This window comes from Gastrolobium bilobum, unplaced genomic scaffold (genome assembly GCF_033153095.1).
Source record: "Gastrolobium bilobum isolate Gb01-03AN ecotype WA unplaced genomic scaffold, APGP_CSIRO_Gbil_v1 utg34786, whole genome shotgun sequence".
In the NCBI taxonomy this organism is placed as follows: domain Eukaryota; kingdom Viridiplantae; phylum Streptophyta; class Magnoliopsida; order Fabales; family Fabaceae; genus Gastrolobium; species Gastrolobium bilobum.
In genome coordinates, this window is record NW_026897306.1 from 240657 (window position 1) to 308375 (window position 67719).

A 67719-nucleotide genomic window follows, 5' to 3' on the forward strand; every position below is an offset into this window, starting at 1 on the left:
CATCCGCTGAAAATAGAATTTTGATTCCAACTTTACACATGCTCAATTAAGTAATACAACACTATTATTGTTGTTCAAGGATTATATAAAGTCAGTCCGGAACCAATTTTACTAGTTAGAACCAAATTAATCAGAGTTATCCGAACTTCTTATTAATAGGTGTCTGCGTAACTCAATTGACATGGCATAACAATTAAAATTTCAAGCAAAGAATCGTTGACGAGTTAAGAGGTCAGGTACAGGAAATGCTTGAAGCATGAATCTCAAGATAGAAAATGGAAATAAACACTTATTTGCTCAAACTTAATACTAAAATTAAATAGGAATATAACGAACTTTAAGCCCACTGCAAGGACTCCTGGAAGTGTAGCAGCTCGTGTGCACCTGGTTATTTACCTTTATATTACCAGGGTCAGCGCAAATACCAGGTACAACTAATATTGCCAGATTCTCCAGTCATATAAACACAGCACAAAAAGTACCTAAGCTTTTATAAAGCTGATGCTATTTAGAAGATTTTCAACCTCTCTTACTCCGTCTATTTAGAGTCATCTTCCCCACTAGAAATTATGCACCGTGGACAACCAATTTATTTTAACAACTTATGGGTAGTGGATTTTGACCCAAGGATTCTCCAAAATTCTTGGAATTTCATTTTGGTTCTTCTTTTAACATCAACAGGGAATTATCCAGATACGGAGGGGTTAGTATCCGGATATTGGAGTGCAGGTATCCAGATACTTCAATGCGGATCAGTTTTCTTGAAAGGCAGGTTCCATTTTTCAAACTAACTTACAATTCAAATATATATATATATATATATATATATATATATATATATATATATACATACATACATACATACATACATACATATATATGGCAGCAATTCCCCAAACATATTCAGAAGTGAAAATTTAAACTCTGTTGTTGATGCAGTTTCATAGCTTCTAAGTGAGAGAGATACGGTTTTAAATGATCTCCAACAGCACCTTTTGCAAACCTAGAATCGCATGAAAGTACAGACCCCAACCAGCATAGGAGGGATGTGCAATTCAGTGTGGGGGATTTGGTGTATTTGAAGTTGCAGCCTTATAGGCTCAAGACTATAGCTAGGAGGATCCATGAAAAATTAAGCCCTATGTATTATGGTCCCTAGAAAAATCTGGAGAGTATTTGAGAATCTACCCATAAAATTCAGCTACCAGATGATTGCAAAGTTCAACCCATATTGCATGCGTCACTCCTCGGGGGAGCAATCACACCCCAGCATAACTCACAGCCCCTGACTTCCACTTTGACGGAAGAATGGGGAATTAAAGGTGGAACCTGAAGCTTTGGTGCAGTGGAGGCATTCCAGTAAGGGGAGATTAGAGGTTCTCATAAAGTGGTACCATCTTCCAGATTTTGAAAACACATGAGAAGATTATGCAGTTATTAATTGTTAGTTCCAATTTCCACCTTGAGGACAAGGAGCTTAATTTTCAGCAAATATTTCCCAAAATGACCCCCAATAGAATGAGAATGGGGGAGGTAGTTAGTTAAGAAAGGGGGTTGGAGGACCTGGAAGGCTTTTGAAAACCATATTATGGACTGGACTCTTGGGAGAGATGGAGCCTCTCCAAATTGCTCTACACTATCCTTTTATTTCTTCTTGTTATTTCCTCCTTCTGTTACTGTTTACAATTCCCTGTAATTCTCCTACATTGTGTGTAGGCTATGGAACTGGTTACTTATCTTGTAATTTTCCATTTCATCAATACAAGATATCTGGTTTCTCTCCCTAAATTCCCTGTGTTAGTTTGATTTATCTGTAATCTGAGTTACAAGGTTGTATTCACATACATAAAGGGACATGGCAATCAGATAACACATACCAAAATCAAAAGACGCAACTAAAGGAAATTAATGGAGTTAAAATTGACTGTACCATGAGTATGAACTATGCATATAATTACTAACAAGAGAAGGTAAGAGTCTATAAGGATAAACATACTTGCTATAATCTCATCTGTATAATCTGTCTCAATCTTCCCATGAGCCATTGCTCCTACCTGAAATTAGATTATATCAAAAGTTAAACATCTACTCAGATAATAGAAATTGAAATTAAAAGTTGAACTTTGAGAGTACCACAAAGACAAAGTCCATATTTCTGGGAACAGTTGATACGTAGTCATTGATGTTTACGAGCTTCTCAGAACTATACGAGAGACCTAACATTCAAAGGAAGCAATTATTTCCCTTTTTTTGGATATTTTGATAAAAGAATTTATTAAAAGAAAAAAATCCAGAAGTTGACATCAGGATTCAGGAATCCTTCCAGCAGTACAAAAAGAAGGAAACAATTGAAATACACATCAGCTCCATTTGCTCAGACAAACAAACATTCCCCTTTAAAAGGATTAAGTAACCATGAAATCATTTTCCCAAAAAATAAAAAAGACAACTCACCTATTTTTTGTGAGTTGACAGGTAAATACTGTGTTACAGGGTTCTTGACCGCGCGGAGAAGTTTTTCACGCTTGCCAGCAGCAGATATGCTCAATTTTTGAAGCAGTTCCACTGCGAGGTAGTAGAGAGTTTAGGAGCAACAAATATTAATAGCATTGCTTACAGCTAAGGGAAACAAATAGCTAAAACTTACGCATGATGCCAGAGAACCGTCTAAATGTTCTGGGAATTCGAACATAGGGCTTAACCTCTAAAAGAACACCTTTTTCAGTCTTTATATATACTGCTCGCAACCTCCCAGCTTTATTTAGTGGGCTATCTAAAATAGATAGAAGGGCCTGAAAACACCATTTGACATATAATGACATTTCAAATTTATTGGGGAAAAAAAGAGGCACTCCAATCAGGCCATGGTTGGTTGTGGAACATAACATTGTAATTGAATTTAGGAGACAAAAAAGTTCAAGTACATCATCGTTCTGTGCTCACACATTTTTACTCCAACCAACCAGCATAACCTCAAACTCAGTAATAGAAAGAAGTGGGAATCCCTTTGATGAAAACAAGCTTTTTAGAAGAAATTTAAGATTTAAGTGAGTGATAATATAAACAAGAAGAAGAACCAAAACATGGCCGTTACAGTATTTTGGACACCAACCTGATGAGTAATGTCAGGCCTGTAATCACCAGGATTCTTGTTATTTTTGCGTAGGAAATTGGCATGGTCATCCGAGTTCAACAGCTGATAAGTCTGCAGACAAAACAAACAGATACAGAAAGTTGGTACTTGACACAGGAGTGTTGTTTGAATTAAATAAAAAAGAAAGCCATAAGCCCACAACACCAAAGTACCACACTTTTTGAGTAATTAAAAAAAAATTAGCAACCACTATAGCCAAGTAATCCAAAGTCATAACAACAGTCTAAAACCTTAGAGTGCTCTAGTATTTTCCTTAATATTCAGGAAGTTTTATTTTGTAATTTCTGTTAGCACAAACTTGATACTTAAGGGAGTAGTAGTAATGAAAATGGTCAAAGAAAATTATCCAACTCTCTCTCTCTCTCTAATTTCTCTCTCCCTACATCTCTGCATCCTCCCCCTCTTTTTTTACATATTACCACTACATAAAAGCACAAACAACAATAAAAAGGGTTCCAAATTGAAGAGTAGAAAGTACCTTGCCAACTTTGCCAACTTCCAAAGAAGCCCTTTCGAGAATGAATATAACGTTTGGGTTATCACTCTTTTGGTCACTCGGCGCAATTGGGATACCCACAAGTTCGTTATCCTCAGATGTTGGTGTTGGTGTTGGTTCTTCGTTCTGAACTATGGGTCTGGTTGGTTGCACTTGTTGTTCTTCATTTTCATCTTCGCGATCGTAGTTGGGTTCCACGTGCTTTCGCTTCTGCCCCTTCACACGGTAATTTCGCGTCATTCCCACCGTACCCAAATCAAAAATCTGAAAATAAAAAAGAAAAAAACAAAAGCAAAATCTATTAACATGCGCACAGAAGCAAAATCCAAAAACAAAATCTAAAATATACTAGATGCATTATAAAACATAGTAACACAAATACATATACACACTCCACCACTGACATCCACCCATATATACATCCTACATTCGTCGGACAAGAGCAAAGAGGTTGGCAAAAGAGTAAAAAGTTCATTAAACATACACCGTGAAAATATCCAACGAAAGGGTCCACAAAAGCATAACATTATTACATTTCCTTTTCAGCATCTCTTCTTTCTCTTTTGAGAGGGAGGTTCAGCACATGTCACCTTCATGACAAATGTAATAATTTAATTTTAAACCATTCAAAATTATTTTTTTTCTTCAAAGTTAAAATAAGAAAAAAAAAGTACCCACTGCATAAATAACACACATATCGATCAATTAAATGTTAGAAATTTTATTTATATGTGGGCAATATTAATTAATTAGTTTTGTATTTTAAAATTAATCGGGTTAATGGATATTCCAATATTATTATTGTAACTAGTCCACTGTGATCACATTGAATTGGGCTTATTGAATTAGGCTTCTGGCATATGTTGTTATTGGGCCTAGTTGAGCAGCAGCAATGTAAGCTTTAGTGTGACCCTGGTTTTCCATGATGGGTGGACCAATTGGACAGAGACTAGACTCTTTTATGGGTTATTGGCGAGGTCGTCTCTCTCGCCTATTTATATTGGAGTTAAACTCCATGAGCCATCATGCTCCCATCGCGAAGGGAGCCAATTTCTGAATAGGCGATAGAGAGGAAGACTCTAGCATCTTGTCATGCTCCCATCGCGAAGGCTGCCAATCTCTGAATACGCGATAGAGAGGAGGACTCTAGCATCCTGTTCCATTATTTTCAGCTGTTCTTCTCCGAATTTGTGATGGCCCAACACATAATTATAACTCTGATTTATTGCTATTTGTTATTTTATAATCATGTGCATGATTTATAATTTTAGTTTTAACATTAAAAACTACACAGATTATAAAAAATGAATGATTCATAAAACAAACCAAAAATCTAACAAGAATCCAACCCTCCTAACAACTAATTTCCTTTCTTATTTAAAAAAATCAAAATCCAAGGATGACCCATTTGAAATCCAACTACCCAGCAACCAATAAAACCAAAAGAAGAATTATACATGCGGATTGATAAATAACTCAAAATTAAAAGCTGCAAATTCAAAAGGGAACAGATCCAAGCGAAACCGAAACAGGATCGAGGAATAGAAACGGACCTTGGAAAGGGAAATGCCAAAAGTGATGGAAGGCAAAGAGCTTAAGAGAATGCACAGATGAAGGTGTGAGGAGAAACGCAACTGAACGGCTGTAACTGGTGAGGGTTCGACTTGCTCGTTAGGCTCGACAGAAAATGGGTACGAAGAAATTAGGGTGAGAGTGAGACACTACAGTGAGAAGCATATGGTTATTGGTTAGTATTTAGTAACTTAGAATAAATAAATAATATATGGGTTGATTTAATCTGCATAAGAAAATATATCTTATATTTAAAAAAAAATGTCACCGTTTTTTATAGATTTATTAGAGATAAAATTACTCTTATATTATATACGAATAATTTTTTCCATAATAAATATTTTAATTTATTTTTAAAAATAAAATGCGGTCGTACGGGTATTCAAGCCAGATTTTTTCATAGTTGGCCTATTTATTAAATAAGTTTTTCCACAAGCCTTAAACTGTTCTAATATCCTAATAGGTTAGATAGACCGGCTAGTCCCATTTATACTCATAATCCCAAGTATCTGAATCTTTCCATGGCTTTGGAATAATATAAAGGATTCGTTTTTTCTTAGTTATTGTAGATAAGTTATCTGTAATAAATCAAATACGATATTATTTTGGGCAGAAAATATGGTATTTTTGTAATTTTAATTTATTTCAGGATTATTATAATTTTTATAATTATAATTATTTAATTTTTCAATTCAAAACGACGTTATTTTAGAAGTAAATGCAGATAACTTATCTGCATTAACTGCAGAAATATTATTCTGTAATATAAAAGCTTAAAAAAATCTTTCTTTTTTGTTTTGGAATAATGTAAAAGCTTAAAAAAACCAGGGCACATCACAGAAATACTATACTAGTTATTAATAGTTATTAATGAAGAATGAACCCCACAAATCAAAACATGTATAGGAATTTAAAAAGATGTTCATCTTCTAGTTATATCACATCAACTAGATAAACATTACATGAATGAGCATTGTGAAGCAACACATAATCAGCATAATAAGAAGGAAATTTTCTTAATTACTTGAACCTTGGGAGAAAACTGATAATGTTGGGTGGGTAGAATTTCAGAGGTGTGATTGAGATTTCAAATTAAACATAATTCCTAAACCAAATATCCAAACAAAGCTTTCTAAACAAATTACAAAGAATACAAGTAAACATCACACTGAGGAAGATGGCCAATATGGAATAAGCCTATCTTGGTCTAATGACGGGAACCAAGAAGAAGTTGGGGAATCAAGGTTTAAAGAGACCACCAGAAGATGCTCAGTAATAGGAACATTATAAAACCTGAAATAGCGTTCAACAGCAAAGAGTCAATCAATAGGGTCTCTCGATGCAAATCTCAGGAAATCCACCTTTATCAGGAGTTGACGATAGGTCTCAGGTGGAGCGTTGTTGTGCAAACGTGATGGAAGATATAAAGAACACTGGGATACACCACTCTAAAAGCTAGCTCTAAAGATGAGAGTCTCAGAGGTCTTATAAACTCCATATTAGTTGCTCATACAATTAATGTGGGATTATATATCTCAACACGCCTCCTCACACAAGAGCTCATTGGGCTTGAAGAGTGGACAATGCACAGGCCTACCTACCTGTGCGAACAAGGTAGGCTGAGCCTGTTGCATCATCCACTCTTCAAGCCCAATGGGCTCTTGTGTGAGGGAGCGTGTTGAGATATATAGTCCCACATTGGTTGTATGTGCAACTAATGTGGAGTTTATAAGGCCTTGGACACTCTCACCCTTTGAACTAGCTTTTGAGTGGTGTATCCCAAGGTTCTTTACACACCAAAACCCAGAACACTAGCGTTGGGACATTGACCATACTGCCCCTTTTTTAAAAAAAAAATTCCAAACTGTCACGTCACCATAGTCGCTGAGGTAGTCAGCTACTGTGGACAGGACATGGACAGGACACGTGTCACTTTCTTAGCGGCTGGAAATCAAAGTAGCTGACTACCTCAACTACTTTGGGTTGCATGTCCAGCCACTAAGAAAGTGACACGTGTTTCGTCCGTAGTAGTTAACTACCTCAGCGACTATGGTGTCGTGGTAGTTTGGAAAATTATATTATATGAAAAAAGGGGACAGTATGGTCAATGTCCCCACTAGCGTTGGGGTCCAGAGATGATTGGGTGGAGTGCAGGATATGGAGAACCTTCTGCAGTTGCAGCTGTAAGGTATCCATCTTCTGGTTATGAGTGTCCATCCGTTGGTTATGGGAAAGCTCCATAGTAGTGAATCGACAATCTTGAGCAAGCTCCAAAGTATAGAGCTGCTCCTGGACTGCTTGGTGAGCAAGTTGCAGCTCATGAACCTGTTGGATAAGGTCACAAAGGCGAGTATTATCGACCATTTGAAGCTTAACGAAAGCACCAATGTAACCAAAGAGAAAAGAGAGGGTTTAGGGAAGGAGAAAAGGAGAGAAAAGAATATTCATATCTAGCATGTTGTTCTCATTCATTTCATTATCTATATAACAACCTATTCTGTTACATCCGTCGGGCATTTTCCAAATAAAGCAAGGTTAACTACTAGTTAATGGGCTGAATAGGATAGACCTAATTAATCCGACAAGTAATCTGAGAGGTACTTGGGCGGTTGAATCAAACTTTTGTCTCTTAGTCTGGCAATATGTGCTAGGTATTGGACACTTAGGCTTGCATTATCGGAGGCTTGCATTATCGGTTGGACCGGTTACAGAATAAGAAAAAGAAAACAAGTGTTGCCAGCAAAAATTGCAAATGAATAGTTGATACCACAAGTTGTTCAATGGGAAGCTCCAAAATTTATCTCTTCAAACAAAGAGAGAAAGTGAGTGTTGAGAATAAGAACCAAACACATAGCATTAATTCATCGATCAAACTTTGTTCAAATATTTTAGTGAAGTGTTATCATAATATACCTTAAAGAATTGAATCAAAAAATAAAAAAGACACAGAAAATTTTAAATTTTAAATTAAGATATGTTGGTGTTTGTGTGTCTTGCTCTGTCTCTCTATTAATAATCAAAAGAATGCGGACATATTGACTTGTGACTTGTGAGTTAAAGCCATAAAGGAAACTTAATTAATTTAGAACATGGAAGGAAAACGCGCAAAAGGTTAAGAATCAACAAAAACTTAAAAAATAAAACAAAAAATACACAAACATGATGACATAGAAGGTATGGGAAATATTATATTTACTAATTATAATTTTAACCTTTAATTTTCGTCAATCTAATAATTATAAATTTTCGAGTCACACTTACTAATTAATTATTAATTTTCAATAATAATTAATTCAAGTGCAGCCGTTCAGCAGCAACTGGATCGAACAAACTGCATCAACTTTAAAGGTTTTGGATTCGATTTCTATTGGTTATCCTTCATTTGTAGGTCATGTATAAGCATTAGTCTCTCAACACATCAGAAAAAGTAATCCCTCAAAAATAACTATTTGGATTTTTCAAATATTATGAATTTAATAGATGCATCTACAAAATGGTCACATATATGTCTACTATCAACTTACGTATTGACATTTGTGATATTGTTTGCTCAAATAATAATATTAAAAGCACAATTCCCAGATTATATAATAAAGACAAATCATCTTGATAATGCTGGTGAATTTACATAACAGGCTTTTAATAATTATTATATGTCAACTAGAGTCACAGTTGAACAACCTCTTGCTTATGAGTATACCTGAAGTGGTTTAGCATAAATATTTATTATATGTCTCCAATTAATAGCTAGATCATTATATTTGAGAAAAAAGTTTCCATTTCAGCGGGGGGATATGCTATTCTACATACAACATTACTTGTATGCATCATGCCAATAGTTTATCATAAATTCTCTCTATCACAATTGGCTTATGATCAGGAGCCAAATATTTATAATTTTTGAATGTGCGATTTATGTTCTAATTACTCCACCACAACGCACAAAGATGAATTCTAAAATATAGTTGGAAATATATTTTGGGTAAGAATCTCCTTATATAATTAATGGAGATTTGGTTAAATCAATATTTTCCAATTGTTTATTCTCTATTTGATTATTGTTATCAGTCTTTCCAACACGAGGGAGAGAGGATAAACAATTGGAAAATAGAGAATGCATTATCATTATCTCATATAGATCATCGCACAAAGCAAATATGAAAAAAAATATTATACATCGACTGCCAGATGATTTCACTGACCAATAAATCTAATATTTCAACTGTAAATGCTCTAAGAAAACATGGAAAAATGATTGGTTCCAAAGATAAAAATCCTCAAAAGGAGGAAATGAGCACATGATCAAGATGCTCATAATATGAAGACAATTGTTAATCACGAAGACACGACTTTCTCTAAACCTCGAGGGAGGTTCAGGTACCTGAAAATAAAATAAAAAAAGAAGAGATCTCTATTAGTTATGTCATTATAGGAAAAAGTTGAAGCCGTAAAGGTATAGTTGTTGACAATATTTTCTTTTGCATAAAATGAAACGATGAAACAAGGCGAGGATCTTGAAGCTAAATCTGTTTAAGAAATGTTAACAGAGAAATGATTGGCCAAAATATAAAGACGCAACTCAAGCACAATTGAATCTAATTTAAAGTTTTTGGACCTATAGTCCAAACACATGAATGTGTAATACCAGTGGATACAAATGTATAATGAGAAAAATGAAGTTGTTGTAGCACAAGAATTTTGCAAAAGTCTGACATTCATTATATGAAAATATATTCTCTTGTAGTGGATGAAATCACCTTCAGATATCTTATTAGTCTGGCAATTCATTAAAGGTTGACATTCGTCTAATAGATGTTATTATAGCCTAATTATATGGCTTATTCGATCGATAATGAAATTTATATCCTAGAAGGATCCAAAATGCTTGAAGCATATAAAAATTCTCAAAAAAAATGTTGAATAAAGCTTCAGATATCATTAAATGGATTAAAGAAATAAAGACATAAGTGATATAATCGCCTTGATAAAATATCTATATATCAGTTGACTTATAATTTAAAGAGGTTGTACATGGATAAAGAAAATCCATTGAATACCCCAATAGTTATGAGATCGCTTGAGATAAATAGAATATCCATTTCAATCCCATGAAAAACAATTTCCTAGTCTTCAAATGCCATATATCAATTCAATCATGGCATATTATATAGTGTGATAAAGGAGATTAATTATATGACTCAGTTAAGCGGGAGATATTATGATGATATGTACTTATATAATAACTATAATAAGTATTCAGATGGAGAGTTATCAGAATTGCATTCTTTTTCCCTTCTCCAAGGTTTTATCCCACTGAATTTTTCTTAGGAAGGTTTTTAATGAGGCAATTTTATTAGCTAAAATAAAGGGTGAACATCCAAGGAGAGTTATGAAAATATTAATAAAATTGATGTTTAACTTTCTAACCCCACATCTTCTCTCCTTTTACCCTTATATCAGTGTTATTAAACCCGACACGGGCATCGACCCGGTCGGAGTACTGGGTCACTGGGTTACTGGTCGGACCAGTGGATCACTGGTCGGACCGGTTGACCCAGATATATATAGATATATAAAAATATATATAAATATGAATATATAAATTCAATTATATTCTCCATATCTAAAATGAATTAAACAAGGTTAACTAAATAAGCTCAAAAACATGAAGCATAAATAAATAAAAATGCACGCTATTACTATGTCAATTTAAATTGCAACTCAGAATCCCCATAAACATACCTCTCAATGATATTGAACTTATTTTTTTCAAATTCAACTACATTAAAATGATATATGTTACATTCTCTTAATTTATTATTCCGCAAATTGTTTCAGTATTGGAAACTGAAATTTGAGGTTATTGTAGAAGAGTATACTAGCAAATAAAATTACAAAAAGTTTTTAAAATGAGTTGTACATTTTTCTGACAAGATGAAACAATTTTAGTTTTTTAGTTTTTTTTTTTTGAGTAAATACCTTTTTCAGTCCTTAGCAAATTTTACAATACCCGCTTTAGTCCCTAGCAAATAAAAAGGCTATTCGTGGTTCCTAAGAAATTCAAAGTGGATCCATTTTAGTCCTTTTGAGGGACTAATATGGATCTTTTTTGAATTTGTGAGGGACCACAATTTCAACTAAATGGGTCCATTTTGAATTTCTTAGGGACCACGAATAGCCTTTTTATTTGCTAGGGACTAAAGCGGGCATCATGAAATTTGCTGAGGACCAAAAAGGGTATTTACTCTCTTTTTTTAAATGCATGACCCGACCGGGTCAAAGGATCATCGATTTTGATCGAGTTTGGCCGGTTTTGATCGGGTCAATATATGACCAATCCAATGCTTGACCTGAACCAGTCTAATGATCGATTCGCCCGGTTCTGGGTCTACCCGACCGGGTCGGGCCGAGTTTTACAATAGTGCCTCATATTTTCCTTCTTATTTGTAAGTCTATTAGCAGAATCATGCTCTTCCCCAACACTATATTAATAATAAGGCAAGTTATTTACTTGAACAACACAAAAGTAGATCCCAAACAAATTTTTGATCACAAGTGGAAGCACAACAAGCTGAGATATAAGATTGAGATTCGTAGATTTAGAGACATTATATGATGTTATCATCAGAGGAAGTAAAATATGTGCTGCATTTTTTTTTCCTTCACCAAAGGTTTGTCCCATTGGGTTTTCCCGATAAAGTTTTTAATGAGGCAACTTGCTATACATATTATTAAAAAATATATACTATTTTTCCTTCACTAAGATTTTTTCCCATAGGGTTTTCTTTCTAGTAAGATTTTAATTAGGCACGTTATCTTAATGGACATCCAATAAGGAGTGTTATAAATAATATTGTGGATGTTCATAACTCCCAAAGAAACAATGTGTATTCTTTGTAACTTCTAATATGTAATTAGGAGGATTCAATGTTATCATTTATTTTATTGTAGCTCATTATAGTAGAGGGCCTATAATAGAGACCATATACAAATCTTGTAGATTGACAATCAGAATATAATATATGGGAAAAATTTCTCTACTCTTTTCTCTTACTTGTTTATAGTTTTTATCTCTATTGTTCTTTTAATTACATATTATTTAATAACAATTATGAGATAATTAGTACATTTTAAATTTAAAGATTAATAACTTGAAAGATTTATGGCTTTAATGTGTCTACAGTGAAATGTAGATAAGTTATCTACATTCACTCCTAAAATATTTTGGATTAAAAAATTATAATAAAAAAGACTATTATAATTTTGAAATAAATTATAATTACAAAAATACTTTAATTTCTGCATAAAAACAACATTATTTTAGTTTCAATATAAATAAATTATCTATATTGACGGTAGAAAAAACGAATAGAAAAAACGAACTCAAGATTTATATACGTAACAAAATAATATGATATCTTTAACGTGTGTTATATATTTTACACAGAGTACGAGTATATAACAAGTTGTCGAGATGGTAATTTTTTTAACAAATGTGTGTTTTAACTTTTCTGAACAAAGTAGCATTAAAAAAGCCAAAAAAATGGAAACTTCAATGAAGAAAGTATGAATGGCCATGCGTGACGTGTAGTTAGGTAGAGAGGCTAAGGCTTGGTTTTGTGTTGACCCACTCGCATTTGGCACAGCCCCTGATTTTTCTAAAGTATACCCAATCACACATCTCTTTCTTTATTATTTTTTCATAAAATAAAAGTTTAGATTAGGGTTCTCCATTAAATTGCATTGCACCTTAATCACTCATTCAAACTTCACACTGCGCTTGAAATTGAAAGTAGAGAGATACAAGTTTTTGGAACGTTCTCCTTTCATTGTGATTGGTAATTATATATAAACTTGTAGAATGATAAGAAGAGAGTGGAGAATATTTCTATGTGCATATACGTATATATGGCAACGACCCCTTTGATTCACGCTCGCTGTGGTTACTTGCCCCGAATTGCTAATCGCTCTTCTTCTTATGCTTCATTCTCCTCTTTCTCATGTTGTTCTTCATCATTCACCTCTAACTGGAGTTTGAGTTCTTCTTCTGGTAATTTTTTTAAAAATAAAATAAAAATAAAATTGGGTTACCCCTTTGTTCTAAAGTCTCAAGCTTTGATTGTTGTTTAACGTATTTCGTAATTGGGTTGGGAGGCTATTGAAATACCAAAATCTCTCTTTTGAATTTCACTTATAGTTTTATCAATTTTAAGTGTGTTGGGTTATGGGCCAATAGTATATCATCTGGACTGGTCTGAATTCGTCAATTTTAGGTTTCAGAAACTCATAATCGGCAAAGTTTTCTTAGGCTGTTATTTTGTGGATTCTTTTGAATATGAGGAGCTTGGCTTGTCCCATTAGCCGGTTTTTAATGGCAATTTCGAAGAGTGACTTGAAGATCAAATGATGTACTCTTTTCATAGCATTGGTTAGTACTTGGTAGCCCAATAAGCAGTTTACTGTATTTGCTGTTACTGCCCATTACTGCCATAGTTGTTAAATACTTTAAATAGTAATTTTTTATCTTATATTTACTTTCATGAACAAAAATGTGATGGCAAATTGTCTCCTTCTTCTCTTTATTAATATTAGAATACATGTCCTCCTTGGCTTGCATTCTCCACCCTCGTTTTGTCATTTTTTTTTTTTCAGGTAAAAAACCATATTAATATTTACATACGATTTTAATTTCTAAAATTTTATTGTAATTTTCATTAATTCTGACAGATGAATTCATGCAGGTGAAAACAGAGGACAAAGACACCAGAACCTTAGAGCTCAAGCTATGAGTGCTACCGCTCAGGGAAAGTCTATTGTTAGAAGCACTGGGAAACTGAATAATGATCCTGATCATCTCCTTGTTCTTGTCCATGGTATCTCGGCTAGGTATAGTTGTTTAGATTATTATATTTGTGTGTTCATATTTGAGTGAAAAGTTACTACGAGCTGAAGGTGGAAATAAAAGTAAAGGTGCTTAATACTTTTATGAAAAAGCTGATCTAATAATAAATTATGGCTTTTATTTTCCAGTAACTCATTTCGTTGCCCCATATTTTATATTGTAAATCTCACTATCAGGTGTTGTTTTTTAGGGCTCTGAAAATTTTTCTTTCCACTAACTATGCAGCATTTGTTTAATTATCTAGAAAAATGAGTTCTTCTGTGGTTATCCCATGTGGCTTGAGGTAAGGGTTTGAAGAGGGTACATAGATTTTCCTAGGCTAGTACTTGGTATGAACGGGAAGATGGCTATAGAAAGAAATCTTAACACAGGCATAAGAGTATTTCCGCAGTATTTAGTGGCTTCACCGACCTTCGGACCCTTGCAAAGCAAGTCCATAACACAAACAATTTTTTGGCTTCAAAGTTTGCCATTGTGAAATTTTCTCTCTTTCTTTTTGGTAAAAACTACTTGTTACTTTTTAGTAGTGCCGAAAAGGATTTATGATGGATAGCTTGATGGATTTTCTTTCCTCTTTGGTAGTATGTAAAAACATGAATGAATTTGTTCCATCTTTAAATCTTTCAGAAGTCTATTTGAAATGGAAATTTAATCATTTGAGGGTCTGCATGTCTAGCTCTAAATTCTGGAAGAATTTCCTCTGTCAGAACTCAGAAGCAATACATAATCACTCTAGCAAATGGATGCTGGAAAAATTCTTTAGTCATTCATGTACTGCTTTATCTTTTGCTTTTAATACAAAATATAGAGCAAGGGGTGTCTACCATATGTTCACTTCCTTCTGCTAGTTTGTTCTCTCTAATATAGCCTCATACAAATTTGACCGATGTTTTAACTGACACAGCCCAAGTGACTGGACTTATGCAGAGGCAGAGTTAAAAAGGCACCTTGGAAAAAACTTTTTAATTTATGGTAACTATGTCTTCTATACTTATGGTTTCATACCATATATTTTGTCTGAAGTCTGAACCACATTTTTCTTAATTTCTTTAGATGAAATTGTTGTTTTTGAACTGTGCTTAATTGGGAAAAGGATTGTATTGCACAAATGTCTAAAACTCATAGTTGACGGTGATGGAAAAGTATGTGTGTGTGTGTGTGTGTATTATGCACAAAAACATTCAAACACTAACAAGAGAGCATTTTATAGAATCTTGGAATGATTGCTTGATTTATTGGGATAAACTGACTAAGATACCTTAGCCAACTCAAAGTTGATCTACTTTGATGTAGCTGGACACTGCTAGGCTTGATGGGGCTTGCCAAAATTATACTAACTCTCTGGTGCTAATCCCTGTTTGTTTTTTGGGAAATGCATGAGAAAGGCTATTTCTATCAGTTGCACATGAGAATGGATCCTCTCATGTGTTATTTAATATTACCGTGTCATGTGAGAGGATTCTATTCATTCATGGACAAATCAATGGTGATGAGAGATGTGAGAGAAAAAAATATTGGGATACGGAGTGACAAAATCATCACCATAATTTTTTCATGAATGGTTAGTATCCTCTCACATGATATGGTCATGTTAAATAACATATGAGAGGATCCACTCCTGTTGCACACAACTTAGTTCAAGCAGTAGATGATGACAATACTTGTCTTGAATGGTGTGAAAAATTCTTTTGAATCGCTTGTGTGCCTTAGTGTGAAATTAATGGTTAAGCAGAAGTCCTTAAAAGTTAATTTGATGTCTGCAGCAAGTTCATCAAATACTTACGGTAAAACATATACTGGGATTGACGAAGCTGGAAAGCGATTAGCTGATGAAGTGAGTCTTGAAATATATTCAAATTTATGTATCTAAAGTTTGGACCTCCAAAGTCGGTTTTGATAGCTTGGAGTTTGTCTTGAATTATTTCAAGTCTAATATTATGTCCTTTTATCACAACAGGTTATGCAAGTTGTAAAAAAGACAAGGAGCCTGAAAAGAATATCCTTTCTGGCCCATTCTCTAGGAGGCCTCTTTGCTAGATATGCAATTGCTGCCCTTTATACACCTAATTCCTATAATAGTGGCCAACCTGGTGATCCAGCGAATTGCATGATGGAAAATTCACAAAGAACAGACTTTTCAAGAGGGATGATTGCTGGGTTGGAGCCAATGAATTTTGTTACTTTAGCAACTCCACATCTTGGTGTAAGGGGAAAAAAGCAGGTATGTTCAGAACAATTAAATTATGGAGCTATCCGCTATGTTTTTTGATACATCTGAACTTATATCTGAAAATAGAAAGCACTGTTGTTTTTTTCCCTTAGGTAATGTTAATTCAAAGCTTTAAAATGTTCAATGATTATAACTTTAGCTTACTCAGGTTTTGTGCTATCTGTTGATTTTCAACTTATAGAAGCCCTAAGATTTTTTTCATTAATGAAATGAGCATGTTGTAAATATTTCTCTAATACTTGTTTGCAAGTCTCTGTACTTCTTTCTCTTATTATGTTCTTATTTATTCTTCATTCAAGTTAAATCAAATCCAATCATTTATTTCATGATTGCAGCCACAATCTCCATGGTTATATGTGTTGTGAAATCGGCAAGTATACCATTCGTTTCAAGTAATAAAATGATAAGTAAAGATCGTTCTCACTAGGATTAATGCACCAAGTATTAATTTAACTATTCCCCTTAATTTGGAAAATAAAATTTGTTTGATTTGTGAAAGTGATTGATTGTTGGAATTTTAAAAACAGAATTTTTAAAAACAATAATATTAAAATGCATGCAAGAAAATCAAGAATGTCAAGAAAATGTGAGATTGATGAAAAATTGTAAAAAGACTGTAGCCAGGATGCACTTCACCTCTGATCCTCTCTTATATTCCTATATTGTATTTTATAATTAATTAATTCGTTTGCTCAGACAATTCATTATTTCCCTATAAAATAGTTGAACTCTAATGTCTTAGTGATTCCAACCCTTTAACCCAATTAGAATCTTAGTGTCCTAGTAATCCCCCTTGAATTAAGCATTAAGCAAATGAATTAAAAGTCTGCAATCTATGTAAGCCTATGTCTAGGTCATGCACAAATTGTTATTCTACCCTTGTCCAGATTAAAACTCCAATATGTCTATTGTGAGCCCTAACCCTCAAAGCCCTATAATTTAGAGTGATCAGTTCTAAACAGGATATGGAAAAATTAACACAGGCAGAATAAAATAAACAAACTAATTAACTTATAAAAACAGTATAGGAAATATAAAGGATTCACATTGGGTCCGTGATCCCAACTACAAAAAGAAAACTAGCCAGACATAACTGACTCTAACAACTTAAAGAAATAAAAAGTATTCATGAAAACAATAAAGAAAAAGAAAAAGAAGAAGATGAAGGATCAATGTTCTTCGTTCTTCAACTCCGTTGGAATCCTGATCTCCAGCGTGAGCCTCCAAAAATTCTCTCCAGCCAAAGATTGTTTGCCTCTAGGGTCTGAGTCTCTATTTATAGAGTTTGTGCCTTGCTTAGAAATCTTGATCAAATCTTCATTGTATATCTTGGGTCCAATCTTTCCTGATATAGTCTGATTCAAATCTTGATCATATTTCTTGATTTCAATCTCCTCTGATTCAAATATTATCCTTTTCTCTGCTGCTCAATTGGGCCCCTTTCTTGTACTTTTTCCTACAAAAATATAAGAAAATCAGTCAAAAGATATCTTATTGAGATTTATCAATTTAATAAAAATTCTAGCCCTTTTTATCCAAGATTTATCAAGATTCTTTCTCTTTTTGGCTTAAAATCATATATATGCTGGAGGCATATCAATCTGCATTGCCTGACTGTTGAGATATATAATCCCACATTGGTTGAAGAGCAACTAATGTGGAGTTTATAAAGTCTTGGGCACTCCCACCGTGTTGTAAATATTAGGTCTTTTATTATTGTTACTATTTGTTGTATTGGGCCAAGCCCATTAGGTCAAGAATTAGGTTTTTTAGTCTCTATAAATAGAGACCTCTTTGTATCAGATCAATATACAATTAATAATATTTTTCTGATTATCCTTTTTCAAGTCTGACCTACTCTTTTTCCATTTTAAAAATTTTCTTTGTCATTTTTTCCCCCTTTGTTGGCTCCGAGATGAAATTTGACAGAAGTATTGTCTTTCTTAGGTCTTTCATTAGTTTATGTACGTATGCATTCATATTTTTGTATTTTTAGGAAGAGTAGGAAAAGGATAGAGTATAACAGGAAAGGATGCTAATAACTCCCATTCAGTATTACCTATGGTGTTAAGAGAAACTTACAATAAGCTTTATTATTTAATTGGTCTAATCTAATTTTGCAATCATGAGAAAATAATTGTAAAATAATGTGAATAAACTTAATGTTTATAATCAAACAAAATCATGAATAAATTGAATATCTTTTTATTTTTTTTGAATACAATAAATTGAATATCTAAACAATCCTTACTCCAACCCTTCATTTAGATGTCTCAAGATTCTTACTGGAATCTCGCACTTGTTATCTCATGTTTGCTGGTCAACAGAAGTTTGAAACTTTTATTTGTAATAATTTTTTACTGTTTAATACACATATTTTCAGCTTCCATTTCTACTGGGTGTCCCAATCCTAGAAAAGCTTGCTGCTCCTATAGCTCCATTTTTTGTTGGTCGGTCTGGTGGTCAGCTGTTCCTTTCTGATGGTGAACCCAACAAACCATCTCTTCTTTTGAGAATGGCTTCTGATTGTGAAGATGGAAAATTCATGTAAGTAAAGGAACCTTTCTTTGCTGGCTATAGATTCCTTTGTTTCAGTAAAGTAATCATGTGCTTATTAGATTTTCTGTTTTGTAGATCTGCACTTGGAGCATTTAGATTTCGTATTGTTTATGCTAATGTATCATATGATCGTATCCATTCAGCATACTGTCCTTTAGTACAACCTACTTGGTATATCAGTGACAAACTTATTGGCTCTCTCTTCCTTAATTCGTGTAATTCCTTTAACTTTATATAGATATGGTTGGGTGGCGCACATCCTCTATAAGGAGGGAAATTGAACTTTGTAAGGTGAATATGATAATTTCTTTTCTTGGATTATCACTCCTTTTTTTTATCCGTTATTGAGCTCCAATATTTAAATTGTCATATGGAAGTTTAGCATTAAATATCTGAATTAGAATAAATAAACATCTAGCAGGATGATAGGTGTTGATCCAACAAGAATGGATAATTGGAACCAAAACAGAGAAATATTGTATTGATATGGTAAATTGTTCAGTGCAGGCACTTCAGTCAGGGAATTGATTACAACAATAATGGAAATTGAAGGAAAATTACAGGAAATGACAGAAAATTAGTGATAACCTAGGGCACATAGAGAGGCCCTAGTCTCTCGCACACTTTAAGGGGTGCATTCGTATCACAGGATTATGAAATTTATTACTTAGTAGCTGAAATCCTGAATGTGGGTTTAAGTCTTGCATTTGTAGTTTAGTCTTTAGGGCATATATCTTCAAAGGCAGCCTCTTATTTATGACTAAAATGCTAAGTTACACATTCAGCAATAGGACAAGTTGATTGGGGTTTTGGTTGAATTAATGGAATGGTTATATTCTTCTAACCGCTAATTCATTGCATTTGTAGCTCTAATGTGCCACCATAATTATAAATTCCAAGTAAAATTGCCTTTCACTGCAGAGCAACAGATTGTTGGCTTAAAATGAAGACCTGTATTTAAAAATGAATAAGGTAGTGACTATAAGTTGTATATGCATCAGTGCATCCATGCAATGCTGGTATGCTAGAAGATTTACAGTTTTCCTTATGAAATAATTATAAAATAATGGATCAGATCAATTGACACTCTGCAATTAAGACGTGTATGGTGTTGATGCTGGCATCCTAGTTGTTTAGCGTGTGATTAAGCAATGCAAACCAGGTAGACAAATTATTAAATATAGGAAAAGAGAGAAAATCCCGACATCCTAGATGTTTAGTATGGGATTCTGAATTTATTCATTTACAATGTGTATTTAAAACTAGTAAGAGAAATTATTGAATGTAAGAAAAAGGGAGACACTTGCAGAAGTTGAGAATGCAAATATATTCTTGTTTGTAGAGTACTAACATTTTCTATTGTATTATTGACAGCCTCCACGTCAATCTTTGGATGGATACAAGCATGTTGTTAATGTGCAACACTGTCCCCCGGTTCCTTCTGATGGGCCTCAATTTCCTCCAGAGGCAGTAAAAGCAAAGGAGACCGCACAAAATACTCAGAATACTGTGGAATTTCATGAAATTATGGAAGGTGATTATTATAGCCAAAAGTAACTTAAGATACTCTAATTTACATTTTCAGTCACTGTTGCCTTATCACTTGCCACCTGATGTCTTTTTAATAGAGGAAATGATACGGGGATTACAGCAATTGGGATGGAAAAAAGTTGATGTCAGCTTTCACTCAGCATTCTGGCCTTTCTTTGCTCATAGCAACATTCATGTACTGCATCCACTAAATCTTCGTTTCGGGGTTGATGATATCATTCATGTAGTTTTTAACTTGAGTAGTCGTTGAATTTCAGGTAAAAAATGAATGGCTTCACAACGCTGGTGCAGGAGTAATCGCTCATGTTGCTGACACCATAAGACAGCAAGAAACATCATCAACTTTGGCTGCTAGCTTTTAACTGGTGTGTATAACTCACTATTCCTAAGACATAACTGCATAATACTAGATTAAAAAACCGTTTCTTTTATTTTAATGGTCATTGTATCTTAACAACATATTACTATGAAATTGAATTCAAAATATATGTTCATGCAAGCACAGAAGCGCTGTAGGCATATTTGGAAAAGGGGGAGCACACATTTGAGTTTCTGCACCCTATGCTGAGCGCTAACGATGATGCTTGGGGTCATTTGTTACCTCATTTTCTCTAATTTCAACTTTGATTTGGGACTTTTGATTTGTAATGTAGAAAAAGGGAAAGAAAAACCAGTATTCATTAGGAAGTTGCGTTCTCAAGTCACTTTTTAGGCTAAATCCTGAATGAGAGATAATTAATACGAAAAACCTGGATTAGCCCGTGGTTTTGAATGTTATCCTTGTGGTCAATGGTTATTTGTAGTATTTGTATTTGATACAAGTTTTAAAATGAGACGAATTTTATTTGGTCACAAATCATGTAATCAGTCTCTTATAAATACAAAAAAATTATGTAACCAATCTCTTATTCTTATTATAGATCCACATTCTTCTTATGGATCCATCATGTATGTAATCAATCTCCTATTATTATAGATCTACGCAATGAATTTTACTCTTAACAGAAACTTTATAGTATGAGATTGTTTTTTTTTTTTTTTTTGTATTTTAAAAATATAATAAAACATGAGATAAAACTAAAAGTTAAAATATTTTAATTCTACTAAAAATTAAATTAAAAACAAGATAAAACAAAAAGGTTAGATCAAGTTATATCAGCGCTCCAACCAATACCGTAAAATATGTGCCTTTTTTGGTTCAAGATATATTATTCCAAATTAATTAATCAACTTAGGACTTGATGTCAAACACCAATGAGGTTGTTATCCTAACATCGCATATTTTCAATAGATACTCTTTTATTAAAAAATAGAAAATAAAAATAAAAATAAAAATAAAAATCATATGGCATGAACTATAAAAAATGGATAAAATAAATGCAGTTAGAGTAGATGAAGTACCGAGCCTTTATTTTTGTAGAAGTCACTAGTAAACTTTTTCAACAATGCCCGCTTCCTATAAGGCTACAGCAAAAATAATAATAATATTTTTTAAAAAAAATGGTTAATGCATTATTAAAAAAACTAATAATATGATTTTTTGTGAAAAATTGTAAATTTTTTAAAAGAAAAAGTAAAAAAGTAATTATTCTTCAAATATGTGTTCAATGTAATTTAAGATTAATTTATTTTGAAGAATTACGATGAAAACATTTTCAATATTCTTTTTTCTTTTTGGACTCTACCAGCATTCGAACAATGACCCTTATGATGTTTTCCTGGAGGTTTGTTGTAGTAGGCCAGGTATATCTGAGTCCGTTCCAAAAATAGCAAAAAATAAAGAGTGAGAGAGATTTTTAAAAAAAATGAGAAATTGAGAGGAAAGAAAAAGTTTCCAAAAATAAAAAAAGGACCACAAGAAAAAAAGTGATCCGGATCACTTTAAAAATTTCCGTTTTCCTCCCACGAACGCTAGTAAAACATTTTCAATATTCTGAATTCAAAGAAAACGATATACATTTGATTCTACCAAATCAAGTAGAAGTGTAAAACTATGTATATTCCTTTTTAAGTTAAATTTGAGAACCACGCCCACCATTTTTATTTTTCTTCCCTCTTACCTCCTCATTTGTCAAGACACTTACCAATGATCTCTTGACGCGTGGCAACAAAAACGAATCAGTGGCGTTCACCTCTTCCCACTCGCACCAAACCCAAAGGAAAAAAACAAAAAATAATTCTAAATACACAGCTACAGAGACAAAGTGTTTCCCATTTTCCTTGCCCCATTTCTAGAGTGATAAAATACCAAAAAGTGAGGAGAGAGAAAGCTCTTAGATCGACTATGGCATCCTCCAAGGAACGTGAAAACTTCGTCTACGTCGCTAAGCTCGCTGAACAAGCCGAGCGTTATGAAGGTTTCTCTTTCTTTCTCACTAGCCTTTTCCGTTTCGTTTTTTAGGGAGTGAGAGGAAATAATGGAGTTAGGGTTTTGATTTTTCACTTATTCATTCATTTATTCTTTGATAGAAATGGTGGATGCGATGAAAAGTGTGGCTAAGCTGAATGTTGAATTAACTGTTGAAGAGCGAAACCTTCTGTCGGTTGGGTACAAGAATATAGTAGGTGCTCGCAGGGCATCGTGGAGGATCCTGTCCTCAATTGAACAGAAGGAGGAAGCTAAAGGAAACGATCTGAGTGTGAAGCGGATTAAGGACTATAGGAAAAAAGTGGAATCGGAGTTATCCAATATCTGCATCGATATCATGGATATTATTGATAACCATCTGATTCCCCAGTCCTCCGGTGAATCCAATGTCTTCTACTATAAAATGTAAGTAACTTTTGTTCCTATGCTCCTTTTGTCTCTTTGAATTTAGAATTTCATTGTTGATTGTTGTATTTTCCCCTTCATTGCAGGAAAGGTGACTATTACCGCTATCTGGCTGAATTTAAGGCTGGTGACGAGAGAAAAGAGGCTGCTGATCAGTCCTTGAAAGCATATGAGGTATGTTCTGTGTGGCTCAAAAGATCTTCAAGTTTTTTACCTGCCATTTCTTGTGCTTCATGATATATGCAGTGCATTTATATACTTTTTAGCTAGAAGCGTTAAATATGTGCAGTATGATTTCCTTTATAATCCATAGCATTCCTCAAAAATTTCTATTCCATAAGCTTTTGTTTAGATCAATGATGACCATTTGCTGGTCGTTTTTTATTTCCTTTTGTAACTTCCCATCAAATTCTTAATATGTATATGGCCACCTTGGTTGAATAAAAGGTTAATGTACTGTTATCTAAAATATTTGATTGGAATAACTACCACTCAAATTTTGCTAGGTTTATTATGTTGATGTTATTATCTCAACCAGTGTAAGATTTGTAAGCCTGAATTTGTCACTGATAATATACACTTTAAAAGGGTGATTGTAAATGGTTCTTATCACTAAGGATGTACTTGTTAGGGATGAAAAGATGAAGGGATTATTCTCCGGGCATTACATTCATTATACCTTATATTTGTCTTAAGACTGATGACTGATCTATGATTGGTTGTGGTTGTGTGACTTTCATTTAGACCAAGACTCGAGCATTGTATCAAAGGAGAATGCCAAGTTGACTGTTGAGTTGCCAAAGTATTTTTCGACTAGTTCATGTCAGTCTCAACTCTTAATAATTCATAAATAAAAATAATTGCAGGCAGCTTCCACTGCAGCAGAGGCTGATTTACCTCCCACACATCCCATCAGACTGGGTTTGGCTTTGAACTTCTCTGTCTTTTATTATGAAATTTTGAACTCTCCTGAAAGGTATACCTAATCTTATCTTCTTCCTGGAAGTATATCACACTCCCTTGCCGTTATCATGTTCTAATGCTAAGTACCTAAGTTAGTCTTTTTAACAAATTTCACATGGAACTTGTGTTTCAGGGCTTGTCACCTTGCCAAGCAGGCATTTGATGTAGCAATCTCTGAGTTGGATACTCTGAGTGAGGAATCTTACAAAGACAGCACACTCATTATGCAGCTTCTGAGGGATAACCTCACCTTGTGGACTTCTGACATCCCTGAAGATGGAGGTATAAATTAACGTTGTTCTGTGAACTTGGTAATCTGATCTGCAATGGAAATGAAATATATGAAATGTTTTATTTTGATTTGATAGAATATCCTTCAGATATAGTTGACATTGTGGTGATTTATATAATTGTTCATCTGTGACTACTGTGACCAGTAGAGCCTTTCTTTTGATGTTTTGTTTATTTAGACAGGAGTTCATGTTGATAACAAACTACTTTCAGATTGGTCTTTTCTGTCTCTGTGAAATTGTTAGTAGAATAAGTTTTCCTACTGACTTTATATAGTTATATTTAGTATCAGAACAAGGTCCAAAAGGAAGAGATAGTAATCAGGCTTACAGAACTTTATCTTTATTTTGTTCCATGAAATGTCAAAATTTTGATAAAAAATTGAACACAATTCCATGTTGATGGTCAGAATTTCATAGTCTTGAAGAAAAGCTGCCGCCTAACTTTTAGTTGAAATAAAGAATCAAAACAGCCTACTAGAAGTTCTAAAAAATCAGATCAAGCTGTTAGTGATTCATTTCTCTGTGGAAGAGATAAAGCTGAGTTAGAAATTTGATCTCATTATTTACAAAAAAAAAAAAAGAAATTTGATCTCATTGTTTACAAAAAAAAAAAGAAATTTGATCTCATTGTTGAGCTTTACCAAAACTAATTTCTTCATAGCTCTTTTAATCTGAGTTAAGTAAATCTGTGGAACCAAGAACCAACTTAATGGTATCTGATCCTCATTGCTTCATATTTTATATTTTTGCTTTATTCTACTTATCAAAATTATCTGATACAAATGTTACTGATAATTATCAGTGGGAAATATGTGACTCTATTAACTTATTAGGATTAAGTTGCTGAATTTTTAAGTTGACCGTTGGGGTTTGTATATGTAACTGGAATTTGATTAGAATTTTATAGATAGATGATCCTCATGAACTTGGCCGCTGGCTTGGCTCATTGGTGGTTCTGTAATTTGTCTTTAGTGTTTATTTTTGAATTAGAATTAGCTTACAGTTCTTGCTAGTTTTTCCATTTTTCAGGTACTTAATTACTTGTTGTTTTGGTGAAAATGTATTTCATTACTTTTGTCTTTTATTAAAATAATATTTGCCTCCGTTCTTTATTTTCTTCTATCAAGTTTGTATTGGAGGTTTATTTATACAACTGTGCGTGTCATCGTAGAAGTAATCTTTGATCTAGTTATGCTTCTTGTGCTCAGAACTTTTTGCGCCAGTTGTATTTGCTCTCTTATTCCAAGTTAACAAGAAAGCTTCTTTAGAGGAAATACATGCTAAGCAATGTCAGGAAAAAAAAAAGTAATCTATTGTATGAAACATCAACGTCAAGTAAGGGGCATGCTGTGTACATCAATAATAAATTAATAATATAGCAAACAATCAAGTGTTGTGTTTGGTTACTATCAACACATTTTTATCATGGTTTACTATCTACTGTACCTCCATTTTGCAATTGTTGCTCTCGTCTCAAACTTATCTCTGGTCTTCCTTTGCATTTTTTGTTATTTGTGTGGGCCTTCCAACCTACCTTCAGCATTTGTTAATTCCGTGGTTCCTTAAGTACACGTTTTTTAAACAGCTGAAGAACAAAAGGGGGATTCTGCCCGAGCTGCTGGAGGTGATGATGCAGAGGTACGTTATTTACCCACGTAGCAAGATTGTCTTCTGGTTTTACTTTTACCTTAACGGAGTTATTTTTTGCAGTAAAGTGACGGAGATATTACTGGCCGGGGGTTTGTGGTGTGAATACCAGATTCTAGTCTCTATGCAACTTTTTGTGGTTTTATGTTTAATGTTTTCTCGTTGAAGAAAGTTATATCTCATCATTAGGATGTTGTAATAGTTAGCGAAGTTAATGTCTAGAAAATTGCAAATCCTGGGGCTTTCCTCTTCATTTGACAATTGAAAGCAGCGTTGTCAACGTTGCGTTAGGTGCTGTACACGTCTTTGTACTGCTGGAGACTTGAGTTAAGATCATCCGTGGTTGGCTGTAATTTAATTGAACCTTCGATTTTATTTATATCTATCCAAAAGATGCCGTCGTGCATTCTTTTTCGTCAGTCTACAGAAATAGAGTATTGATTCAATTTTGAGAAGGTATAATAAGGTATAAACAAATTGCGTCTGAGTAATAAATTGTGCTTTTTATATTTCGTCCATGCCTTTTCCAAAAAGATGTAATGTTTGGTATAAATGGATCTGAAAAGGGTGAAAGAGGTAATGAAAGAAAAAATGAATTATTTTTTAAGTTGTGATGCATAACACTGGGCATTTTATTAAGCTGGGAAAATTATCGCGGACGTTCATGTCTTTTAACATCAAATTTTAGCTATTCATTAAGAGTTAACGGTTTGCAATTAAAAGTTATTTTCTTCACTCTGTTTTACGGCGGTGGAATTTTTTAGTTAGAGTAAAGTATTTTTTGATTCCTCAAAAAATTGTGAGGTTTTTTTAATTTTTTAGAAAAAAAAGTTGACTTGTGATCTTCTGAAATTTAAATAAATTCAGTTATTTAAAATTACAATTTCTCTTAAATTCAAAAACAATTCATATTAGTTCCTTAAAAATACTAATATGGATTTATTTGATTTTTTTTAATAAAAGATTAAATTAAGTACGTGATATTTGTTAAGTACCTACTTTACTCTTTTAGTTATATCCAATTGAATATTTTTTTGGGATTTGCACCCCATTGGTCAAAAAGCTTATCAATAGTACTAGTACATATTCCTTCCTTTATCTTGGTTTTATTTCGCGTGAAATAATATGCGATACTAATAGTATTATAATAAATAAAACATAGAGGAAGAGGAAAAAATCTCCGACCAAAGTATAAAACGCAACAAGGAAGGGGAGAGCTCATTCTCTAATCCCTCATCACGTCCACCCGTGTGGAAGCCTGGATGGTTCCATATTCAGGCAGTCAGGGGAATTCGTTTAGGAAAATCCTCATGAAACATAATGGAGAGGTAGATGAAAGAGGATGAAATGGACTGGGATCTGCATTTGGAGAATGTGAAAGGTCAGGCTAATGAAGGAGATGAATAGGATTTCAAAGAAGTTGAAGAGGGATGGAATTTCAAATTTCTTTTGTACCAGAACGGCCAAACAGCGTGTGCCTAGCCAGTGGATTCAATCTTTTACTGTGAAACACCAATATATACTCGAAAAAAATAAATAAATAGAAATCAAAATAAAATTTGAGTCACCAGTGAACCACATTTCGATCATAAAAATACTTTAAACAGTGCAGAATCTATCTTGTATAGGTAGATACTTGGGAATCACCAAAAGTATACCTCCAACAGAGGCTTACTGAGCCTTTTGTTACAAACTCAGGAAAGATATACATCTTTGATTCATCCTGCATAATCATCATGAAGAGTGTAAAGTACAATTCACATTTTGATTCATATACCGGTGTTCTGAATTTTTACATTATTAAAAATTGCAGACATGTGGATCTTTCGTCATACAAATATTAGACTACATTTCATGGCCTATCATGACATCATGCCCTGACTCTAACTACAAACAATACACACACACTAAAAACATTGTAATAAGTTGGAGATGTGTAAGGACCTATTACGTTTAACATAATCTGTAACGACAACTTTCAACATAGATTCAACAATGGTTCGCACCATTATTTTGCATGAACAGATTGAGAAGTAGTTTATTTTTCAAGGAAAGTTAAGCTTAGGACGTGACAAAACCATTACTTACATAATAAGGTGTGTCCTTGTAGATCAAAAACATATATGTACCATATTGTAAAGAAATCTGAATTTGGTCAAAGATAATAAAGCAACCTTGATTACTTTGTCAAAAGAATATATGTATTTATTATTTTAGATGATCAAAGTACTCACACAACCGCAACTTCTTTCCCAATCATGGTCATATCCATTTCATCACTTTCTATTGCTTGAATTAGATACTACATTTGGGACACATTAGTGCATAGGAGAGTCACGTTGATCATCACCACTACCTCATCTTTGTTGAAGTCTGAACCCAATCTTCTATCAACTAGCTTCATTAGATTACCTTTCTTCTTCAACAGATGGCCTGGTAAACAGAATAATATAAAAGGCAGTTTCATTCCGAAGTCAATTCAAAATTATAAACAACCAATCAGTGGTAGCACTCTTTTCTGTTACAAATTTATATTTGAGTAAGAAGCAATTAAACTGTTGGCTCCTAGTTTAAATATTTTTGTACTCTTAAGACAACGTTCATATTTGTATGCAAGAAGGGGGAATAGTAACGAACTCCAAAAATAAGCAGTTAGATAACATGGTATTTTTTATATAATCATGGTCAGTGTGAAGAGTGTTAGTAAACAGAGCCTAGCGTGAAGTGTGTTTAGCTTCATCTCTGCTTCCTCCTTTAACATGGTGAATGGTGATCTCCTTGGCCATTTATCTCCCTAAAATTAATAGCAATAATTAAATGAGCTTGTGAGCAAAGCTCTAATATAGAAGTGAGGAGGGATATTCTTACTACTAAAATTTTCTACTACCAACTTACTACCTATATAATCATCATTAGATTAACATTTTCTCTCTCTTCAAACACTTTTTAACATTCTCTCTCTTTGATCCAATGGTGATGTGATGTGCCATACCAATTACAAAGTATAACTCTTTTCTCGTTGAAAAAATTCAAAATCTCTCACTCAATGCTTGCACTTGCTGACCAACAACAATCAAAGGAATGAAAATCTTCTTGGACACTCCCTCAAAAACACTGGTAATAACATCTACCTGTGGATATCATTAAAACTTTTATGCCAGGATAATTAGAAAATCAATTCATATTTTCTTATCTATTAAGTTCGAATCATCCACCGACCCTAATTAATTTAGGATAAAAGTGTTGTTGATGTTGATTAAGTTCGAATCATATAGAGAAAATATAAGAGAAGCAAATTTTGCATACAAATACTTAAAAGTTTTCCTTGTTCAACATCTTTTTAATCCACATTTCAATTTACAGAAGGTGAAATAATTAAATTATTAGATCCTTACATATTTCAAAGACGAGGGGCTTTCAAAAGTCCTAGCCATCAACGTGTTTTATCAAACATATGCTCATAGATTCAATCAGGAAATCCATCTAGTCACTCTAAAGGATTCAGATTTTAGAAGAAACTGATTTTAAAGGTAGCACATACTCTTCCATTTAACGCTCATATTCTGAACATACTTTGTGGACTTGGACAGTGACTTAAAGCTCACGCTCTATTGCTTGCATATTAAAGCCTTCAAATAAAAACATTTCGTCAAGTCAAAGATTGAATATTTAGTTTGCATGGAATTATGATGCATATTCAGCAAAATCACCATAAAAGAACTTAAAAGTATATAAAATTTAATAACATCAAGCACTAATAAATGTTTAACCAATAAACCTCAAACACACATTTTCAATACTCAAAAGGCCTTGGATTTCTGGCAACTTTCCCCTTTACTTTGACACCTAAACGAACTTTTTCTATTTATTTATTTATTTTTGTCTTTCCACAAAAAGTTATTTGTGATCTTTCAACCAAAAATATAAACAAATAATGATACTATTCTTATACTCACCTTTGAATTGAACATCTTTGAGAGCCTTCCTATGAAGGAACCTCAACATTTCCCAGCAGAAGAGTTTCGTTCACAACCTTCACAGAAAAAAGACAAGGAAAAGTAATTTACTATTAATGCTGATCTGTTGTAATTTTAAACACGTTAATGGGCTTCATCCCGTATAATGTTTTTTAATGCTAAATTTATATATGGAATTATTATTATTTTATAGAAAAGGAGTCCACACGAAGACAAACCCTAATCTATGTGTAGCTTCCTTTCTTTTGTAATCATCCCAAGTCAATTCAACCTCCCTGCTTGCTTCTTCGATCTGACTATATCTATGTGTTCTTCCAATTATTTTCCAACAAATAATGAAAAACAATAGTTATTAGGAGCAAAGTTTCTCAAGTTTTATGCATTCCATTTTATGCATTCCAACCTCCACGCTCATATTCAAAACTCCAAGTGAAATCATTTAGATATGATACTCAATATATACCGAATCACACATGCATTTCATCGAGCAAGTAGAATGCAAATTCACTTCCTAACAGCAGCTATCCACAATACACAGCATATATATATATATATATAAACCACCAAATCAACCACAAAAGAAAAGAGACAGAGAGAAAAATCGTGCAGCGCATCTAGAGTAGAAGTTAAATGAAACTCCAATTAAACAGCATCTTCCAAGATTCATATTGCATAGCATAGTCATACCTCAAAACACGATCCAACGAGTTTTGGCATCCAAATTAAACAAAAGAAATTTAGAAATGCGTAAGTAGAAAGAAAAAGTGAGAAAAGCTAGGCATCCAAATCAATCATGTTAGGGATGTTATCCTCGTTGGATCTTGCAAATGAGGCATTATCCACGGTGGTTGCATTGATTTTCGAGAGGAGAAGATCGGCCTGGAAAAAGCAAAAGAATAAGGGAAGACAAAGAAAATAGATCGCAGAGAATGAAAAAGGTGAAGAATCGCGCAGATGACGTTAACCTCATTTCCTAAACTTGGATAAAGAAAGCAATGAAGGAGTGTTAACATGACACCATGGTAGTTTGCTGCACCGTCGTGTTTGACGCGCATATTCTCTATCTCTTTCACACTTACACTGATGATGAGTTAAGCTAGAAAGAAAGGGCATGTGTGGAAATAGTCACGTACGAAATAGCCCTTGATATTTGATAGAGTGATTAATGAAAATTTAAAAGGAGGTTCTGAGCGGAACAATGCAACGTCAGCCAAATGCAATGCACAATCAGACAGAGTTTTTGAGGGAAGTTTACTACCTTGTTTAAGGGCGTAGAACATTTGGGATTTTTTTAAGCTTTTGCCGCGACTCCAATGACTGTAGTAAATCGTCGTGCTCACATACCCTTTTTCTCTAGTATATACAATCCGTTGTCCAAAATCTTATTTAGTCTAATTAATTCAATTTTGGATTTTAACCTCTCCAATAAGTTGTGTTTCTCATAATCAAATCTATTACTCATTCAGTAAATCAAATCCTTGGATCTAACCAGGGTCGAGCCTACTTAGTTGTAACTGACAGTAAGTGCAAACAAAAAAAAAATTTCGGTCACTTTAATGCATATTGGCTTATGCTAGCTATTGGCTTATTAAAGCAATTATTTTTTTGTCACTATAACGCATAACTGGGACTTGCGGTCATATTGGCTTATGTATATCTGGCCGTCATTATTATTTTTCTTCACTTTATAATTCAGCTTTATTTTTTGCTAAAAAAAGCATAACAAAAGAGAAAATGGTGACCCTTTTAAGTGCACATACTGTTGGTGCTGCACATTGTCGTTTCTTTTTTACTAGAATTGATGGGTTATCTGACCAATGGCGGACCTACTATTGTGCACTTGATCACAAGTGCGCCATTGCAGTTATTAAAAAATACTTTTAAATAAAAAATCATATTTTGACTTTTTTCATAAATAAAGAATCTTGGCTTAGAAACAACTATTTTATAACTTTTTCTGTATTTATTTTAAAGAAAAAATATTTATCATTTTAGATGATATAAGCTTGTATCGTTTTAAGAGAAATTATTATATTTTGATATATATTTAGTGATTTTTTTATATTTTCTCCTTTTTACAAAATTAAAAAAGGGAGAAAATGAGAGTATTTTGGAGGAGAGAGAAAGTAAAAATCATCCAAACACAATAATTTTACTTAAAATCACACAATCTTGTGTCTTTTAAAATAATAAATATTTATCCCTTATTTTAAATTTAAGTCCAAATACTTTTTTTAAAATGAAAATACTTTTACGTAAACAAACAATTTTTTTTAAAAAAAGGGCTTTTAAGTTATTTTACGTTTTTACATAAGTTTTTGCTATTATAAACATTACTATAATATTCCGTTCTTATATAGTATCCCACCTTGTGATATAATCATATTAAAAAAAACACGAGGTTATTAATTTATCTATTACTATCTCTATTACTATTTATCAAGTTCAACTTTTGTCTTTTCTCCTTTACTACTTTTTTGTTTACAAGTAATTGATTAGGTAAAAACCATTTGAAATTGTAATCTATCAATTACTATTGAATTGTCTATTAGTAATTTAATAAAACTTTAATTATAAGATTAAAAATAGTTAAAAGAATGAGACAATTTGTAAAAATAAAAAAATTGGTCCGGTGTTAACTCGTCTCAACTAGGGGTGAAATTGAGTTAGACCGGTTTATAGGGGCATACGGTTCGGCCTACGTCAGGCCAGACTTGACCTAGTATACATTTCATAAAATAGGTCGGGTTTGAGCCTTGAAAAAACTTGTTTAATAAATAGGTCGTATGCCCACTTTCACAAGGTCTGGCCTATAAGCTTACAGGCCGACCTATATTGTACTATTTATTTTAAATAAAATAAAATAGAATAAGTATTCCTTGAAGAAAAAACAAAAGATATAAATTTAACCAATTGCAATTATTTATAACTTAATTATATTCGATTATATTTTAATAGAAATCTGAATTTATTTCTTTTGTAAGAGAAACCGACATCTCAACATGTTAGATTGTGTATATGAATATATTAAAAGATTTTTGGGAGATGTTATACTTACTACAAGCATCATGATCTGATTGTTGGATTCATGGAGTTATTTAAATTTACATAGTATGGATTTATTTGTTGGATCAGATGAAATACATGTTATTTAGTTTGCGCATTTTACTTTTGAAAGTGACTTAAATGCAGATTGTGATGAGTTTTGTTGTGATTCATGATTCTGTTTGGACGTTGAAATTATGATTTTTGGTTTAGCAATAGAATATGAGTATTTTGTAAAGTTGATTCATGATTCTGCTTGGAAGTCACACATTAACAAGCTAAGCCAGACCATTTATTTTTTTATAAACAAGTCAAATCAGGCTAACAGTTAGACTCGTGCTAAGCTTGAGTCAGACCAATTTAAAAAAATTTGTGTAAGCTTGGATTTTTCGGGACAAAATTTGGCTCAGCCCAACTTTCACCCCTGGTCTCAACTATAAAAGTAATAAAATTCAGCTTATAAAAAAAATATAAAATACAGGAAACTAGATCATCTCATGTAAAAAAAATAAAAAAAATATGACATGATCATATAGAAAAATTATTATTATATAAAGGTAAATATATGATTACGATTTTGTAACTACTTATTTTAATATATTTTTTCTCTTTTTTTTATTATAATTAATTAATTTTATATGATTATAATTCCTCTTGAGTGTATCATGTGTTTTTTAACATAAACAAATCCAGATCCGAGTCATGGCGGTGCCGTGGGATGCATCATGCATGTGCGCCCTTATTTAGTTGAGCCGTTAAAGCACGAGGGATTAAACAAAGGATAATGCATTAATGTTATTGTCAGCCCGAGCACATTCTCGTTCTAGTGACACAATGCGGCCTTCAGAATCATTAAATGTTCCTCCTTTGTTTCTTATTTATTTATTTACTTTTTCAAAAAGTTATTTTTTATCTTTTATTTTAAAAAAGTAATAAATTATTAGTATTTTTTAATTTTATCTTGAATATATTAACAAGTAAAAAATTTATAAATGAATAAAAAATAAATAAAAGGTAGTTTAATTAAATAAATTACATTTTTATTATATTTTAATAATTTTCTTAAGTTATGTATAACAATATTTAAACACAAAAACATGCAAGGTATAATTTTAAAAAAAAATTAATTAGCAGCGCTGGGGATTTCCGGGATAGTACTATCCTAAAATAATTATCTACATTTTCTCGGTCACCACCTCTGTTCTGTGCAAGTATAATTAAAAAAGCAAGATGAGGTATGAGGAAGCAATTGGCGTATGGTTTTAAAAAAGTACATTCGTCGTTTTTTTTTTTTAAATTTTTATTTATAAAAAAGTATTATTTCCATATTTTAAGAAAAATACTAAAATAATGTTTTAAGATTTTTTTTTGTCTTTTTTAAAACAATTTATTTATTACATCTAACTTTTTTATTTTTATTGTTAATTAAATAATTATTTTAAAAACTAAGCATATTCGTGATCACTCTTACAATAAGTGAAGAATTTATTTTTAGCATAAGGAAAAACAAGTTGCAACCATCATTAAATTTTTAAGGAAGATGACGCTAACTTGATGTCACAATGATAATGACAAAATCTTTTAACCCATGGTCTTCCACTGGTCAACTATGTCAGCAAGTGTTTCAAAACATGACGCACCAGCACCACCATCCAATGCTTTGGATGCACTTATTTTAATGTTTTTGACCTTGCCTCTCATCATCTTCCCTTCTTCACCTTCCATTGCAGCCCTCACCACTCTTTCAATCTCCTTCCTTCCGATCACCTTCCTCCCTGGCTCCCCCGCTAGCTTGATAGCCACACCAATATCCTCCGCCATTAATGTTGCGTTCACCCTCTGGTCGGAGTAAAGTGGCCATGTTATCATAGGCACTCCATGACTCACGCTCTCCAACACAGAGTTCCAGCCACAGTGAGATAGAAACACCCCAGTAGAATGGTGACGCAGCACCAACACCTGTGGAGCCCACGACGGCACCACCATCCCCAACTCTTTAGTTCTCTCCATAAACCCTTCTGGCAGATATGATTTGGGGTCGTTCACGTTTGCACCAATCTTACTAACATCGGTTGGTGTACGCACCACCCATAAGAATCGTTGTTGACTCAGTTCAAGACCCCATGCTAACTCAGTGAGCTGTTCCATACACAGATTTCCCCCGCTGCCGAGTGCCACAAACAGAACAGATCCCGAAGGTTGCTTGTCAAGCCAAGCCAAACATTCTTCTCCGGTTTTGGTTACCGGTTCGGTTTCTTTCACAAGCGGTCCAATTGAGTAAACCGGCGGCGTGCGAATCCGCTGGTAGAAAGGATGTTCTCGAATAGCTCGAACCGGAATAGGTTCAAGATCCTCCCACGTATTAACGAAAATACCAGCAGCCATTGGCATTCGACAAATGTGATAAGAATGCCATTCAAAGTCGCCATCGTTGGTGAACGGCAAATCCTCGGTTCTGAGCGGTGCGCAACCCGGAAGGTGAAGAAACTCGCTAGAAACGTCACAATCAATCTCTAAACAGAACAACGAGGCTGCAAGAAAGACGGCGGAGGTAGTGCATAGAATGTATGCAGGTATAGAAAGTTCCCTGCAGATATCAAACGCTTGGGTGCAAAACATGTCAGTGATTAAAGATTGAGGATTTTGGAGTTTCGTGAGAGTTGATTTCAAGAAGGAGAGGTTTTCCCGTATGTTGATGCATAGGCGGGAGAACGTTGGAGTGTCGTCGGAGATTACGGCTGAGATATCAGCGGTTGGGAGATCGATGACATTGAGGCCAAGAGGGAGGTGTTTGGAGGAGTGAAGCAGGTGAGTTTCGGTGGCAGAAGCTTCAGTGGTGATGTGAATGAAAGTCACATGACAGGCATGGTGGAGGACGAGGCGCTTGGCCAGCTCCAACATGGGTATCACGTGACCCATTCCTGGACTTGGGAGAACGACCACGTGAGGCTTCGGGATTTCAGGCACAACGTTCCCCACCATGGTTGTTGTATGTGTAATGAAAGGTGAGCGAATGAGTTCTTGCATAATAGGTTCTTATATATAGAGACAAATTTTTATCATGGTTAATTAAAAAAAAGTTGATATCTGTACATTGAAAATTTACATAATATTTATTTTTATTTGTGAAAAATAAAATACGAGTTAAAATATGTATTTTTGTTTTTATTTAAATAAGAGTAATGTAAAAATAATAATAGATATATGTACAATTACAAAAAAATTGTAACAAAAAAAGAAGAAGGTGGTCGAGTGTTACAACAATAAAAATACAGACACGGGGTTCGCGTGGGAGGCATGCGATGTGTCTTTTATTCAGTTGCCTCGTTTAAAACAGGAGGGATTGACACCTATTACTCTCTTTTTTTTTTTTTTTTAAGCTGACACCTATTACAATTAACTTGGTAGTCCAGATCAATTAAAATTATAGTATTATACAACTAATAAGAAAAGAGCAGAAATAAAAAATAATTTTCTGTTCAAATAGCACCTTATGAATGAAAGGATCACGTGAGACCTAAAGCACCACAAATTAATAGTACAAATGGAAGTTGTGTAATCAGAAAGAGTTTAGTTGAATAAGATTGAAGTTTCGTTTTTGGCTTTCTCTCTCCGTTTTTTTGCCATTTTCCCTCTTTTCTCAGTTATTTAGGGTGCGCATGACAACTGCTTCAAGGCACAGAAATAGAAAAGAATTAATTTTTTTCAGAAACAATGTTAGGAAATAAAATAGTTGTCATGCACACTTCTAATGTAACATTCTATGATTTGAAAAATAAAATAACAGGTAATGAGATTCGATTCTCGAATGAGATTATTTGAGTATATTTTCTTTCTCGTCTGTGACGAAGCTTGATTCGTGTGAAGTTTGGCCTCCTCGCCCAATGTGGTCGACGAATTCATGTATGTGCCCTCCATTTCTGTTTCAGATAACAACATTCTAAGATTTTGAAGTAATAACCATTTTTTTAAATTATATTAGATACGTAGATTTGATTAAATCTACCAATTTTGAGTGGCATAAATAATTATTTTCAAGGTATATTTCTTAGACATTTATTTTTTTTATCTTGCTCAAGTTTCTATCCCATTTATAGTTTATAGAATAGAGTCTTTTTTTACATGTTTTATTGCATTCAGGTGATGTCCGTTTAGTTTGCACCCGCCTCCATTAATTTACATAGTCAACTCTAAAAAAATGTTTTCATTTACATTTTACCTACTCAACTCTACACAAATTAATGTTATCATTTATTTATTAATGAGATTAATATTTCTCATGATATAGAGATAATTTTATTTTTTATACGTACATAAAAATATAAAAGAAAAAAAAATATGAGATTTACATATTTTATGTGTGTGTATGATAGAATCATAGTTCCACCGTAGAATAGGGATGAAGAGATGAGAGACAATAGGGAAAGAGATGAGAGAAGAATCAAGTAATTTTTATTCACTATTTTTTTGCCGAGCTACAATCTTTGTTCCTCTATTTATATTTAGAGGGAACAAGTTAGTTACAACTTCTTGTAACTGTATTATCTACAAGCAATTCGTAAAATCAGTACAGCAAACAACAATCAAGCTATTCCTACTTACATACAAATTCTTCATCATTGAATCGATTTGGTTTCCTTACAACTCTTCTGGGTCTCCTTTCTGCTATGGGCTGTCTAGCTTCCAGCTCCACTGATACATCTTGAACTCTTGTATCAGCATGCATCCTTGAATCTCCTTCTCCTTCTCCATTCAGATTTAACAGGTCTTCTGAGAGTTCTCTAGAACTTGACTCAGAAAGTACCAATTGACTTCCATCTGTTGGTTGTGCATTTTGGGTTGGGTTGTTGCCCATTTTATCTGGGCCTTGGGTCACTTGGGCCCATATAAACACCTCCCCTATTAAAATCAACCTTGTCCTCAAGGTTGAAGGATGGAAACTGCTTGGAAAACTCCTCCCAAGGTTCCCATGTGACACATTCACCTAGCATGCCTGCCCACAGTACTTGCACCTGTTTAATGTGAGAATCCCCTGTTTGCTGTATGTGAGTAGACAGAATTTGTTGAGGCTCTAAAATAGGTAGTCCACCTTGAAAAATTTCTGGCAGTGGTAATGGGGAAATAGGCTGTTCACCCTTAAATGGCTTAAGTAAGGATACATGGAATGTATGGTGTATCTTGGCAATAAGTGGTAAACTCAACTTATATGCCACCCTACCTACACGTTTCAGAATTGGAAATGGTCCAAAATACCTTTTGGACAGCTTATTGGAGGTCCTGTTGGCTACTGAAACTTGTCTATATGGTTGCAGCCATACCCATACTAAGTCTCCAGCTTTATATTGGACATCCCTGCGATGTTTGTTAGCTTGATCTCGCATGACTTGCTGAGAATGAAGCAAGTTCTCCTTCAATTGAAACAGAATAATCTGCCAATTTTCCAACCATTTATCCACATCTTCTAATTCAGCAGTAGAGGATATATAGTGCAGAATGGATGGAGGATCACAGCCATATACCACCTTAAAAGGTGTCATGCCAGCTGAAGTATGGTAGGAAGTGTTGTAGCAATATTCAGCCCAATGCAAGATATTAGACCATTTTTTGGGGTTATTTGCTACAAAGCACCTGAGGTACTGTTCTAGGACCCTGTTGACTACTTCTGACTTACCATCTGATTGAGGATGGTAGGTTGTTGTTCTTCTCAAATTAGTGCCACTGAGTTCAAATAATTCTGTCCAGAATCTACTGAGAAAGATAGGATCTCTATCTGAAATTAAGGATCTAGGAATACCATGCAGTTTACAAATCATATGAGTGAAAAGATCAACTACCTTAGTTGTTGAGTACCTCTTTGGTAGAGCACCAAAGTGAGCTTGCTTGGACAGCCTGTCCACAACCACTAGGATTGAAGTATAGCCATGTGACAGTGGTAAGCCAACTATGAAATCAAGGGAGAGATCTTCCCAAATTTGTTCAGGTACAGGTATAGGCTGTAAAAGACCAGCAAGGCTTCGAGTTTGGTATTTCATTTGTTGACAAGTCAGACAAGAGTTAACAAACTCCTTAACAGATTTGGACATTCCAGGCCATATAAAACTTGCAGTGGTACTGGACAAAGTTTTCTGAATACCTGTATGGCCACTAGTTAAAGTGGAGTGATTTTCCTGAAGCACTTGTGGGATCAAGGGAAAAGTTGGATCCAAGAGAAGCTTGCCTTTGTGCAATAACAGACCTTCCCGAACCTCATAATCAGAACAGAGTTCTGGTTCAGCAACTAGCTTCTGATGTAATTGCTGAAAAAATGGCCTGTGCTGATTTTCTTTTTTTAAAATCTTCTAGAATATCAAAATGCACTACTGCCAGAGTCATTAAAGACATAGTAGGGTACCTAGAAAGGGCATCAGCCACCCTGTTTTCCTTACCCGGTTTGTAAACTATGGAATATTGAAATCCCAAAAGCTTGGCTAAATAATATTGCGGTTCAGGTGTCTGAATAACCTGATCCAGCAAGCTCCTTAAGCTCTTTTGATCTGTCCTTATAGTGAATATCCGCCCCAAGAGATATTGCCTCCATTTCTTGACAGATTCAGTGATGGCATACAACTCCCTCACATAGGCTGAGCTCTTTTGCATTCTCAATGATAACTTCTTGCTGAAATAGGCAATGGGATGTTCACTTTGGAGAAGGACAGCCCCAATTCCCAAATCTGAAGCATCAGTTTCTACTATAAACTCCATAGAAAAATTCGGTAAACTCAAGACAGGGGCAGAAGTCATGGCTGTTTTGAGACTAATAAAAGTTGTATGAGCTTTATTGGACCAGACAAAAGAGTTAGTCTTCAGTAAGTCTGTTAATGGGGCAGCTATTGATGCATAGTTGCACACAAAACGCCTATAATACCCGGTGAGGCCCAAAAATCCTCTGAGTTGTTTAATATTTTTTGGAGGTGGCCAATCTACCATAGCTTGTACCTTGTTAGAATCCATACTAACTCCTTGCACTGACACTACATGGCCTAAATATTCAACCTCTGTTTGGGCAAATGCACACTTACTCCTTTTCACCAAAAACTGATTTTCTTTCAATCAAGTCAGCACCAATTTCAAATGCTCTAAATGTTGTTCTAATGAAGAGCTGTAAATTAAAATATCATCAAAAAATACAACCACAAACTTACGAAGAAAAGGTTGGAGAATTAAGTTCATAGTAGCTTGGAAGGTGGCAGGTGCGTTGGTCAACCCAAATGGCATCACAAGGAACTCATAATGACCTTGATGAGTCCTAAAAGTTGTCTTCTGTATGTCAGCTGGGTGTACTCGCAGCTGGTGGTATCCTGCCCTCAAATCCAACTTAGAAAATATCTGAGAACCACCTAGTTCATCCATTAACTCATCTGCAGTGGGTATGGGAAATCTATCACGGATTGTGATATTATTGAGAGCTCTATAATCGATGCAAAACCTCCATGTACCATCCTTCTTCTTAACCAGCAAAACTGGAGATAAAAATGGGCTGGTACTGTTCCTAATGAACCCAGATTCAAGCAACTGTTGAACCTGCCTTTCTATTTCTCCCTTTTGGAAATGAGGATATCTATACGGTCTAACATTGACCGGAGCTGAGTTAGGCTCTAAATGGATTTCATGATCCAATTGCCTATGAGGAGGTAACTCATGTGGCTCTTGGAAGATGGTGTCAAACTCTTCCAGCAAGTTCTGGACAGGAGGAGCGATAGCTGGCTCTTCTTGAGGAGAACTAGAACTCAACAAAGCGAGTTGGTAGAGTGATGCAATCTGGCCTGTATGTTGGATTTTTCTGAATTGGTTCAAAGAAATAGGACCAATGTGTTTATCACCTTGCAATTTAATTGTCTCTCCTTGCCAAGAAAATTGCATTGTAAGGTGAGTGTAATCCAACACTATAGGTCCCAAAATCTGCAACCGTTGAACTCCTAACACCATATCTGCCCCTTGAATAGGCAAGATATAAAAATCAACCAGAAAAACATGCTTTTGAATCTGAACTGGAACAGCTGGACAAAATCCCTCACACTTCATTGTTTGTCCATTTCCCACCATGACATCAAACTGCTTGTCAGTCACCAGTGGTAAACGAAGGGTAGAAACCACTCTTGGTTGGACAAAGTTGTGGGTGCTTCCCCCATCAACCAATAAGGATAATTCAGACTTGCCAATATGGCAATTGAAGCGAAGAGTTTGAGGTACACTAAAGCCAGATAAGGCATGAAGGCTGATCTGAGGTGTAGGGTCAGGTTCATCTGTGGTTTCTTGTGGTGTGTTCATTGTAACATCCCGAGCGCTGACGAGGGCGGGGAGTGATCGCCGGTGCAAAGAGGCACGGACAAGGAGCGGCTCCTGACAGCCTTCCAGCGGGGGGTTACATGCATGAATGAATCGAATCGACACCCGAAAGAGAGGAATTCCAAAGGTTGTGCAGGTGTGAGACTGCATAGTTTGGGATAGCTTATAAGAATTAATTGGTACTACCTATGCTAACAAGATGCATCTGCTTTTCGTTAGCCCAGAACGAAAGAACTCCACAGTTAAGCGTGCTTGACTTGGAGCAATTCTGGGATGAGTGACCTCCTGGGAAGTTTTCCCGGGAAGTGTGCGAGATAGGAAAAAGCACACTGAAAAGTCTCGTGTTAGTATGTGGGGATAGTCATTGATTCTTGAAGCGGCTGAGCGTTACATTCATAGAGTCAATATCCTCAGGGTCAAGTTGCTCATCATCCGGTACAATTAAAACATGAATAGAAGCTGTGCATTTATGGCCCATGAAGTATTTATCACCACAATAGAAACACAGTTTCTTGTCTTTCCTCTCTTGGATTTCACTCTGGGTCAAACGATTAAGAGGACTTTTGGTAGAAATAGTGGTGTCACCACTGGGTATTGGTTTGAATTGTTTAGTCTGAGTGTTTGGTGTAGGTAATAAAGGGGGGTAGGGAGAGTGAATTTTAGGATGAGTGTGTTTGGTTTGGAGCTTAAGCTCCTGAATCTTGGCTAGAGCTATGGCTTTGGTTAGGGTAGGGGGATCAAAAGAGGAAACCTCATACTGAATTTGAGGTTTTAAGCCTGAGATAAAGCAACTCAATAAGAAGGATTCAGGTAACCCATTTACCTTGTTAGAGAGAGATTCGAATTAGGCTTGATACTCCATGACAGAACCCAGTTGCATTAGCTTAGCCAATTTCCCTTGATAGTCTTCGAGCTCAGAAGGTCCAAAACACACTTGAAGAGATTGTAGAAATCCTTCCCACGATCCTATGGTTGTGTTCTTGTTCAACCAACGATACCAAGCTAAAGCTTTCCCTGAGAAATAGAATGGGGCTATCTTCAGTCGTTGCTCATCAACAATGTCATAGTATTCAAAAAATTGACTTATCTGATAAATCCAATCTTGTGGGTCTGAAGAACCATCAAACTTCGAAACCTTGAGACACAGGTTCTTTGTTGCAGGAAAATCCTTGGGACCCAGGTTGTGGTTGCTACCAGAAGAAGCGGTTGATGGTTGATGTTCTCTGTAGTTGTCGAAGATCGCATCGAGCTTGCATGTGATCTCCAGGAATTGTTTGTTCATCTGACTCTTGAGGTTGTCGATTTCAGATTGGGTTTGATCAACCCTATCGTCGAGAGTTCGAACACGGTTGTCGGGTGCCATGTTCAGGAATAAAAGCACCAGTTGATAGAATCACAGTTCTACCGTAGAATAGGGATGAAGAGATGAGAGAGAATACGAACAGGGAAAGAGATGAGAGAAGAATCAAGTAATTTTTATTCACTATTTTTCTGCCGAGCTACAACCTTTGTTCCTCTATTTATATTCAGAGGGAACAAGCTAGTTACAACTTCTTGTAACTGTATTATCTACAAGCAATTCGTAAAATCAGTACAACAAACAACAATCAAGTTATTCCTACTTACATACAAATTCTTCATCATTGAATCGATTTGGTTTCCTTACAACTCTTCTGGGTCTCCTTTCTGCTATGGGCTGTCTAGCTTCCAGCTCCACTGATCCATCTTGAACTCTTGTATCAGCATGCATCCTTGAATCTCATTCTCCTTCTTCATTCAGATTCAACAGGCCTTCTGAGAGTTCTTTAGAACTTGACTCAGAAAGTACCAATTGACTTCCATGTGTCAGTTGTGCATTTTGGGTTGGGTTGTTGCCCATTTTATCTGGGCTAGGGTCACTTGGGCCCATATCAGTGTATGAAATAAAATTATCATCTACACAAAATACTAATTCCTTTATTTATTAATTTTTATTGCACACCAATATGAACTTTCCATCAAACCATTTAATTAGCAGTAGTATTGTTACGGCTTACGTACATGAATAAAGCTTTTTATATATTTTAACAACAAGGGTGTTTGTATTTTGAATTGGATCGATTTTAAAATAAAAATTATCTAATCTAATTTCTTTAATTTGATCATTTAATTATTATTTAATTTAATTTTTTTTTCAAGTGTATACCCTTTGATTTTTGGATAGGTTGATGAATATACTAATGATATTTGTACGGGGCTTCGTCCCTTAATGTTATCAAAAAAAAAATTGATACTTGTATACCCTTTGAACTATTCAAATGATAACGGTGAAGATGGTTCCATAAAATTGACTGAGATGCATTTAAAAAAAAAAAATTGACTGAAAATGACGTAAATCGGGTAGGTATCTTCACTTTCCGCAAAGTTTGAATCATTTAATGAGGGTTTAGTGCAGATAGTAGGGAAATTGTCGTGAACATCTGAGGCCACGCTGAACCGTGGTAAACCAATATCCTCCGCCAAACAACCACCATTTCACAAAGCAATGAAACATAATCAATTTACCGGGAACAACAGTGCAGTTGCCTACCGAACAACTTATTTAATTATTATTAATTTTTTTACTCATATTATTAATTAAGAAATATTTTAAAAAATAAGTAGATTAGTGAGGCTTTTTTTACCATTGTGCCCTTAATTAAAAAAATTATCACTATGTCCCCATTTTTAAACTATTTAAATAATGTATGATATTTTTCCAAAACATAACATCAATCTGTCTCTGTTTGATCATTAACTAGCCCTCGTACTCGAGTACGTAACTAACATACTCGAGTAAATCACACGTCATGCGTTTATACTCGAGTAGGTCACCCTGATACTCGAGTACATGACACCAATTGCTCGAGTATTAGGGTCATGTACTTGAGTATCATGGGTTTTTATCATACAATTTTGGAAAACCATAATTTTTTGTTCGAGGGTTCGAATTGGGTAATTTTTTTTTCTCACGTAACTTTTTGAGATCTACATGTTGAAAAATTCTCAACGAATTATTTGTTAATGTTGGAAAGTAACAATTCAAATAACATCATTCACAAAGATAAAATATGTCAAATGGAGCACAAAAAAGCTTTTTTTGGGAAAAAAAAATTTGACCAAGGGATTGCCAATGCATTGCTCTCGAAAAGTTAGGTGGATTAAAAATAAAGAATCTAATTCGGATACCCGAATCAAAAGTTATGGCCTTCCAAAATTTTATGATAAAATTTTAGAAATTTTGTAACACAAATAGGCCTTGTGATACGCACAAAGCCCTTTCTCAAGAGTCAAGTCAAATATTATGAGCATATGATCATAGAAACTTGTTTGGTCGATCCAAAAAATCTCATGATAAAAAAAGTTATATGGCTCAATTCACTTCTATAATCGATTAATGTATGCTGATGTAATCGATTATGTGGATGTTATAATAGGTTATTTGGCCCAGTCAATGGTTAGGGATGTGTGACACGAGGGTTTAATAAAAAACCCAACTTGCAAAGAATACTAAAGTACCCCATCCATGTACTTGAGTACATAATGCTAGAAAAAAACTCAAATAAAGAACAATACTCGAGTACTCAACCAATATACTTGAGTATATATTGTTTTGCGAAAAATACTCGAGTATCAACCCTTGTACTCAAGTACATAACTCGATCAATAATCAAATAGGGGGAAATAAGTAAAATATTGTAACTCGTGGTCATAGTGTTAATTTTTAATTTAATAGGGCACAACAGTAAAAGAACCAGATCAATGATTTTTTTAGAATAAGAGATAAATTCATTTTTAGCATAACTGCATAAGCAAATACATATTGTAACCATTATTAAGTTTTGAAGGGAGATGAAACTAGTTTGTTCTCACAATGATAATTACAAAATCTTTTAACCCATGGTCTTCCGGTGGTTAACCACGCCAGCAAGTGTTTGAAAACTTGATCCACCACTATCCAAAGCTTTGGAAGCAGTTTCTTTGAGGACTTTGGCCCTGTCTCTCATGGCCTTCCCTTCTTCACCTTCCATCACAGCCCTCACCACTCTCTCAATCTCCTTCCTTCCAATCACCCTCCTCCCTGCCTCCACTGTCGGCTTGATTCCCACACCCATATCCTCCGCCAGCAGTGTCGCAGTCACCCTCTGGTCGCCGTAAAGAGGCCACGTAATCATGGGCACACCATGACTCACGCTTTCCAACACGGAGTTCCAGCCGCAATGAGATAGAAACGCGCCAGTGGAGTGGTGCCGCAGCACTAACACCTGCGGGGCCCACGATGGCACCACCATACCTAAGTCTCTAGTTCTCTCCGTAAAATCTTCTGGCAGATATGATTTGGGGTCGTTCATGTCTGCACCAATCTTGAAATAAGTGTTCATTCCACTCGTATTAGCTGGGGTACGCACCACCCATAAGAATCGTTGCTGACTTAGTTCAAGACCCCACGCTAACTCAGTGAGCTGCTCCACACACAAATTTCCCCCGCTGCCGAGTGCCACAAACAGAACAGACCCCGAAGGTTGCTTGTCAAGCCAAGCCAGACATTCTTCTCCAGTTTTGGTTACCGGTTCGGTTTGTTTGACGAGCGGTCCAATTGGATAAACCGGTGGCGTTGGTATTTGTTGATAGAAGGGATTCTCACGGATGGCACGTATTTGAACCGGTTCGAGATCCTCATAAGTATTAATGAAAATCCCACTAGCCATTGGGAACCGACAAAGGTGATAGGAAAACCATTTCTCGTCCCCGTCGGTCGGTAGCGGTAGGTCCTCTGTTCTGAGCGGTGCGCAACCGGGAAGGTCGAGAAACTTGCCGGAGACATCGCCGTCAAGCTTTCGAAACAACAAAGAGAAGGCAAGAAAGGTTGCGGATGTCGTGTACAGGATGTACGCGGGGATGGAAAGTTCCTTGCAGATATCAAACGCTTGGGAGCAAAATACTCCGGTGATTAGGAATTGGGGCTTCTCGAGTTCCATGAGAGTGGATTTCAGGCAGCGGAGGCTTTCTCGAACGTTGATGCAGAGGTGGGAGAGCACCGGAGTGTCGTCGGAGATGACGGCGGAGAGATCGGCGGGTGGGAGATCCACCACTTGGAGACCTTTAGGGAGATTTGGGCAGTGAAGAAGGCGAAATTGGGTGGCAGAAGCTTCGGTAGTGATGTGGAGAAAGGTCACGTGACAGGCGTGATGGAGTACTAGGCGCTTGGCGAGCTCCAACATAGGTATCACGTGACCCATCCCTGGACATGGTAGAACGACCACATGAGCTCCAACTCCAACCATGTTAGTGTCTTTCATGAGAAGTGAGCGAGTCACTGCGTTGGTTGCAGGGAGCGAGAGGGGCACTTCTCTGAGGTTATTATATAGACAAAAACTTTTTCTGTGGTTAAATTAAAATTTTAATATTTATATAAAATTGAATTTTATTATTCTTATGTTGGATAAAAAATAAATAATCTCTTACACACGTAAATTTAAGATGACTCTCACTCTACATTTTTTCGGTCTCCACTTGACAGTAAATATATATTCCACTTACACACATGAATCTATCGAATATACTAATTTTCTCCTATTGTATAAAAAATTATTACCCTATAAAATTAGATGCGTAACCACCTGTCTAAACTCTTATAAGTTGTGCGTTATTTTAGATTTGTTCTTATAAATTTTTTAATTATAAACACTACGGTCAGATTAAATTCTTATATTTTATCCCAATTAAGAGGCTCTCTTAATATTCCAAGTTGATCTTATGTCTTTTGTCATGTACTATTTTTTGTTTATAAGTAATTGGTCAATTAAAAATCTTTGTAATTTATCAATAACTGTTGAATTGGATTATATTACCTTTTTTTTGGTTGAATTATTGGGGGGCATTGGGCATTCCGAGAAATGATCTGGCTTATATTATTTTAGTTCAGCTTTAATTATAAGATTAAAAATATGGTTATAATAATGAGAAAAGTCATACCTAAAACAAAAAAGGAAAGAGTAAATATCTGTTCTGGTCCCCAGCAAATTTCATTATATCCGCTTTAGTCCTTAACAAATAAAAAAGTCCATCGTGGTTACTAAAAAATTTAAAAATGGACCCATTTTAGTTCTTTTAGGGACTAATATGAGTCTTTTTTGAATTTGTGAGGGACCACGATCTTAACTAAACGAGTCCATTTTAAATTTCTTAGGAACCATGATGGGCCTTTTTATTTGTTAGAGATTAAAACGAGCATCGTGAAATTTGAAATTTGTCGAAGACCAAAAAAGACATTTACTCAAAAGAAAATAAAGGTGGTCGCGTGTTAACCGGTCTTAACAATAAAATACAGTAGAACGTGCTCGCGTGGGAGATTGGGAGGCATGTTGCACTTATTTAATCAACGCGTTAAAGCAGGAAGGATAGCCATGTGGCGTATAAAGGATAATACATTGATGCTATTGTCCCTTTTTTTTTTTGCCTTCTAGAACATTGATGTATTGTCAACTCGAGCATATTCTCCGTTCTGATGACAAAATTCCGTTGTTACTTTAAAAAAAAATAAAAAAAATTGTTTTTATCTGTTATTTGAAAATTTTAATAAAAATCGATAAGTTAATAATATTTTAATAAAAGGTAATTTAATTAAATAAATGTACTTAAAATATAATTTTAAAATTTCCTAATTTATGTATAATAATATTTTAAAAAAGTAATAATTTTTAATTAAAAAAATTTCAGTGTCAAGCTTTGTGATTTTCGGAAATACCACCGTAAAATAATTATTTATATTTTTTTTAGGATAGAATATTCTTACATCGTTGTAAGAATATGAAATATTACACTCAATCTAGATTATTGATTCATATTATTAAAAATTAGAATCATTAAATCTAAATGGAATCAATTGATAAGAATGAGAATATAATTTAAACTAAAATAAAATAAAATGATTGCAACCGTTTTCTATGTCACCTCTAAGTCTGTACGAGTATAAAAAAATAAAAAATATAACACGCGATCTAATGAAAGAACTACTATATGCTTTATTTAGGGCATGTATAGAATTCAAATTAGCTGTATTCTGTACTTTTTTAATAAATAATTAATATTTTAGCGAAAGATTTCTCTTCTTTTAGATCCCACGTGTCCTGGGACTTCTGAATATTCACTTGTTAATGAGATACTTGATTGTTTATATATATATATATATATGATTAAACATTGTAACTTGCAATTTGGTTTCAGAAGAAATCATTTTTAAATTTTATTCTCAAATTGTAAATAATATTAATTTAATGAAACAGTATATTAAGATAAAGGATTCAAAATTACTAATTTATATATGTGTTGTTGAAGAGAGCACTTTTAATACTTCTATCATATAGAATAGCGAATATTATTTTTATTCAAATTAAAGTTACAGATTATATATTTTTAGAAATATAAAAGGATAATATTGAAGGGTTACTTTCTCTATATAGGAAATATATCCGCACATATGTTATATTTTTGGGAAAAAGTGTGTCATTTGGAATGACACACCTTACATCATTTTTTTTTTTTTTTTTGATAACATCATTTCTCTATATAGGAAATACATCATTTTATTCTTAAGAGGTGAGATTCACATCTTTAAAAAAAATTTCCCTCACACTCTCTCCCGTAATTTATCTCTTTCTCTCACCTAAAATGATATAATTTTGTGTCCTTTAAGGTAATACACATTTTCCCCTAAATTTTTATTAAGGGAAAACTTCAAAAAAAAAAAAAACTACAAGTTTCTTCAAAATCACTTATCCTCCTCCCGAAATTTTTAATCATTTAGCCTCCAACTTAAATTTTTTTTATCACTTATCCCCCGAATTTGATTTTACATTTAAAATTTTGTTAATAGATTTAATTTTTTTTAAAAAATACCAAAACCACCCTTAATAAAAAAAAACATAAAAACGTGTAACGGCTCTTACACATCTATCAACACTGGTTGCATTGGTTTAGGTACATTGGCTCCCACCATATCTTCAACGGGTTGCATTGGTTTCAAATATGTTGTAGAACATTGATTTTAAGCAAGGACCAGAAACTGGACCTGGAAAAGGAATAGCTTTTGCCAAAAGAAACCATGTCCATGTCCACAAAGTGTTGTTGAGGTTTCTGTGAACTTCCTCGTTTGTCTAACTCAAACTTGGTGAAGTATTCAATTTCATTCCTCACTAGAGATCCAATTGTGCGCCTTGTGCCTATGGTAATAGGAGCAGGAGCGCCATTTCAGATGGGGTGGTGCTTATAACACTACTCTTTATATAGTGCATAATTTATTGTTAAACTGAGCATCTACTTTATACTCTTGACATTATCATCGTATTCTCGAGAAATGCTTAAGTACCCACGTACAACTTTCCTGTAATCATCGTATGGTTTCCAAGAATAAAGTATGAACTTGGACTTGGAAAGATTTCCATGAAGTTGGAGTTCTAAAAGATTCAATATGCCCAACACTTTTTATAGATTCACAAGCAATGTCTTGTTCTCCAATTTTATGTGCAGATAGATGCGTAAGAGGTTACACTTTTTGTTTTTATTACGGGTAGTTTTGGTATTTTTTTAAAAATTTAACTCTGTTAACAAAATTTTAGATAGAAAATCAATTTAGAGCGGTAAGTGATAAAAAAATTTAAGTATGGAAATAAATGATTAAAAATTTTAGGGAAGGGGTAAATGCTTTTGAGGAAACTTATGAGATTTTCCCTTTTATTAACGGATATAGGTATGAGGGAGCACTGGTCGAGATACATAGGAAATGATTAATTCTTGACATTTTACCGATAATATTTAGACAGTTACTTAATCTCCAGTGGCGGAGCCACTTGGTCTGTGGGGTGACTTCCCGAGCTAAATTTTAATAAATTGTATTTATCATGTATAATTATATAATTAAATATAATTTGATCTAGTTTAAAATTGTAATTTGGCCCAGGCTAAAATTTATAATTTGGCCATATCAAAATATTAAAATATATTTGGTAAGAGATTTGGGTAAGTTGTATTAAGTTATTTGTTCCATTTCCATTTATTTAAAAAAATCAAAATATATTTAATAAAATTATAACTCTTTTTTATGTTTCCTACTCAGGTGTCTAGTATTTAATATAATTTAAATATATTATAATATGAATTAACTAAAATTAAGAAAAATAAATACACATAATATTTTGACCCGGGTTCCAGTTGGAGCTGGCTCCGCCACTGTTAATCTCTAAACCTAATTAAGATGAAATGACAAACAAGGTATCTTCTCTCTCTTCTTACCATCGTTAAACAAAGTTCGAATTATTTATTCACGATTTAGATCTTGTTAGTGGGATCTTCTCGTGGGAAATATTTTTATTGCAACCGTCACATTGAGTAGTATGACAATATTACTGTAATTATGTATTTTGGAAAAAACATAGATATAATAGTAAAGTTTTTTTTCTCTCTCTCCGTAAAATTATCGGCTAATGTGTAAAAAGAGAAAAATATAACTTTAATATTATAACTATGTACTCTGTTGCGACTTCGGCAAGTGCACCGGTCGTACAAGTAATAAAGTGGTAAAATAAGATTGTCGAACCCACGATGACTGATGACCAATAACTAATTTATCTATTTAATTAAAGTTGGATCGATCGTGAAAGATTTCCTTGAGAATATTTTAATTTAATTAAAACAGAATTTTTAAACTACTTATTTTTAGTTTTCAATTTTTAAGAAATTTAATTCAGAATTAATAATGCTAGAAATTGGTTTTTAGTTTTAATAAAAGACGTAACTAGGACTCAACTTCCTCAATATTTTCCTAACGAATTTACCTATTCTTATAGTTAACACTCAATATCAAGTTATTAACAGTTCTTTCTATATTTGATTAGATCTCAATCTCTTGGTAATCCGATCCTTTACTTCACTCAAAAGCCTAATCCGTTAGTACTTTTTCATAAAGCAAGCATTAAAGCAAGAACTATACAGTTATAAAATTTATAAGTCTATCCCTAGATCATACAAACTCTAGCAATTAATCAATCGGAATCAAAACACCTACATCCTTATTGTCATGCAAGATTCTAATGCCCATTCAAGATTGGCCAGATCATAAACGAGACTGTAAATTTAAAAACAGATTAATTGCATAACTTTAAATCAAGAATATAAATCATAAGAAAGGTAAACGGCGTTTAAGAACCCATTGGTTCCGTCTCGCCCTAATTAATTAAAGAAAATTAGGCTGACATAGTCAGGAAAACAAGAACAATAGATGAAAAGAATCTAAAATTCATAAAAGGAAAATAAAACCCGGTCTCCACGGTGAAGCTTTGATCGTTCCTCCACTCCCTTGCCTTCTGAATGCGCTCCTCTGCCTCGTCTCTCAATGTCTCTTCACGGCCTTCGCGTTCTATTTAAAGAGTTAAATTAGGCCTTTATTTTTTTGGATCAACTTATTGAACAAGAATTAATATTGATTAATTCTTTATTTTTCTTGATCTTTATCCTTTGCAACGTCCTTTATCCCTTAGAATTGGTGATTTATTTCTTTAAACCTGAAATAACCTAAAACAATATGAAAAGGGATTAGAATCTTATCCAGTTGTTGTTATTTTAATATCTTTTAGATTTATTAATTAACACTATATTAATAATCATATTAATCATTATTTAAATTAATTTTAATATTAAAAATATAGTGTCTTTGACACTTATCATACTCTATAGAGTACATGATTATAAACTTATAATAGTACCATCGCATTGAGAATAGTATTTAATGCGACTGTTGCACTAAAAGCACTCTCTTTGTCGTGAACATCTGATTATCTGAAGGCCACCACGGGGACTGTGGTAAAACTATTCCCTACCGCATAATTTCTTTTTTTACAAAGCAATGATGTAAGATAATAGTTTACTGGAAACGACGGGACGAGGCAAGGGCCTGCCGATAAGATGAGGGAGCAGTTGACGTATTGTCGTATTGTTTAAGAAAAACACTTTCATCGTATATTCCTTTTTAATAAATATTATTTCTAGATTTTAAGAAAAATACTAAGATGATTTTTCAAGTTTTTTTTTTCCTTTTCAAAAGCTTATTTAATTATTATTGATTAGTCCAATAACTATTGAGCTAAATTACACATGGTTGAGCATGGTGAAATTGATGGTGAGAGATAGATATTGGTATATAACATGATGAGGAGGGGTTTGGCGAGATAGATAAATAATATGTTGGATATTATAGGCAAAATGAGGTGAGATTTGGAGGAGCAAAGGCTTACAATGATTTGAAGCTATTCCTCGGCTTTTTTCCTTAGAAAAGACATGGTTTGCTGCTGCGATTTCGACAAGTATATCAATCGTTTCAAATAATAAAAGTGTGAGTAGAGTATCGTTCCACGAGGATTAATGCACCAAGTACCATTTTCACTATTCTCTTTAATTTGGAAAAATCAATTTTTGTAGAAAGAGTAATTTTGAAAGACAAAATAAAAAAAATTACAATCAATAATAAAGTCAGATTAAGAATAAAAATGAGTAAAGACGAATTAAGACTTTAATAACAAAAATGTAGCTAGAAATTATTTCACCTCATATCCCCTAGAGTAATTTAAATTAAATTCAATAATAATTCATCTCAGATATTTCAGATAATTCATCTTCTAAAAATAGTTGGTTAAATCCTAATACTCTTTACTCTAATTAGAATTTTAATGTCTTAGTAATTCCTGTTAGAATAAGCATCAGACTCATTGAATTATGAAGTATACAAATCAAGTAATCCTATGTCTAGATCATGCAAGAATTGGTATTTTACCCTTGTCAGGATTAAAACCCCAAAATATTTATTGTGAGCTCTAACCCTCAAATACGTATAAGAGTGATCAATTCATACAGGGATATAGAAATTCATGCAAGGTAAAACACAAATAACTGAAACAATTTATTAAAGAAACAAATTTAAACCACAAATAAGATTCACGTCGGATCCATAATCCTAACTACAAAAACAAACTAGCCAGACATAGCAAGCTTAAACAAAATAAAGAATGAAAAAGAATTAAAAGAAGTCATGAAGAAGAAGAATCAATGTTGCTCAATCTCCTTCAAGCTTTTCTCTCCGAAAATCTCCATCTCTCGCTCTTGCCTCCTTCTTTCTCTGTTGCAGAATGTGTCAACCTCTTTGTGTTTCCAAGAGTTGCCTTTTTATAGTGATGAAACCATATCTTTTAATTTTTCATAATATCTTCAATGGAATCTTGTCTAAAATCTCCAATCATATCTTTAATCAAATCCTTAAAATCTTTCCTTAAAAATATTCAATAAGATCTTCAATGAATTATATGTTTCAGAAATCCAAAACAAATTCATTTGAGCTCTCCAATTTATCTTTTTATTGAGCTGAAAATTACTGCAAAATATAAAAAAATTATGAGAATATTACTTAGAATAAAATAACACTTTAATTATAATTCTCATAACTTTTAATTACTTTTAAACTAACTTCATACTCATATTAATCTTTAATACATAATAAATTGGAGACTCATCATCTACTATAGTTGAGTGCTGCGAATTTATGTGTAAGGGTCTTTTCATTTATGCTGCCTGTGAGTAGCGTCATTTGTTCTTATTGGAGGATTGAGGTAGGTTAGTGTCTGCCTGTTTGGCTATGTCACAGGTAATGATGCCTTAAGGTTACGTCTTTAAGTTGCTTTGCAGTGAAAATATGCTGGTTCATTTTTATTGGCTCCTGGGAGTTTGCTTGCCCAGAGTAGCTGATCTCGTTGTGTTCTGTGACTCCCCGTATATATCCGATAATGTTATCATACTATCGTATTAAGCAGCGCTTAATTAAAAATGCGGAATATCTTTTTCTTTTCAATTATGATGTCATTATCATTACCAACTTGCTTATTAATCAATTAATAAAACATTGCCTATATGTAATTGCAATAAAACAACTATCTGAAAATACCTCATAACATATATAATAAAAGTGTGGCTCTAGTCACGGAACTACAACAACGTAGACTGGACCATCTAACAGTTTATACAACTCCAAATCAAAAGCACTAACATAAAGTGTCATGGACAATCCCCATGCTCACTCAAATAAGGCAACACGCCCAACATCAGTCTCAACAACAACATAAACATAAATAGCGGAAAACATAAACAGCATCCATATCCAGTCATGGCAGCAAACAGCATAATATCATCAACTAAGCTCTGGTCTCCTGCCGCCAGAGGCATCAGTCACCAAACTACCGGAACCTGAAATAAGCATTCCCCAAACGTGGGGTGAGATCTCTAAACAAGAAATCTCAGTAAGACAAGGGGTCCTCAAGGATCTTCCACCCCAAGCTCACTTACATGTGCAATATAAGTTTAAAAGCAGATATCATCATCAGTTCTAAAATAGTGCAATGCAGCAGATAATCATGTCATGTGTGTCAATTCTCCAGAGAAATGCAGGATTTACATACGCTAAATACCCACACTAGTGCAAGACGCTACTTGCATTCACCCCGGATCACCATCTCGTATGACGCCACATACTCAGGTTTACCGTCAAGATGAAACCACACATGCATATTAAAAGCCATTACACATAAAGCTCAACAGCATTTCAAATATTCAAAGCATGTAACACAGCATGCATACAACCGTACCCCCATGGGACATGGTGGAACCACAACATGGCTAAACCGATGACACGAAAGCTTACCTTGCAAGCTAACTCCCAAAGACAAGAGTCCACAGCTCAAAGTCCAAACACAACAGATTCACAATCTGTTATAGACCAATACTATATCAATAATAATGCAACACACACATATAATTTAAAGACAACGCCTTTCCTTACATTTTACGTCTTAAGGCTCTATACCAAGTCATAAGTCCTTAATCACAACGGTTCTGACTTAGTTCATTAATTACAAAAGTTCAACTTCATCAAACTAGGGTCCAAAAACCCCCAATAGCCTACTGTACACACAGCACAGCTACTGTTCCACGAAATCCCAGAATATCCGGATATTCCTCGGGACCATATCCGGATATGCAATATCCGGATATCTCACTGGACATATCTGGATATGCAATATCCGGATATCTAATATCCGGATGTCCAAATCCCATATCCGGATATCACATATCCAGATATTCATTGGGCACATATCCGGATATTTCACGACAGAATGCAGAAAATGTATTTCGTGAAGATATCCTTCCAAGGTTGGGTTTTTACCGATTTTAAACACCTAAACATACATCAACATTACCCAACAACAAGTTATCATCTTTTAGTCATTAGATGCATCAAGGTACCATTTTTAAGCCTTAAAACTCAAGTTAAAGGTTGGTACAAACATACCAAGGCTCAAAACTCAGAAGTAAAGGCTCTTGGAGCTCCACACTCTGCCTCTCCAAGTCTGACTTGAAGGGTACACGAAAATGCTACCAAAGCTTAGCCCTTTCCACACAAAGGAAGCTCCTTGGAGCTTCACAAGTCAAGAACAAGACTCTCACCACCTCAACTCAAGAGGACAGCCCCTCTAACACTCACAAACAGCAACCCCAACACAGAACAGGGTCAACAACACAGCCCCAAAGCTACTCTCACCCCACACCAAGTGTTTAGGAGAAGGATTTGTGAAGGAAGTTGCCTCAAAGCTCAAGAAATGGAAGAGGAACACAATGGAACAGTACTCAGCAATTGGCCAGCCCCAAGACTCACGTAGAGAATGTGTTATGGCCTAGGGTTTTGTGCTAACAAGCCTATATATAGCCACTTAACATTTAAACACACAGTATTAACTTTAATTGCTATGCTTAGCATTTTAATCCCAAACTTTGGGATCTGAAACTACACATTTTTCCAAGAATTATCATATTTTTTTATAATTTTCTGAGCACCTTTCCGGTATGCGCTTTTCCAAGCCAGTACCGGTTTCTAGCACCAGTTCTCATTATTTGGACTTGAAACTCGTTTTACAAGTCCTACATATCATTCTAGTAATTATCATGCACTTACATTAATTTTCCGGGATACTTTTTCGGCACGTATTTATACCGATTAGCAGAACTGGTATCTGCGCTTTTCTTCCGAAAAGCCACTTTCCGCATTATTACTCACTTACTATAATTATTAAAGCCTCATAATAGTTATTAGGTCAATTATGAAATCATTTTCTATTTTCTATAATTTATTAATTAAATTCTTTAATTAACGGTGCGGGTTCTTACATGTTCTCGGTTGTCTACCTAGTACTACTTTTTGCGGGATGTCATTGTCATATGTAGGCGAGATCTGGGTTAAGCAATGGTGTTGGGTCTTTTCTGGTCGTGGCCTTTTAATCTCGTTTTTTTTTTTACAGGGGGGGAGTCCATATCAATTATTAATCAAAAATTTATTTTAAAAAAGATCCATGATAACTTTTAGCATAAGTGAAAAATGGATTTTTAGGACTTTCAATGTAATCAAAATATTATAAATGAAAAATTATAAAACTTTCATGAGTAGAAGGGAAAAACACTTCTTCCAGTGTTTTCTTATGCGGCTGACTAAAAAAAAATTGTTTATTTTCTTAAATAAAATATGGTGAGCCCGATTATATTTTCTGTGTCGTCGGGAGATGGGAAAGTTATTCTGTTACATGCGAGACTCAAATCCCTAAGGAGAATTTGTTGTATTTGCTCTTTCACCTTTAATATATGGACAAAATCCAAGAAGTCTAGAGTTGTCATGCGTCGTCATGGTTAGATTAGGATATATAATGAGTGTTTGTGCAAATGATGACAGCTAAATTAGTGTCAAGAACTATAAGCAGGTGAGTTGAGATCATCCGTTCGATTCTGAGTATTATCTTTGAAGGAGTTTAAAACTTTAATTCCGAGATCTGTTCCGAATCGAACTAATCGCAAAGTGATAAACGATTGAAATAAGTAAAAAAATATGTTTGGGTTTCATGCTAGGTTTTGTATTTTGTGCCATTAAGCATATGATTACAAAAATGACTTGAACGTACACTTTTATAGGTTGAATGGAGGAGAAAATATATAGACAAGTCAGAATATATTTTGGTAATAAGATATTAGCTTATCATTTTTTATTTGAGAATGTTATATTTATAAATTTTTTTGTTTACAAACTACATTATGTTTGACCGGTAACACATTTTTGAGTTAAGCATTATCGGTCAGACATAGTATAATTTGCAAAAATTTATAAAAAAGTAAACAGATCCTTCTCTTTTTTATTTTTTCTCTAGAAAATTATAGATTAAAGTTTATTTATTATCTCTTTATTTTTATAAATAAATAAATCATATGATTTGATAATATGTTTTATGTGATAATGTCATATAGAATATGTGATATCATATTGATGCATACAATGATAATTTTCATAACTAATAAGCAATATGATTATAATATTTTTTATTAACTTTATAAAGACATATTATAAGTTGTTCTAATTTCATTTTCTTTAGGACCTCAGCTAGCTAGCATTATTTCAGCAATAAGTTTACTTATACTATATTCAAATGAGGACCTTCCATTGGTTAGCTACGTCAGCAAGTGCCTCAAAGCTTGTCCCACCAAAGTTAATAGCTTTTAATGCACTTTCTTTGAGGTCGTTGGCCCTACCTCTCATGGCTTTCCCTTCTTCACCTTCCATCACAGCCCTCACCACTCTCTCAATCTCCTTCCTTCCGATCACCCTCCTCCCTGCCTCCACCGCCGGCTTGATGGCCACACCTATATCCTCTGCAATCATTGTAGCATTCAGCATCTGGTCGGCGTAAAGAGGCCATGTAATCATGGGCACGCCATGACTCACACTCTCCAACACAGAGTTCCAACCACAGTGAGACAGAAATGCCCCAGTGGAGTGGTGGCGCAACACCAACATCTGCGGGACCCATGACGGAACCACCATCCCCAACTCTTTAGTTCTTTCCATAAACCCTTTTGGCAGGTATGATTTGGGATCGTTCACGTCGACACCAACATCGAAGAAACTTTTCATTCCTGTATTCACTTTCGTTGGGGTACGTACCATCCATAGGAATCGTTTCCGACTCAGTTCCAAACCCCATGCTAACTCAGTGAGCTGCTCCGCACATAGATGTCCTCCGCTACCGAGTGCAACAAACAGAACAGACTCCGCAGGTTGCTTGTCAAGCCAAGCCAGACATTCTTCTCCGGTTTGGGTGACCGGTTCAGTTTCTTTCACAAGCGGTCCAATCGAGTAAACCAGCGGCGTGTGTATCTGTTTGTAGAAAGGATGTTCCCGGATAGCTCGAATCGGAACCGGTTCGAGATCCTCCCATGTGTTGATGAAAATCCCATCAGCCATGGGAAGACGACAAATGTGATAAGAAAACCATTCATTATCACCGTTGTTCAAGAGCGGCGGCACATCCTCAGTTCTGAGCGGTGCGCAACCTGGAAGGTGAAGAAACTCGACGGAAACGTCACGTTGAGTCTCTCGACAGTCGAAGAAAGAGAAGGCAAGAAAGAGGGCTGAAGTAGTGCAGAGAATGTAGGAATGAATAGAAAGGTCCCTGCAGATATCCAACGTTTGGGTGCTAAACAAATCGGTTATAAAAGCTTGAGGGTTTTGCATGTCCAAGAGTGTGTCTTTAAGGCAACGAAGGCTTTCACGTACGATGATGCAAAGGTGGGAGAACACAGAAGTGTCGTCAGATATTATGGCGGAGACGTCAGCAGGTGGAAGATCAACGACATTGAGGCCGGGAGGGAGGTGGTTGAAGGAGGAGTGAAGCATGCGGATTTCGTTGACGGATGCTTGGGTGCTGATATGAAGAAATGTCACGTGACAGTTGTGGTGGAGGACGAGGCGCTTGGCGAGCTCCAACATGGGTGTCACGTGACCCATTCCTGGACTCGGGAGAACAACAACGTGAGGTTTCATTGCATCGACCACCATTGTTACTGAGTTGGATGATACAAGACGATGGGTATGGCTTCCCTCAGACTGTGGTTGCTAATATATAGAAATTAATTATGTGGTTTTGATTATTACTGTTACTGACAAGAGAACACGGTGACTTAAGATGCATGAGCTGTTATATTTGATATTACACACTGATCCATAAAGGTATAAGGGAGAGGACAAACATATTGTAAATGATTTAGAGTTACCGATTGACTTACTCATACAATAATAAAAGTAGGGTTCTGCTATGCAACGCTTTAATCGTGAAACTGGGGGGAAAATTGTTAATTATTTTTTAAATAAAAAAAAATACTTCTAGCTGTTGGGCGTGCATAAAAGTCAAAGTTCTACATTAATATGACTTTAAAAGCACCATATATATATATATATATATATATATATATATATATATATATATATACATATATATAAGGTAGAATCCGTTGATACTAGTGTCAAATTTGAAATTTGACATCTCGTCTAAGAGCTATTCGATAAAAAAAAATCAATGACTCTGATTTGTAAGCATGTGACACCATTGATCCTACATATATATATATATATGGATTTATCGTTTCTCAAGCTGCTTGAGATAATTTTATCTCTGACTACTAAATCATAACCGTACAAAGATGGATAAATGGTGATAAAGGAAGAGAGAGAAAAAGATAATCATAACCATTCAAAGGTGAATTAATTAATATAAGGAAATAAATAAATAAAACGACGTAGTTTTGGGATAGCCGGAGATAAGCTTATCTCAAGTATATATATATATATATATATATATATATATATATATATATATATATATATATATAGGGCTTATCATTTCTCAAGCTGCCGGAGATAACTTTATCTCCGGCAACTAAATCATAACCGTACAAAGATGGATCAATGGTGATAAAGGAAGAGAGAGAAAAGGGGAATCATAATCATTCAAAGGTGAATCAATAAATATAAGAAAATAAATAATCAAAATGACGTAGTTTTAGGATGGCAGGAGATAAACTTATCTCAAGCAGCTTGAGAAATATTTTTCCCATATATATATATATATATATATATATATATATATATATATATATATATATAGAGGTTTACATTTCTGCAGCTGCTGTACGTGCAGCAATCAAATACTTGGCATATATATTCTTGAAAGCATTAAATTCAGGAAATCATAACCATACAAAGGATGAAAGCATTAAATGTGGAGAATCATAACCATACACCTGTCGTTGCTGTACATAAAGCGGCTGCGGAAATGATTTTACTATGTATATATATATATATATATATATATATATATATATATATATATATATAAACACATTAAATTAAACAAAAGGATGTTTGAATATAAGGGAATGTTATACTTATTAATTTTATTTTTTATATCGATCCTAATTATTTTTTGGGGGTGAGTCAGGCCTCGGGTATCCCACTAGCTTCAACTCTTTGAGCCGGCTATGAGATTAATCGCAAATCAGTTCTTAGTCTCAATTAAAGCTTCTTGTCCTTCCCCACATCTATATATACTAGTATTGTGGTCTTACCACTCTTACTACCTATTTGGTTATTACCATTGGAATAATTGGAAATCAACGATAGTTAAATTTTCTCCTTTTTCAACTGTTGATTTCAAGTTTTTCCAACGTTAACCAAATAGGTACTAAGAGTAGTAAGTCTAAGGGTCTGTTTGGTGTGATGTATAAGGCCTGATAATATAAGTTTATACTATACATTATAACATTTTTAGTTGTTTGGTGTGATTATCGTATAGTATAAGCTTATACAACAGAATCTCTTTATAAATAATAATGATATATAACTTAATCAGATCTAGGGGGTGGGATTAGGCCTGATAAGGGGTTGATGTATTAACCAATGCAATTCTCAAGAATAAATCTATTATTTTAATAATAATATATTAAAATAAAATTAATTTTTCAATATATAAATTTTTAAAATATTGGATATTTTTATTTTTCTAAAAATTAATATTTTTTGAAAATACTGATCAATAGATTTTTATAAAAATTAATATCATATGACATATTTGAAAGAATTATATAAATTCTTTACTAAAATGGTATATTTATCAAAAATATTTATTTGTATCCTATTTAGTATTATACAGTGCATTATCAAATACTAAACGATATTATCTTATACAATATCATGTCAAACGCTTGATACTATTAAAATTTAATCAGGTATTATTTAATCAGGTCTTATACTATCATGCCTTATCCTATACTGTGTACCTAACATGTCCTAAAATGATAGTAAGTATAACCGTCCCCTTGAATATAAGCCAACAATAAATTATTTTATATTTTAAGTCATGTAAAATTCTAAATAGGATAAAAAAAATTATTTATCTATATTTAATATTCAAATTGACTTGAAATTAATAAATGAGTTTAATAATACTATTAGTTCTTTAAGAATATAATAAATAATTAATTGAATTAAGATATTATTATATCCTTATAAATTTTAATATAAGTATGTTAAGCATTAACTCCATTCTTAAAATTAATAAATTGTTTCAACATAGTTAATGATTATTCATGCATGTATACAATTCAATTAGTATTTTTTTATATCCTCAAAATTTCATTTTAATGTAAATTCAACACTAACTCATTCATACTTGAAATCAATAAATGATTGCAGTTTATTAATGATTCTTTAAGAGTATGTATATAAATTATACAAATGATCATTTGGTGTTTGTCATTTTAAATGATATAAATTATGTCATTTTAAGAGAGAGATAGACACAATAAATGAAAATCATGGGAGAGAGAAAGTGGATACTTTTTTTTAATTTAAATTTCAAATAAATTTTTTTTCTTGTGTCTATTTCTCTCTTAAAATGACATAACTTTATGTCATTTAAAATGACAAACACTTTTCCCTAAAAAAAAAAAACTTATACAAATCAATTATGACATATTGCTGTGGAGGATGTATTTTTTCATGTGAAAATTTTGTTCTATTTCTTTACTTACAAACATTAAATAGGTGCGATTTAACTAATATTTATAAATTGATAGATAAATGCAAAATATTTACATTATCAAATTATAATGATTACTATATCACTGATGAAATTTTAAGAATCAGTAGTAATAAAATTCAATTAATTTTTTTTATTTATCTTTTCATTATTTAAATATGAGTACATTTACCGAATCAATTTAAGTAGCGTAAATTCATTTTCATGATATGTACACCCAACGCGAAAATTCAATTAAAAGACTTAGAGTTAAACATTTACTTCTATATATGGTTTTTCTTATCTGTGTTTGAGGCTTTTATTCAATTACTGAAAATATAATAACCCAGACATTTATAATGAGTAGGGATTTTTCATGATTAATAAGAAAGATAAATTATATCATAAATCTAATTTTTACTTTCAAATAAAAGTGCAATTGAATTTTGGAATAAAAATGCAAATTAGGTAAAATTACCTGAAAATTATATATAAATTATTGAGAGACTAATTTATGAAAATTATGAGATAAAAACACATGTTTAGAAATATCAAGTTTTGGCTAGAAATGAAGTAAGAAAGTAAAGTTAAATGATTAAGTAACATGTTTGGACCATCAACCAAAGTCTACAAATGACTTTTTTAAAATAGGGTCAAAATAATCAATCACTTGAATAATATTGTCTCTTTCACTTTCTTCTTCTTCTTTATGCAATGTGTAAAACTTAATAAAATTTAGTTAGTCGTAAATATGAGATTGAGAACTATGAGTACATTATACTAAAAAAAAAAAACATACATTATGGTATGCTGCTCAAAAGAGTTTTCTTCTTTAATGACAATAGTTAAACCATGTAAAAAAGAAAAAGAAAGAAAGAAATGAGTCTAGATTAGGTATAATCATATAAAATTAAAATTTAATGTTTTAAACCCTTGAATTTTTTATATGAAAAATGGAAGAAAATTTCTCATATCGTTTTTTATATGGACCTACATGATTAGGGTACTATATCTTTGTATTACAAAAAAAAAGGGTACTATATATATCTTACAAACATATATAGTTTTATACTATATTAAAATCATTACTAATTTTTTATGTGGCTTTAATGGAAAATTTAATTTTGAACAATTTTCTTTCATTTTTCATAAAAAAAATACTCAAATATTTTAAACATTAAATTTGTAATTTTATAAATTACTTCAAAAATCAAGGACCTATTTGGTTGGTTAACCAAAGTTTTTGATTGCATTCAGATAGATACTTGCCAACGGTCTAATTAGAAATTGAAGCGGCATAAAATGTCCATAAATGAAAAACATTGGTACAATTTGTTACTTATACTTTAACTGTTCTGCAAATAGCAGTGGTCGTTAGAAATTAGGCTTTTTGACCCTTATGCCCCTTAATTAATAATTAATTACCAAATTGCCCCTCATTCAAAACTATTTCGAAAATTTACCCTCCCCAACAAACATAACACCAATCTGCCCCTGTTTGACCGTTGACCACGAAGCCTACCCGGGTACACCATTACCTACCCGGGTAAATTTTGAAACTTTTTATCTACCCGAGTATGTAGGGGTGTACCCGGGTAGAGTTCTTGAATCTGGGAAAATGTTTGAATTATTTACCCGGGTACAGAGCAGTGTACCCGGGTAAATCGCGTCCAGAAACCCCAATATGTATGGGTTTCGGCCATTGTTGCGAGGTATAGGGTTTTTGAAACCCCAAAATCTTTCTCTCTTACCCTCTCTAATCCGAAACATCACACATATTTCATCTCATCATTTCAGAAAGCTGAATCTTGGTGGGACATTGAGATTACATCTCCACACTCCCATTTTGTGCTAAAAAATCCGAACCAACCTCCAAACCCAAAACCTAGATCTAATTTTTGTGTGAAAGATGAGTTCAAGTCCAAACATGGTTCCTATAGTTGTTTACTACAATGGGAGGCATTTTGAAGGTCCGAACGGTGTCCGATTTGAAGGAAAAACAAAAACGATGAAAATCAAAGTGGGCACTACATGCAATGAACTGAAGGAGAGAATTCTTCAAAAAATGGGGTCAGAAGGCATACATTCCATCCACCGCATGATAGCCAGGTTAGAGACTGTAGTGGATATGGATACAATATACTACATTGGAAACGATATAAATGATGATGAAGATGTGGAGTTCGTAACAGATGCGTTTGTTGAATGGAAAGTATTAAAATATATTGAGATATATGTTGAAGTTGATGTTGGACAATCTTCATCTTTACCGGTGCATACAACCACTACTGCACACTGTACCGGTCAAGAAGATACAGTTGTACGATCTTCTGCACCTCCTCAGGTAGCATGGGATGAGGATGAAGAGGATGAAGACGAGGACTATGTGGACAGCGAAGATGAGGGAGAACCTGAAAGTGCTATTCCAGAAGGTGATTCGTCAGACACTGACGTGGACGGTAATTTTGAGGCTGACATGAGCGCCGTAAGTCTCGGTACCCCAGCCTTGTCACCACTTCATGTCGACCCAGTCAGTAGTGGTAAGTTATTAAATTTGAATATTTGCTTTAGACAATTTATTATTTGTGGTAAGTTATTAAATTTGACATGATCTTTAGATGCAGGGTCTGAGGAGCCATTCTGGAATGAAAGCCAACATTATTCATTCATTAACTGGGCGCACCCTAATGACGAGTTGGAGATCCTATATGGCGATGATGACTTGCACGGAGGTTGGAAGTTAGGAGATCCGTTATTTGTGCAACAAGAATTTGGGTCCAAACCAGAATTGCAACATGCTGTGAAGATACATTGTATGAAGGGGCGCAGGACAGCCATAGTTGAAAAAAGCGACGAGTCAAGATTTGTTATGAAGTGTAAAAACCATGCTGACGGTTGTCCCTGGTATATGAGGGCAATTAAGCCGAAGAAGGGAGCTAACTGGGTGGTACGTAAATGGGGTCAAGGTCACACATGCCTAAATCAAGGCCTAGCACAGGATCATAGACAGTTGGATTCAAATGTCATTTGTGCGGCTATAATGAGTATGTATTCCACTGTTTATTTAATGATTCAGATTAATTGAGAATATGGTAAAGTTAATTTTTTTTTCCAGATATGTTAAAGGAAGATCCATCCACAAGACCAGCTCTGATACAGGAGAGGATACAGGGAACATATGGATACAACATAACGTACAGGAAGGCCTGGAAGGCAAAAATGAAGGCCATCGTTAAGTTGTTTGGTGACTGGGAGAAATCGTACGCATTCTTGCCAAATTGGCTGAAGTATATGACGGAGGTGAATGTGGGTTCTGTGTTCAAACTTGATACAAATCAATGTTTTGATGAACGTCGGGTTTATACAGACAGGGCCGTATTTCAAAGGGTTTTTTGGACATTTCACCAATGCATTGAAGCATTCAAACACTGCAAGCCTATAATTCAAATTGACGGCACTCATCTGTATGGGAAGTACAGAGGTACTCTATTGATTGCAACATCTCAGGATGGAGATGGATTTCTGCTCCCTATTGCCTTTGCTGTTGTTCCTCCAGGTGAGTAAATAATTTTGCTTTGGGGTATGTGAAAGCATGTGACCCTTCTTTGCCACTTCATACTGTAAATAATTTCTGAGCTCATCCCTATTGACTTTGTTGTTGTTCCTCCAGGTGAGAGGTTGGATGATTGGTCCTGGTTTCTTAGCCTTTTACGTTTTCATGTCACACATAGGCATGGTATTTGTCTAATATCCGATCGTCATCGAAGCATCATAAGGGCGGTGAAAGACCACGGAGGGTGGCAGCCTCCATATGCTTATCATGTATTTTGTCTACGTCACATCGGAAGCAACTTCAATACCCGTTTTAGGAATGTGGAATTGAAGAAAACGTTGATGAAATTAGGTAATGTACGGTATAATTACTCACATTTTCAACCATTTGAAGAAATGGTTTTTTGCAGGGTACACATGTTCAAAGATAAATTTCGACATTAGGTACAAGGAATTTATCGAGAACAATCCTGAAGTTGCTTCATGGTTGGATGCGATTCCGAAAGAGCAATGGTGCAGGTCGTATGATGAGACAGGACGTAGGTTTGGTCATATGACAACTAACCTATCTGAGTGTGTGAATAAGGTGCTTCGTGGAGCACGAAATCTGCCTATATCTGCATTGGTCAAGATGACATTCAGTAGACTCGTTGAGTATTTCGTCAAGAGACGTGAAGGGATTGAAAAAGATATCTCACAAGGTTGGATAATTTCAAAGAAGGTTGAGGCAGCGTTGCAAAAAAATGATGAATTGGCTGGCACTTATCGTGTGAGGATATATGATAGTGACCTGTTATTGTTTGAGGTTGAGGATGCCTACAATCAATCTACACACGAGGTCGGTGACATCATGAGAGTGGACTTAATCAATCGTACATGTCAGTGTGGTAGGTTTACAGCAAGGAGGTATCCCTGCAGTCATGTATTAGCAGTTTGCAAGGTAGCCAAGCTAAACCATTATGATTATGTGGATCATGTTTTCAAAATTCCAACCATTGCTAAAGTATATGCTGCACACTGGTTTCCTATTGGCAATGAATTGTTGATTCCATCCGTTGTTGGGCCTACTGTAATTCCGGATGCTCAGTTGGTACGTGCAAAAGGAAGACCAAAGTCTTCAAGGATTCAGAATGAGATGGATTGGGTTGAGTCTCAACCCTCTAGCAGTCAGAGCAGATGTAAGCATTGCAAGCAAGTTGGACATAACATTCGTACATGTCCATTGAGACTAAGACAAGCATGATTACGTATTGTTTTTGTGTAGTACTTTGTTTTGTAATGACAATCACTTTACGTATTGTTTTGTTTCCTTGTACCCTAAACTTTATCTTGTATTAGTTATGTATTGTGTTGTTGAAATGTATTGTTGAACTGTATTCTTGTGTTGTTGAAATGTATTGTTGAAATGTATCCGTTAAGTTTAGCGAGTCACTCGTTCCGTATTGTACAATCCGAATGTCTACCATACCCATTTACCCCTTCCCCGAGTCAGTTAAGGTTATTGTATTACACATCAATTACCAAGATGCTAACAAAATGGATTGAACAGCACCTGCTGCTGCATCTGCAACTGGTCTACCCGGGTAACTCGTAATGATATACCCGAGTACATCTTACCCGGGTAGACTATTCGTGGTACCCGGGTAGACCAGTTGCAGATGCTGTTGCAGATGCTGTT

At 34.2% G+C, this 67719-nt stretch overlaps 7 protein-coding genes across 11 annotated transcripts in view; 3 read left to right on the plus strand and 4 right to left on the minus strand.

The window, feature by feature from the left end:
• LOC133305817 (uncharacterized) overlaps positions 1–5367 on the minus strand; it is a 19989-nt gene extending 14622 nt beyond the window's left edge. Inside the window, exons 1-7 of one of the 2 annotated variants that reach the window (XM_061506060.1) lie at positions 4135–4203; positions 3633–3914; positions 3113–3205; positions 2648–2792; positions 2455–2565; positions 2134–2216; positions 1997–2054 (exon numbers count right to left, since the gene is read on the minus strand). In XM_061506060.1, the coding sequence (XP_061362044.1) occupies positions 1997–2054; positions 2134–2216; positions 2455–2565; positions 2648–2792; positions 3113–3205; positions 3633–3890 (748 nt within the window). In that variant the 5' untranslated portion in view covers positions 3891–3914; positions 4135–4203. Of the gene's footprint in view, positions 1–1996; positions 2055–2133; positions 2217–2454; positions 2566–2647; positions 2793–3112; positions 3206–3632; positions 3915–4134; positions 4204–5203 lie in introns of those variants that run through there. The other variant, XM_061506059.1, reaches the window with a different exon arrangement.
• Positions 5368–12970: 7603 nt separating this feature from the next.
• On the plus strand, positions 12971–21379 carry LOC133305812 (lipid droplet phospholipase 1-like). 4 transcript variants are annotated; one of them, XM_061506053.1, is made up of 13 exons: positions 12972–13272; positions 13531–13650; positions 13964–14108; positions 15029–15096; positions 15888–15958; positions 16082–16345; positions 18738–18901; positions 18989–19044; positions 19152–19204; positions 20288–20447; positions 20542–20639; positions 20722–20829; positions 20970–21379. In XM_061506053.1, exons 2-12 carry the CDS (start codon positions 13626–13628, stop codon positions 20824–20826), a joined length of 1209 nt encoding a protein of 402 aa, XP_061362037.1. In that variant the 5' UTR covers positions 12972–13272; positions 13531–13625; the 3' UTR covers positions 20827–20829; positions 20970–21379. The 4 variants fall into 4 exon arrangements, with proteins under 4 accessions (XP_061362036.1, XP_061362035.1, XP_061362037.1 ...); XM_061506052.1 differs by lacking the exon at positions 13531–13650 and having other exon boundaries at positions 12971–13272; positions 20965–21379; XM_061506051.1 differs by lacking the exon at positions 13531–13650 and having other exon boundaries at positions 12971–13272.
• A 1287-nt stretch (positions 21380–22666) lies between these two features.
• LOC133305814 (14-3-3-like protein C) lies at positions 22667–26560 on the plus strand. Its single transcript, XM_061506056.1, has 7 exons — positions 22667–22821; positions 22934–23237; positions 23324–23411; positions 24104–24213; positions 24334–24482; positions 26079–26131; positions 26204–26560. The coding sequence occupies exons 1-7, from the start codon at positions 22749–22751 to the stop codon at positions 26204–26206; spliced, it is 780 nt and encodes a 259-aa protein (XP_061362040.1). The 5' UTR covers positions 22667–22748; the 3' UTR covers positions 26207–26560.
• An 8183-nt stretch (positions 26561–34743) lies between these two features.
• LOC133305805 (anthocyanidin 3-O-glucosyltransferase 5-like) lies at positions 34744–36144 on the minus strand. The gene has a single exon (XM_061506042.1). The coding sequence runs from the start codon at positions 36142–36144 to the stop codon at positions 34744–34746; it is 1401 nt and encodes a 466-aa protein (XP_061362026.1).
• Positions 36145–45398: 9254 nt separating this feature from the next.
• On the minus strand, positions 45399–46790 carry LOC133305806 (anthocyanidin 3-O-glucosyltransferase 5-like). Its single transcript, XM_061506043.1, has one exon. It carries the CDS (start codon positions 46788–46790, stop codon positions 45399–45401), a length of 1392 nt encoding a protein of 463 aa, XP_061362027.1.
• An 11270-nt stretch (positions 46791–58060) lies between these two features.
• On the minus strand, positions 58061–59473 carry LOC133305807 (anthocyanidin 3-O-glucosyltransferase 5-like). The gene has a single exon (XM_061506044.1). It carries the CDS (start codon positions 59471–59473, stop codon positions 58061–58063), a length of 1413 nt encoding a protein of 470 aa, XP_061362028.1.
• Positions 59474–65425: 5952 nt separating this feature from the next.
• Positions 65426–66981, plus strand: LOC133305808 (uncharacterized; the record flags this gene model as incomplete). Its single annotated transcript, XM_061506045.1, has 3 exons — positions 65426–66045; positions 66160–66393; positions 66452–66981. Coding segments are annotated over exons 1-3 (1203 nt in total), but the record flags the coding sequence as incomplete, so codon positions are not given.
• Between the last annotated feature and the right edge of the window lie 738 nt (positions 66982–67719).

Coding starts and splice junctions, on each gene's coding strand:
- LOC133305812 (XM_061506052.1), top strand. CDS start 13,113: ATGTGCATATACGTATATATGGCAACGACCCCTTTGATTCACGCTCGC. Junction 14,109..15,028: donor GTCCATGGTATCTCGGCTAG/GTATAGTTGTTT, acceptor TAACTGACACAG/CCCAAGTGACTGGACTTATG. Junction 16,346..18,737: donor GTGTAAGGGGAAAAAAGCAG/GTATGTTCAGAA, acceptor ACATATTTTCAG/CTTCCATTTCTACTGGGTGT.
- LOC133305814 (XM_061506056.1), top strand. CDS start 22,749: ATGGCATCCTCCAAGGAACGTGAAAACTTCGTCTACGTCGCTAAGCTC. Junction 24,214..24,333: donor ATTTTGAACTCTCCTGAAAG/GTATACCTAATC, acceptor CTTGTGTTTCAG/GGCTTGTCACCTTGCCAAGC. Junction 24,483..26,078: donor TGACATCCCTGAAGATGGAG/GTATAAATTAAC, acceptor TTTTTTAAACAG/CTGAAGAACAAAAGGGGGAT.
- LOC133305805 (XM_061506042.1), bottom strand. CDS start 36,144: ATGGTGGGGAACGTTGTGCCTGAAATCCCGAAGCCTCACGTGGTCGTT.
- LOC133305806 (XM_061506043.1), bottom strand. CDS start 46,790: ATGGTTGGAGTTGGAGCTCATGTGGTCGTTCTACCATGTCCAGGGATG.
- LOC133305807 (XM_061506044.1), bottom strand. CDS start 59,473: ATGGTGGTCGATGCAATGAAACCTCACGTTGTTGTTCTCCCGAGTCCA.